At 44.6% G+C, this 72,089-nt stretch overlaps 2 long non-coding RNA genes across 6 annotated transcripts in view; both read left to right on the top strand.

The window, feature by feature from the left end:
* The window catches only part of LOC123068913 (uncharacterized), a 4,003-nt gene extending 878 nt beyond the window's left edge, over positions 1 to 3,125 (top strand). For 2 of the 5 annotated variants that reach the window (XR_006432111.1, XR_006432114.1), the window contains exons 3-6: positions 1 to 68; positions 699 to 1,769; positions 1,920 to 2,039; positions 2,822 to 3,125. The exon at positions 1 to 68 is cut by the window's left edge and continues 96 nt beyond it. This is a non-coding gene — a long non-coding RNA (uncharacterized lncRNA). The remainder of the gene's footprint in view (positions 69 to 698; positions 1,770 to 1,919; positions 2,040 to 2,821) is intronic. The other 3 variants (XR_006432113.1, XR_006432115.1, XR_006432112.1) reach the window with 3 other exon arrangements.
* A 33,649-nt stretch (positions 3,126 to 36,774) lies between these two features.
* LOC123064993 (uncharacterized) lies at positions 36,775 to 40,444 on the top strand. The gene is made up of 4 exons (XR_006430867.1): positions 36,775 to 38,036; positions 38,735 to 38,775; positions 38,869 to 39,290; positions 40,142 to 40,444. It is a non-coding gene; the product is annotated as an uncharacterized lncRNA (long non-coding RNA).
* Positions 40,445 to 72,089: the final 31,645 nt, after the last annotated feature.

Genomic DNA, 72,089 nt, shown 5'->3' with positions numbered 1-72,089 from the left:
CGCTCTTTGGGCTGCTTGGATTCATGCTGTCAAAGCTCTTCACCAACTAGACCATCTACACCAACAAGGTGGGTGCATCTCCACCAATTCTGCAGCGGTAGTAGCACCAGTAGTACTTCAACTATCATTGCGTTAATTTCTATCTTGGCTTATTGATTAGCAGCAGGCATTTCATATGAAGGTAGTGGGGTTGTGTCGTGGGTGATTGGGTAACTAAAATTGCTTCTATTCTGTAACTATATGCTTCTAGGAATGTCACATTGCAACATGCAGACTATGGGTCTAGATCTGGCAGTTGAAAGTGCTTAATCTTTGCTGGTTTAGCAACCCGAGTTCACATTTCAGCAATAGGAAGTGCAGCTATATGTCATTTACCTTGTCTTTCTATAAGCTTTAACTGAAGCAACAATGTGTGCTTTTACAGTTGTAAACTATTATCATCTCGCATTCCAGGCACTTACTCTGCATGTGTGGTTACCTAATTATTGTATTGTAGTCGCTTAAGCCGCCTCCACCCTTCCCCTTACTGCTTAATTTTTTTTATGTTGATCTTGATGGAAAAAACATCACATGTTTCTTTTCTTTCCAAGACACATCAAACATGTCTTTTTCATTGTTGAGCTTAATCATAGGCTCTTGTGTAGCAGCAGCTGTCGATTTTGATTTTAGCTGATAACCCATCTATCCTTCTTGTGCAGCACATGGGTTCCATGGGGGTACAACAGCAGGAGGACGACCATGACTCCATCAAGTGCAAGTTCCAGGTACTAATCCCACTCAGCTCTTTCCAGTAGCGCATCCATTACTCATACCCTTGCTGCCTCCAAATCACGAGTGATGAGATAACGTCATGGAGAGTGGGAATTTTTGTTTCCTAGCTTAGAAATTGAGTTAAAGCCATGTCATGGAAAGCTCCTCCTATTTAGTTGAACCATATATAGTTCAACTAAATAACTAAGCTCAAACACAAACATGCCTTTTTCATCATTGAGCAAAAACTGAGTTGCATGCGATTGCTAGGTACTAGTAGTTTAGTTGTATTCGAGATGCGATACACTAAAGGTTAATTATACATATCCACACAGCAAGTATACATTATTGTAGTATACATTTCACATATGTGTCTTATCTTTGAAGCTCTACAATATTCATGTGTATATTATAATGTACCGAATGAGGCACTATGATTCTGAATTCTTAGGTTTGATTCATGTGTATACAATAATTTACCGAATAAGCAAACTTATGTGAATATACTACGCTTGATGTTGATCATCTGGTGGATTAGTATGCAGTTCTCACTGTTAGTTCTTCTTTTCTTGATTCATTTATACTATATGATTCAGGTTTTATACTTTGCTAGTAGGTAGCTCATACTGCCCGCTGTGCAAATTGTGTAGAGGCTAGATCCTAGACATGCAAGCTGTTGTTCTTTATGGGTGTACCATGCTATTGAATTTACAGTTTGAACACAGATGGATGAGTTATTTATGCTTATCACTTTCTTCTTTGTCGTTCACTTGCAATGCCTATTGTACTAATAAGCAAGGTCAAGCATGGAGGTTTCAAGAGCATCCCTTCGTCCTGGTAATGTTTTTTTGTTCCTTCTTAGTCCGCTTGAGTGGATCCTCTGAATCAAATCACGTGTCCTTTGTTCATCTTAATTAGAACATTTGGCCATTTGCAAATTATTGTTTTGTTAATTGTAGGTTATCTTTCTGGTTTGCCTGACAAAACTCCACAGTTTGTTGGCTTTGGGACAAAACAAGGTACACTTTGTTTCCTCTCTTGTTATTTACTTCTTCAGATTTAGCACCCACCATTAGTTTGCAGTACAGTCTACCAGTCAAACTAATTGATTCACGCAAACATCAGCTGAACTGCAGCTCTCAATGATTCCTCTCCACTCTGAAATGCAGATCCGATTCCTCTCTAGGTTCAGCGCCAATGATCTCACTTTGGGGTGTGCTATTGCTACGGTGCCCGCATTTGCTTCCATTTCTTCTCACAAGCATATGCACCTGCACGTCTAGTCTGTGGTAATTTGATTTAGTCTGTGGTGGATCTCTCCCTCTCTTGCATGCTCTGGTTGATCTTGGTTGGAACATTTGGCTATTTGCTATTATAGTTTGTAACTTGTAAATTATCTTCTTGTTCGCACTAGTCTAATTGCCCTCTGTATTACACAACTTAATCGTCAACATGAACTATTTGTTGAAATGCTTGTGCCATTTTCCAACTGTCTTATAAGTGTAGTGTTGTGGATGAGGTGTGATGTATGTTGTCAATTGGCATCTAAATTAGTTCATCTTCCCACTTCCCTACCTGCTATAATGTGCTTGCAAGCTTAAATTTTGTGCTTCTATTACTACCTGCTATAATGTGCTTGCGAGCTTAAATTTTGTGCTTCTATTGCTATGGGCCGATCTTTTGCGGTAAAATAATGAAGTTAGATGTCTGTTGGTTGCTGTATATGGGCAAGACGAATTGAATCCTACTATGTACTTGTCAATTGAAGCTTATATTGGTGTTTTGCTATCCTGTTCTAATTAATGTGTATAGTTCAATCCCCTGTTTCTATCCAAATGTGTGCACAGAAGTTCAATTACCTTTTGAAAAATTATTGGTGCAGTTTTTTGTTTCTCAAATACAAAATAGCTTGCTCATTTCAGCTATGGCGTCCCTACTGTTAGCTTTCATATTATGTCTTTGTTTTCTTGTACGAGTACCTCATTTTAACTAGCTGGAGAACAAAAAATGGTCTGTTCATAATATATTTGCCCCAGTTTTTCTGATTCGTCTCTGTTGATTCATGTAATAGGGTGACCGAGGAAGGCATGTCGCTGTTTTGTTTGTTCCCAGCCCTGACTATGGTTGTCCAACGAGTCTGCATGTTGTTCATCTAACTATAGTCGTCCAACGAGCTTGGCATGTTGTTCATGACGGGAGCAGGTGCCTAGTTTGTGATTTCTATGGAAGGAGTTTGTAAAGCTTGTAGAGCTTGTAAAGTATTGTATTACACTTGTAGTTGTTACTGTGATTGCCATTGTATTACATGATCTAGTGTGATTGCCATTGTATTACATGATCTAGTTTCTCTTACGTGAAGTATCATGTGTGTTTCATGTCTCTGTCAATTTAAATGCTAGTTGAAATATGAAGACTATGAGCCTGATAAATGGGACCCACTTACTAGAACATGACAAATGGGACCCAGTTACCAGAACCTGACAACAGGGAGCCACCTGACTAGTTGACCCATTTTCATAAATAACGAAAAATGAAACTGTTGAGACAAAAAGGCCATGACCCAATAATAAAAAAGGAAGCAATGTTGGGCTTGGCCCATGAAGCCGGCCAAAAATTGACAGAAAGATATAAAAAGGTTGAATTGTTGGGCTTGGCCCAAGTAAAACGTCGAATTGGACCGGGCTGATTCTAATTAAGGACATTTTCACTTCGTCGCAAATTTGCCACGTCAGCTTGCCACGTTGGATCCGATGTGGCCTGGGCAGACAACCAGCGACCAAAACAAAAGGTCGTTGAACTAACGACCTTTTGTTTTGGTCGTTGCCTTCAACGACCTTATCACAAAGAAGGTTGTTAATTTCCATTAAAGATGGCCAACTTTTGACCATCTGTTTTGGGTCACAAAAAGGTCGCAAATAAAAAACAATGACCATTCAGCGACCAATAGTGATGGTCGCAAGTTGACATATTTCTTGTAATCGTTCTTTGAGATACTCAGGTCCAAACACCTCAACCATGGTGCGGTTGCTACTTTTTGAGCTTGTGTTGGTTTTTCCCTTGAAGAGGAAAGAGTGATGCAGCAAAGTAGAGATAAGTATTTCCCACAGTTTGAGAACCAAGGTATCAATCCAGTAGGAGGTACGAGCAAGTCCCCAATCTGTGCACCTGCACAAACAATCAAACACTTGCACCCAACGCGATAAAGGGGTTGTCAATCCCTTCACGGTCAATTGCAAGGATGAGATCTGATAGAGATAGATATAAATGATTACTAAAAAGTAAAACAAAGTAAAAAGAAATAAATTGCAACAAGGTATTTTTGGTATTTTTGGTTTATAGATCAAAAAATATGTGGTGGAAAATAGACCCAGGTGTCGTGGAATTGTCACGGTAGATGTCCTTAGTGCCAGGACTTAGTCGCGAGGCCAACGCATCTATGCAGTAGCTTGAGAGGGGTTGATCGGGACGAGAAACACAACACACAAGATGAGGATTTAGACAGCTTCAGGCCCCGGGAAACATCATCCGGTAATAACCCTACATGCTGTTTGTGGCTAGGTCTCATTATGATCATGAGAGAGTCGCCGGTAAGCCGGCTCTTCGTGTCTAGCCCTAGAGATTGTTCTTGTTCCCTCTTGGGGAGCCCTGCCCCTCCTTATATAAGTTAGAGGGGCGGGTTACATGTGGAGTCCTAGTAGGACTAGGACTAGTCTATCTTCTCTTACAAGTTGATTACAAGTCCGGTGTCACATCCCTAGCTTCTGGTTCTGCATGGTGTTTGCATCTTGTTGCATCATGTTTAAATTCTATTTAATTTGAAATGGGGGCTGATAAACCCTAGCAGCTAATGAATTAACCTAGGGTCAAAATAAAATCACTTCCAATAAACCCAAAGTGACTTTAGGAAAAGTCCATCATTTTTGAAACTGGTGAAAACCTCTGACAAAAATTGGTGCATATTTTCCCTAGGTCATTTCAGGTTTTTGGATTAAATCATAAGTATTTGAATTGGAGCATTTAATGGCTATAAATATTTTAAATGCTTCAATAATTCTGAAAACATTTGAGGGCTGTTAGTAAACATTTTAAAAGTGCCCACAAATTTACTCAGGAGTTTTAAAAATGGTTTAGTATTATTACTAAATCAAAACAGAAAAGCAAAATAGAAAACAGGAACAATTATTAAAGAGAGAGAGAACCTACCTGGGGTCTTACCTGGCGCCCACCAAAGCCCACCTGGCCGGCCTGCTGCTGTGCGGCCCATCCCACAGCGCCCTGCCAGTCATCCCTAAGCTCTGCCAGTAGGCAGAGGCGGGACAACGCACGCGCGCGCGAGGCGCCACGCCTCCTCCCTGCTCGCCTGCCTCATCGAGGCGCCTCGAAGCCCCTCATCGGCGCCGCTCTGGACCCCTGACCCCCTCACTCTTCCCCTTCGTCTCTCCCTCGCCTCTCCCTCTCGCTCACCCGGACCGCGCCGTCGCCGCCAACGAACTACACCACGGCCACAACCACCCCCTCGCTCCCTCTCCGCATCCCTGAGCTCCGCCCCGACCCCGTGGAGCTATACACCCGACGCACGCGACCAGAGGAGGCCTCAGTCGACCGGAGCGTCGTCGTCTTCATCTCTGGTGCCCGGAGATCGCCGCCGTCAATTCGCCGGCGCAGAAGCTTCCCCGAGCCCGCCGAGCTTCTCTTCCGACCCCTTGTGAGCTCCTGCACCTTCCCTATGCTCGCCCCCCCTCCGTTTCTCTCTGCTAGCTCGATTCCGCCGGAGCCGAGAGCTCATCGCCGCCGGCCATGATGCTGCCGTCGTTTTAGCCACCACAGCTCGTGCCTGAGCGCGTCAACGCATTCGGTGCCTTCCTAGGAGCACGCAGATCCCCCCAGCTCCTCCTCCCGAGCACCCTAACGCCGAGCCCAAACTAACCCGAACTCCGGCGGCCGCAAAAGAGCTCGCCGCCGTCAGCTCCGGCCAACCCAGCTACTGCCCCTTGTTTCTTTGGATGTGCCTCAATCCCAGGAACCCGTAGGAGCAAACCACGCATCGAATGGTGCTCCGTAGTGAGCACACGGTGCATCTCCGCCGTCGGCCATGGTCGTCGCCAGCGAAACTCCGGTGGTTGACGTGGCATGATTAGTTTAGGTACTAATCGCGTTTAGTTAGTGTTACGTGTCGTTGACACATGGGCCCCACGCCCTAATTAACCCCGGGTTATATTTCCTGTTTAGTTTAGATTAACTCAGCGGGACCCATGCATCAGAGTTGACCTAGCTGACGTGGCCGTTGACTTGGCCCACATGTCAGCGGCACTAACCAACCCTTGTCACTGACCAGTGGACCCCACTGGTCAGGTTTGACCTGCAACAGTGCCTGTTGACCTGCTGACGTCACAGTGACGCAGTGCTTACGCAATAAATCATTTACTGGATTTATTCTTATTCAGGAAATTCCAGAAAATGTTCAAAACTTCTAAAATTCATAGAAATTCAACCATAGCTCCAAATCAAATAATTTATATATGAAAAATGATCAGAAAAATCCAAAGAATCTGTTTATGGCATTTTCATGCATGTTTGAGCAACCTAAAGCTACTGTATATGACAGATTGAATTAATGGCATTTGAAATGTCATATATGGAGTTTGAATTTGAATCTTAGATTCAAACCAACTTCATTTAACCTGTTGCTAGTTGCATTAGCTCAAATCACAGCATATTGCCATGTCATGATCATGCATCATATTGTGCATTGCATTGATCGTGTGTTCTTTCTCTATTGTCGGTGTTTGTCCCCTCTCGCTAGACGTGGTTCCGACGATGAGTTCGATGACACCGATGAAGAGCTATACTATCTTCAGAAGTGCCAGGCAAGCAAAAACCCCTTGTTCATTCCGATAAAATCCCACTCTCTCGCTCCTGCTCTCTTTTACTGCATTAGGACAACAACGAATATTTGTTACTTGCTGCGGTAGCTGAACCCCTTATCCTCTGCATGACCTGTCATTGCCACAGTAAATAGATGAAACCCACTAGCATGAGTAGGAGTTGTTTGAGCCCTGATGTGCCTACTCATTCATGCTTGTTTGTCATGCCTGCTACTGCTTAGAGTTGAGTCAGGTCTGATTCATCGGGGATGAATCGGAGGTGTGTGAACATGTCCTACTGTTGAGAGCTAAGTGTGTGAACACGATTTGGTAAAGGTAGCGGTGAGAGGCCATGTAGGAGTACATGGTGGGTTGTCTCATTGCAGCCGTCCTCAGGAACTGAGTTCTGTGTTTGTGATCCATGAACAGTTACTACCACACATTGGGTTCCGGTAACTCGACCCCTCTCGACTTATTAATCAACTTGATCTCTGTCCAGGAGTTGCAACTAGTTTCTGGTGTTTGTAGGTAGTGTTAGTAGTCTACCAAGTGGCACCCGGTACAGGTGGGCTTGGGACAGACTAGGCACAGTGGCACGGTGTACCAAGTGGCACCCGGATGGTGGGCTTGGGAACCCTGCTCACATCGTTTGGGGCCGTGAGCGACACCCCGGCCGGATCTCCTCGCGGATGGAACCCGAATAGGCGATAAACCTGGACTAGAGACTTGTGTGGTTAGTCAGGTCGTGGCCGACACCCTCGCTGGGCTTCCGCTTGAAGGTTGCCGAGTACATGTCGTGTAAACGGCGGTAAGTGGTGAGAGCGTGTGTGAAGAAGTACACCCCTGCAGGGTTAATATGATCTATTCGAATAGCCGTGTCCGCGGAAAAGGACTTCTGGGTTGCCTGTACAGTTCATAGACAAGTGAAAGTGGATACTCTAAAATACGCAAGATAAGCGTGAGTGCTATGGATGGCGTTCTCGTAGGGAGACGGGAGCGGATCCATAGTGGTGTATTGATATGGTGAATATGTGGACTCGTGTGCGCCACCTCAAAGAGTTACATTGCAGTCGTAGTTCAGGATAGCCACCGAGTCAAAGCTGGCTTGCTGCAGTTAAACCCCACCATCCCCTTGTTGATAATGATGCATATGTAGTTAGATCTGATGTAAGTCTTGCTGGGTACATTTGTACTCACGTTGCTTAATTTATGTTTTTGCAGAGAGACTTCAGTCTCGCTAGTAGTACCGCGTGGACTTCGACGTTTAGCTTGTTACCTCAGCTACGATCTTGTGCCCTCGGCAGGATCTGGTAGATAGTCAGGCTTCTCAGCCTTTTCATTTGTAGATGTCTGTACTCAGACATGTTAAGCTTCCGCTTGTGCTTGTTGTTGTATGCTCTGAATGTTGGGTCATGAGACCCATGATTGTAATATCTCGCTCCTCGGAGCCTATTGAATAAATACTTGAGTTGTAGAGTCATGTTGTGATGCCATGTTGTATTTGCACATATCGAGCATATTGTGTGTATGTTATTGAAATGCTTGGTATGTGTGGGATCTGACTATCTAGTTGTTTATCCTTAGTAGCCTCTCTTACGGGAAATGTCTCCTAGTGTTTCCACTGAGCCATGGTAGCTTGCTACTGCTCCGGAACACTTAGGCTGGCCGGCATGTGTCCTTCTTCGTTCCTGTGTCTGTCCCCTCGGGGAAATGTCACGCGATGAATTCCGGAGTCCTGTTAGCCCGCTACAGCCCGGTTCACCGGAGTCCTGCTAGCCCAGTGCTACAGCCTGGATTCACTCGCTGATGACCGACACGTTCGTTGCTGGGTCATGTATGCCTGTCCCTGTAAGTTAGTGCCACTTTGGGTTCACGACTAGCCATGTCAGCCCGGGTTCTTTGTCATATGGATGCTAGCGGCACTATCATATACGTGAGCCAAAAGGCGCAAACGGTCCCGGGCCAGGTAAGGTGGCACCCGTGGGAATACCGTGCGTGAGGCCGTAAAGTGATATGATGTGTTACATGCTAGATCGGTGTGACTTAGGATCGGGGTCCTGACAGCTTTGGTATCAGAGCTTGACTGCCTGTAGGATTACCAAGCCAAACTGGTCGAAGTTGAGTCTAGAAATGCTTTAGTTATATAAGGGAATTGATTGTGGGATGGAACGTAAGGCTCTTTTTACTCCTTATACCTTATGCCCTTCTGATCTGAGTCATCTTATCTTTCCTACGGGGTTAAGGAACTAGGCTATCTCTTCTTTCTATTAGGATCATGTGTAACTAATCCGTAGACTTATAGGATTGATGGATTTAAGCCTCAGTTCAGTCTGTACTACTTCCGTGTTTTGGCAACTGATCTCAGAACCTTGATATTGTGATGTTAAGTGGTTATGCCACCATTTTCGCTGGATGTCTCAAATCTTTTGAGCATTTACAGCTGTTATGCTGTCCGAGTCATCCCAGGTTTCTAAACAGTCTGATGCATTTGCAAATCCCTTCTTCCCGTTCTGATGTCCCTTTGGTCAGATTAATCACACTAATCGGTGAGTTGAGGTACTCTATTGCCTTGACATATATGTTGTAATTATTATTATGGCCCTAAGTGTCTTGGAGTATTACCTAGTAATCTATCCATGTTTGAGTTCCTAGTGTGATGATCTTGGCCATCATTCTCGAAAGCATTCCGTGATGCCATTTAGTTAGTAGGCATTCTACTTCTGGGTTTTGAACCCGAGATTCACCCTACTTCATGTTGTTAGTATTTGCTAGTTCCTTCAGGATATTAGTAACCTTTGCAATAGTCCTCGAGGTTCGTGGTATTTCCTTCTTCCAAACACTATGAACCGCTTATGGTAGAAGTTCTTAGAACCGAAGGATCACCACCAGAGTGCTCTTGACGGGTTCTCCATTCTATATTGTGACTCTGCCAGTTCAACCTCTCTGCATGGATTATCCCGAAGAAACTTGTTGAACTTGGTTCGACATATTAATCTATGCATCCACAACTCAGAAAATCATATGTTCCTTTGAGTTGTCCCCCTTTAGTTGTATTCCGATCCTTGTCTATCAAATTGATAGTTAGGAGTGATTATGCATTCGTTTATCGATGCTTATTACTCTTGTGGTCCGTCAAGCCATTCTATTCTAGAGTGACTAGGAGAAACAAACTCCAGTACCTCATCCATATCCAGGATTGGGTCAAAGCAGTTGTGTTTTGCAGATCAAAATGCTAATCTAGCTCTTGTTCTGTTCTACCTTGGAGTATTACCATCTTTATATCAAGAATATCATGGGAATTGCACTCCATTCTTTGAACTCTTGATACAGTGATACTTCTCGGCCTCATTTTCATTCCTCGGTCCCCGTGTTGTTGCAACCGGAATGCCGACATGTGATCTATGATGTGTGAAATCAATACTCCTAGCAACCTTGTTGCTTGGTAGTTAAAGGACAATAATTTCATTCTTAGCGTGTTGGTTCTTGAATCATCATTCTAAGATAGATCGTGCTACCTAGTCCTTATTTCCGGTGCACCTTTCGATCAATGAGTTGGGGCTATGCCAATCCCTTGCTTATTTGATCATATCGCCTTGCCCTGAAAAGCAAGGTTGTTCTCGAGCTTAGTAACATATCGGTGGTGTGTGATTTTCCGAATATCTTCTCGGAAGTATTACCAGGTTGTCACCTGACTGCTATGTTGAGTTCATGATCAAGATGGTTTCTTGTAAACCACCCCTTCTCCAAGAATCTGTGTGGGATACCCCTGAGCTAGTTGGTCAAGCTAAACAACAACTTGGAGAGTTGGAAGATAAAGCTTGTCCGACTTAGTTCATTCCAAAGGGATATCCTTGTGCGTGTGTGTTGAAGAAAGATGATATCTTTATTGGTTGATCCTCGTGATCAATTGTTGGATCTATTATCTTACCCAAACCTTTGATTTGAGTATGGGCTATCGTCGAATCAAATCAGAACCAACGATATTTGTAATGTTGTCTTACTCGTGGTTGTTCCTCGAGCATACACCATTATATCTTTCGGGTCTGACCAATGCTATCACCTTGTTCACATAATTGTGGAATTCCACTAATATGGAAACCTGGATGAATTGTTGTTGAGCCCATCAGCAGCATTTTGTCTCCTCCATGATTTTGTTGAACATTAAGTTAGTGTTGGAAACTTGTGTAAGCATTTTCTTCATGACCATTTGTGAAGCATATGTTTGGATGAAAGAAGTGACTTCCCCTAACTCATGTGCATCTGATGCAAGTTGCCGCCGTGAGTTCGAGAAAGATTGTTTTTGATTCCTCTAGAATCATCCCAAGTCAATCATGCATGTGCGAAGTACTCTATGGTCTGATAGGTTGGCCGCCTCCATTCCATATGTGTTTCCTAGCACGCCAAGCCACTGATTGATTTGTTCAAGGAGAAGAAGTTCCTTCTTAAGAGCAAGACTTATGCAAGGACTTCGATATCCTCAATGATGGTTCCCCTTCTGAACCCGGTAGCGTTTTATTATAAGACTACTATGTGTTCATGCTTGTCTCGGACAACACGTTCACATGTTGTAGCAGAACCAGCTCATGTTTTGGGGCTTGCTATCGTAGTTCACTCCCCGAGATTCTTGCAACGTCATCTCGTCGGTTTGTGTTGCAAACTTTCATTTTTCTTTCTGGACTCGATGAGTCTAGATTATTCTGACACCAGCCAGATCTGAATCTCAGGCAGATATGATGGTTGGAACGTGTCCCAAGAATTATAATATTGGTCTCTCTATAACCCGGTAACGTGGATGTCGTGGCCAGCACACCTAGCCGGAAGACCTATTATTGTAGTATCTTGATTGAAGAAGTTGGCCACCTCCCCATAAGGATTTCGTAGGATTTACTCCCTAGTCGTTCCTTATGGATTTTTGTGTTCCCGAAGTCCGACCTTTACTTGATGTTCTAGATATCAAACCATTTCAATGAATGGGATACGCTAGCACATCAAGGAGAACATTAGAAGCGGAGTGCTAAATGTCTCTCGGTCGATTATCCAGATCTTGCGACCTTGGCATTGCTAAGGTGAAATCTGAGAAAGTGTTATCTTTCCTTTGCATCTGCATCCTCCACCGGTATTCATCATGGTAGTACATTGTGTTGCCAGGATCTTTGACACAGATGTTGGTAAAACCTTGATGAATATGGAAATGCTCAAGTTCTTGAGAGCACGCGCAAGCGCTAGGTGTTATCATCGGCACTAACTGGGTTTGCTCTCAGTTTCCTCGGTTATGCTATAACTTTTCAAACAAGTGGACTCACTATCTACTGTTGAGCTTCTCCCTAGTTACTAAAATCATCCCTTGTGTTGTTTTCAACAAGGTAATCCACCTCATCCATTCTAGTACAAGTATGCCATTCTACCGAACCCCTCTAAATGATCGTTTGAGAATTGCCTTAGGCTGGTATAAGGATTTTCAATGATCTCTGAATCAAAGGTAATTATTTTTGCCACTTAAGGTAATAATCTACGAATCACCCTCCTCCAGGATGTTCCGCTGTGGCATCATGGCAACTCAACTCCTCGCTACGTTGACAACCGTTCACCACCCTTTTTAAGCGTGGAATTGTTGTCTACCTAGTGAACCCTCGTCATTTGTTCCACTCCATCCCTCTAGATGTGTGTTTTGTGTCTTAGCTCGAGTGGTGTTGCTATGCCTCATTCCGCGAGTTGATCCTAAGTTGTTCGATCTTCGAGAAGATCGATCCTTCTAGAGTCTCCTTCTCCTCTCGTTGTCATGTTGGCTGGAGTTCTCAGAGCAAGACGACAAGACAAAGATGGTGATTGAATCAACGTTCATTTGAAGTGCATCCTGGATCGTGAAGATTGTGTTAGTTTGCGTTCCCCCTTCATCTTACCCTACACTTGAATCTCAGGACGAGATTCTTGTTTAGTGGGGGCGAGTTGTCACATCCCTAGCTTCTGGTTCTGCATGGTGTTTGCATCTTGTTGCATCATGTTTAAATTCTATTTAATTTGAAATGGGGGCTGATAAACCCTAGCAGCTAATGAATTCAACTAGGGTCAAAATAAAATAACTTCCAATAAACCCAAAGTGACTTTAGGAAAAGTCCATCATTTTTGAAACTGGTGAAAACCTCTGACAAAAATTGGTGCATATTTTCCCTAGGTCATTTCAGGTTTTTGGATTAAATCATAAGTATTTGAATTGGAGCATTTAATGGCTATAAATATTTTAAATGCTTCAATAATTCTGAAAACATTTGAGGGCTGTTAGTAAACATTTTAAAAGTGCCCACAAATTTACTCAGGAGTTTTAAAAATGGTTTAGTATTATTACTAAATCTAAAACAGAAAAGCAAAATAGAAAACAGGAACAATTATTAAAGAGAGAGAGAACCTACCTGGGGTCTTACCTGGCGCCCATCAAAGCCCACCTGGCCGGCCTGCTGCTGTGCGGCCCAGCCCACAGCGCCCTGCCAGTCATCCCTAACCTCTGCCAGTAGGAAGAGGCGGGACAACGCACGCGCGCGCGAGGCGCCACACCTCCTCCCTGCTCGCCTGCCTCATCGAGGCGCCTCGAAGCCCCTCATCGGTGCCGCTCTGGACCCCTGACCCCCTCACTCTTCCCCTTCGTCTCTCCCTCGCCTCTCCCTCTCGCTCACCCGAACTGCGCCGTCGCCGCCGACGAACTACACCACGGCCACAACTACCCCCTCGCTCCCTCTCCGCATCCCTGAGCTCCGCCCCGATCCCGTGGAACTATACACCCGATGCACGCGACCAGAGGAGGCCGCAGTCGACCGGAGCATCGTCGTCTTCATCTCTGGTGCCCGGAGATCACCGTCGTCAATTCGCCGGCGCAGAAGCTTCCCCGAGCCCGCCGAGCTTCTCTTCCGACCCTTTGTGAGCTCCTGCACCTTCCCTATGCTCGCCCCCCCTCCGTTTCTCTCCGCTAGCTCGATTCCGCCGGAGCCGAGAGCTCATCGCCGCCGGCCATGATGCCGCCGTCGTTTTAGCCACCACAGCTCGTGCCTGAGCGCGTCAACGCATTCGGTGCCTTCCTAGGAGCACGCAGATCCCTCCCAGCTCCTCCTCCCGAGCACCCTAACGCCGAGCCCAAACTAACCAGAACTCCAGTGGCCGCAAAAGAGCTCGCCGCCGTCAGCTTCGGCCAACCCAGCTACTGCCCCTTGTTTCTTTGGATGCGCCTCACTCCCAGGAACCCTTAGGAGCAAACCACGCATCGAATGGTGCTCCGTAATGAGCACACAATGCATCTCCGCCGTCGGCCATGGTCGTCGCCGGCGAAACTCAGGTGGCTGACGTGGCATGATTAGTTTAGGTACTAATCGCGTTTAGTTAGTGTTACGTGTCATTGACACATGGGCCCCACGCCCTAATTAACCCCGGGTTATATTTCCTGTTCAGTTTAGATTAACTCAGCGGGACCCACGCGTCAGAGTTGACCTAGCTGACGTGGCCATTGACCTGGCCCACATGTCAGCGGCACTAACCAACCCTTGTCACTGACTAGTGGACCCCACTGGTCAGGTTTGACCTGCAGCAGTGCCTGTTGACCTGCTGACGTCACAGTGATGCAGTGCTTACGCAATAAATCATTTACTGGATTTATTCTTATTCAGGAAATTCCAGAAAATGTTCAAAACTTCTAAAATTCATAGAAATTCAACCGTAGCTCCAAATCAAATAATTTATATATGAAAAATGATCAGAAAAATCCAAAGAATCTGTTTATGGCATTTTCATGCATGTTTGAGCAACCTAAAGCTACTGTATATGACAGATTGAATTAATGGCATTTGAAATGTCATATATGGAGTTTGAATTTGAATCTTAGATTCAAACCAACTTCATTTAACCTGTTGCTAGTTGCATTAGCTCAAATCACAGCATATTGCCATGTCATGATCATGCATCATATTGTGCATTGCATTGATCGTGTGTTCTTTCTCTGTTGTCGGTGTTTGTCCCCTCTCGCTAGACGTGGTTCCGACGATGAGTTCGATGACACCGATGAAGAGCTATACTATCTTCAGAAGTGCCAGGCAAGCAAAACCCCCTTGTTCATTCTGATAAAATCCCACTCTCTCGCTCCTGCTCTCTTTTACTGCATTAGGACAACAACGACATATTTGTTACTTGCTGCGGTAGCTGAACCCCTTATCCTCTGCATGACCTGTCATTGCCACAGTAAATAGATGAAACCCACTAGCGTGAGTAGGAGTTGTTTGAGCCCTGATGTGCCTACTCATTCATGTTTGTTTGTCATGCTTGCTACTGCTTAGAGTTGAGTCAGGTCTGATTCATCGGGGATGAATTGGAATGTGGTGAACATGTCCTACTATTGAGAGCTAAGTGTGTGAACACGATTTGGTAAAGGTAGCGGTGAGAGGCCATGTAGGAGTACATGGTAGGTTGTCTCATTGCAGCCGTCCTCAGGAACTAAGTTCTGTGTTTGTGATCCATGAACAGTTACTACCACACATTGGGTTCCGGTAATTCGACCCCCCTCGGCTTATTAATCAACTTGATCTCTGTCCAGGAGTTGCAACTAGTTTCTCGTGTTTGTAGGTAGTGTTAGTAGTCTACCAAGTAGCACCCGATACAGGTGGGCTTGGGACAGACTAGGCACAGTGGCACGGTGTACCAAGTGGCACCCGGATGGTGGGCTTGGGAACCCTGCTCACATCGTTTGGGGCCGTGAGCGACACCCCGGCCGGATCTCCTTGCGGATGGAACCCGAATAGGCGATAAACCTGGACGAGAGACTTGTGTGGTTAGTCAGGTCGTGGACGGCACCCTTGCTGGGCTTCCGCTTGAAGGTTGCCGAGTACATGTCGTGTAAATGGCGGTAAGTGGTGAGAGCGTGTGTGAAGAAGTACACCCCTGCAGGGTTAATATGATCTATTCGAATAGCCGTGTCCGCGGAAAAGGACTTCTGGGTTGCCTGTACAGTTCATAGACAAGTGAAAGTGGATACTCTAAAATACGCAAGATAAGCGTGAGTGCTATGGATGGCGTTCTCGTAGGGAGACGGGAGCGGATCCATAGTGGTGTATTGATATGGTGAATATGTGGACTCGTGTGCGCCACCTCAAAGAGTTACATTGCAGTCGTAGTTCAGGATAGCCACCGAGTCAAAGCTGGCTTGCTGCAGTTAAACCCCACCATCCCCTTGTTGATAATGATGCATATGTAGTTAGATCTGATGTAAGTCTTGCTGGGTACATTTGTACTCACGTTGCTTAATTTATGTTTTTGCAGAGAGACTTCAGTCTCGCTAGTAGTACCGCGTGGACTTCGACGTTTAGCTTGTTACCTCAGCTACGATCTTGTGCCCTCGGCAGGATCTGGTAGATAGTCAGGCTTCTCAGCCTTTTTCATTTGTAGATGTCTGTACTCAGACATGTTAAGCTTCCGCATGTGCTTTGACTTGTATGCTCTGAATGTTGGGTCATGAGACCCATGATTGTAATATCTCGCTCCTCGGAGCCTATTGAATAAATACTTGAGTTGTAGAGTCATGTTGTGATGCCATGTTGTATTTGCACATATCGAGCATATTGTGTGTATGTTATTGAAATGCTTGGTATGTGTGGGATCTGACTATCTAGTTGTTTATCCTTAGTAGCCTCTCTTACCGGGAAATGTCTCCTAGTGTTTCCACTGAGCCATGGTAGCTTGCTACTACTCCGGAACACTTAGGCTGGCCGGCATGTGTCCTTCTTCGTTCCTGTGTCTGTCCCCTCGGGGAAATGTCACGCGATGAATTCCGGAGTCCTGTTAGCCCGCTACAGCCCGGTTCACCGGAGTCCTGCTAGCCCAGTGCTACAGCCTGGATTCACTCGCTGATGACCGACACGTTCATTGTTGGGTCAAGTATGCCTGTCCCTGTAAGTTAGTGCCACTTTGGGTTCACGACTAGCCATGTCAGCCCGGGTTCTTTGTCATATGGATGCTAGCGGCACTATCATATACGTGAGCCAAAAGGCGCAAACGGTCCCGGGCCAGGTAAGGTGGCACCCGTGGGAATACCGTGCGTGAGGCCGCAAAGTGATATGATGTGTTACATGCTAGATCGGTGTGACTTAGGATCGGGGTCCTGACATCCGGGTCTTGCGTCCTTGTAAAGGAAATATTCGTCATCCCTTTCCTCTTAATACGGCCCATCATAACGTGAGCCGGCCTTCTGGGCTTTGGGCTGTGTTGTCCATCTGACCCACCCGCCGGGTTTGAAGGAAATATGCCCTAGAGGCAATAATAAAGTTATTATTTATTTCCTTATATCATGATAAATGTTTATTATTCATGCCAGAATTGTATTAACCAGAAACATAATACATGTGTGAATACATAGACAAACATAGTGTCACTAGTATGCCTCTACTTGACTAGCTCGTTTATCAAAGATGGTTATGTTTCCTAACCATGCACAAAAGAGTTGTCATTTGATTAACGGGATCACATCATTAGGAGAATGATGTGATTGACTTGACCCATTCCGTTAGCCTTAGCACTTGATCGTTAAGTATGTTGCTATTGCTTTCTTCATGACTTATACATGTTCCTGTAACTATGAGATTATGCAACTCCCGTTTACCGGAGGAACACTTTGGGTGCTACCAAATGTCACAACGTAACTGGGTGATTATAAAGGAGTACTACAGGTGTCTCCAAAGGTACATGTTGGGTTGGCGTATTTCGAGATTAGGTTTTGTCACTACGATTGTCGGAGAGGTATCTCTGGGCCCTCTCGGTAATGCACATCACTATAAGCCTTGCAAGCAATGTGACCAATGAGTTGGTTACGGGATGATGCATTACGTAACGAGTAAAGAGACTTGCCGGTAACGAGATTGAACTAGGTATTGGATACCGACGATCAAATCTCGGGCAAGTAACATACCGATGACAAAGGGAACAACGTATGTTGTTATGCGGTTTGACCGATAAAGATCTTCGTAGAATATGTAGGAACCAATATGGGCATCCAGGTTCCGCTATTGGTTATTGACCGAGAATAGTTCTAGGTCATGTCTACATAGTTCTCGAACCCGTAGGGTCCGCACGCTTAACGTTACGATGACAGTTTTATTATGAGTTTATAAGTTTTGATGTACCGAAGTTTGTTCGGAGTCCCGGATGTGATCACGGACATGACGAGGAGTCTCGAAATGGTCGAGACATAAAGATTGATATATTGGAAGCCTATGTTTGGACATCGGAAAGGTTCCGGGTGAAATCGGGATTTTACCGGAACACCGGGGGGTTACTGGAACCCTCCCGGGGGTTAATGGGCCTTAGTGGGCCATGAGGGAGAAGAGGAGGGCCGGCCAGGGCAGGCCGCACGCCTCCTCCCCCCTAGTCCGAATAGGACAAGGAAGGGGGGGCGGCGCCCCCCTTTCCTCTTTCCCCTCCCCCCTTTCCTTCTCCACCAAGGCAAGAGGGGGAGTCCTACTCCCGGTGGGAGTAGGACTCCTCCAGGCGCACCCCAAAGGGGCCGGCCGCACCTCCCCCTCCCTCCTTTATATACGGGGGCAGGGGGCACCCCATAACACACAAGTTGATCTACGGATCATTCCTTAGCCGCGGTGCCCCCTCCACCATATTCCACCTTGGTCATATCGTCGCGGAGTTTAGGCGAAGCCCTGCGCCGGTAGAACATCATCATCGTCACCACGCCGTCGTGCTGACGGAACTCATCCCCGAAGCTTTGCTGGATCGGAGCCCGGGGATCGTCATCGAGCTGAACGTGTGCTGAACTCGGAGGTGCCGTACGTTCGGTACTTGGATCGGTCGGATCGTGAAGACGTACGACTACATCAACCGCGTTGTGCTAACGCTTCCGCTTACGGTCTACGAGGGTACGTGGACAACACTCTCCCCTCTCGTTGCTATGCCATCACCATGATCTTGCGTGTGCGTAGGAATTTTTTTGAAATTACTACGTTCCCCAACAGTGGCATCCGAGCCTGGTTTTATGCGTAGATGTCATATGCACGAGTAGAACACAAGTGAGTTGTGGGCGATACAAGTCATACTGCTTACCAGCATGTCATACTTTGGTTCGGCGGTATTGTGAGATGAAGCGTCCCGGACCGACATTACGCGTACGCTTACGTGAGACTGGTTTCACCGTTACGAGCACTCGTGCTTAAAGGTGGCTGGCGGGTGTCTGTCTCTCTCACTTTAGTTGAATTGAGTGTGGCTACGCCCTGTCCTTGCGAAGGTTAAAACAGCACTAACTTGACGAACTATCGTTGTGGTTTTGATGCGTAGGTAAGAACGGTTCTTGCTAAGCCCGTAGCAGCCACGTAAAATTTGCAACAACAAAGTAGAGGACGTCTAACTTGTTTTTGCAGGGCATGTTGTGATGTGATATGGTCAAGACGTGATGCTATATTTTATTGTATGAGATGATCATGTTTTGTAACCGAAGTTATCGGCAACTGGCAGGAGCCATATGGTTGTCGCTTTATTGTATGAAATGCAAACGCCCTGTAATTGCTTTACTTTATCACTAAGCGGTAGCGATAGTCGTAGAAGCAATAGATGGCGTAACGACAACGATGCTACGATGAAGATCAAGGTGTCGCGCCGGTGACGATGGTGATCACGACGGTGCTTCGGAGATGGAGATCACAAGCACAAGATGATGATGGCCATATCATATCACTTATATTGATTGCATGTGATGTTTATCCTTTATGCATCTTATCTTGCTTTGATTGACGGTAGCATTTTAAGATGATCTCTCACTAAATTATCAAGAAGTGTTCTCCCTGAGTATGCACCGTTGCCAAAGTTCTTCGTGCCCAGACACCACGTGATGATCGGGTGTGATAAGCTCTACGTCCATCTACAACGGGTGCAAGCAGTTTTGCACACGCAGAATACTCAGGTTAAACTTGACGAGCCTAGCATATGCAGATATGGCCTCGGAACACGGAGACCGAAAGGTCGAGCGTGAATCATATAGTAGATATGATCAACATATTGATGTTCACCATTGAAACTACTCCATCTCACGTGATGATCGGACATGGTTTAGTTGATTTGGATCACGTGATCACTTAGAGGATTAGAGGGATGTCTATCTAAGTGGGAGTTCTTAAGTAATATGATTAATTGAACTTAAATTTATCATGAACTTAGTCCTGGTAGTATTTTGCAAATTATGTTGTAGATCAATAGCTTGCGTTGTTGCTTTCATATGTTTATTTTGATATGTTCCTAGAGAAAATTGTGTTGAAAGATGTTAGTAGCAATGATGCGGATTGGATCCGTGATCTGAGGTTTATCCTCATTGCTGCACAGAAGAATTATGTCCTTGATGCACCGCTAGGTGACAGACCTATTGCAGGAGCAGATGCAGACGTTATGAACGTTTGGCTAGCTCAATATGATGACTACTTGATAGTTTTGTGCACCATGCTTTACGGCTTAGAATCGGGACTTCAAAGACGTTTTGAACGTCATGGACCATATGAGACGTTCCAGGAGTTGAAGTTAATATTTCAAACAAATAGCGGAGTTGAGAGATATGAAGTCTCCAACAAGTTCTATAGCTAAAAGATGGAGGAGAATCGCTCAACTAGTGTGTGCTCAGATTGTCTGGGTACTACAATCGCTTGAATCAAGTGGGAGTTAATCTTCCAGATAAGATAGTGATTGACAGAATTCTCTATTCACCACCACCAAGTTAGTAAAACTTCGTGATGAACTATAATTCAAGGGATGACGAAAACGATTCCCGAGCTCTTCGTGATGCTGAAATCGACGAAGGTAGAAATCAAGAAAGAGCATCAAGTGTTGATGATTGACAAGACCACTAGTTTCAAAAAAGGGCAAAGGGAAAGAAAGGGAACTTCAAGTAGAATGGCAAGCAAGTTGTCACTCCCACGAAGAAGCCCAAAGCTGAACCAAAGCCTGAAACTGAGTGCTTACACTGCAAAGGAAATGGTCACTGGAAGCGGAAATGCCCTGAATATTTGGTGGATAAGAAGGATGGCAAAGTGAACAAGGGTATATTTGATATACAGGTCATTGATGTGTGCCTTACTAGTGTTTATAGTATCTCCTGAGTATTTGATACTTGTTCGGTTGCTAAGATTAGTAACTCGAAACAGGAGTTACAGAATAAACATAGACTAGTTGAAGGGGAAGTGACGATGAGTGTTGGAAGTAGTTCCAAGATTGATATGATCATCATCGCACACTCCCTATACTTTCGGGATTAGTGTTAAACCTAAATAAATGTTATTTGGCATTTGCGTTGAGCATGAACATGATTTGATCGTGTTTATTGCGATACGGTTATTCATTTAAAGTTAGAGAATAATTGTTATTCTGTTTACATGAATAAGACCTTCGATGGTTATACACCCAATGAAAATAGTTTGTTGGATCTCGATCATAGTGATACACATATTCCTAATATTGATGCCAAAAGATGCAAAGTTAATAATGATAGTGCAACTTATTTGTGGCACTGCCGTTTGGGTCATATCGGTGTAAAGCGCATGAAGAAACTCCATAAAGATGGATTTTCGGAATCACTTGGTTATGAATCATTTGATGCTTGCGAACCGTGCCTTTTGGGCAAGATGACTAAAACTCCGTTCTCCGGAACAATGGAACAAGCTACTGACTTATTGGAAATAATACATACCGATGTATGCGATCCAATGAGTGTTGATGCTCGTGGCAAGTATCGTTATTTTCTGACCTTCACAAAATGATTTGAGCAGATATGGGTATATCTACTTGATGAAACATAAGTCTGAAATAGTTGAAAGGTTCAAAGAATTTCAGAGTGAAGTGGAAAAATCATCGTAACAAGAAAATAAAGTTTCTACGATCTGATCGTGGAGACGAATATTTGAGTTACGAGTTTGGTCTTCAATTAAAACAATGTGGAATAGTTTCACAACTCACGCCATCTGGAACACCACAATGTTAATGGTGTGTCCGAACGTCGTAATCGTACTTTACTAGATATGGTGCGATCTATGATGTCTCTTATCGGTTTACCACTATCGTTTTGGGGTTATGCATTAGAGACAACTGCATTCACGTTAAAAGGGCACCATCTAAATCCGTTGAGACGACATCATATGAACTATGGTTTAGAAGTAAACCTAAGCTGTCGTTTCTTAAAGTTTGGAGTTGCGATGCTTATATGAAAAAGGTTTTCAACCTGATAAGCTCGAACCCAAATCGGAGAAGTGCGTCTTCATAGAATACCCAAAGGAAACTGTTGGGTACTCCTTCTATCACAAATCCAAAGGCAAAACATTCGTTGCTAAGAATGGATCCTTTCTAGAGAAGGAGTTTCTCTCGAAAGAAGTGAGTGGGAGGAAAGTAGAACTTGATGAGGTAACTGTACCTGCTCCCTCATTTGAAAGTAGTTCATCACAGAAATCTGTTCCTGTGACTACTACACCAATTAGTGAGGAAGTTAATGATGATGATCATGAAACTTCAGATTAAGTTACTACAGAACCTCGTAGGTCTTACAGAGTAAGATCCGCACCAGAGTGGTACGGTAATCCTGTTCTGGAAGTTATGTTACTAGACCATGACGAACCTACGAACTATGAAGAAGCGATGGTGAGCCCAGATTCCGCAAAATGGCTTGAGGCCATGAGATCTGAGATAAGATCCATGTATGAAAACAAAGTATGGACTTTGATTGACTTGCCCAATGATCGGCGAGACATTGAGATTAAATGGATCTTCAAGAGGAAGACGGACGCTGATAGTGTTACTATCTACAAAGCTAGAATTGTCGCAAAAGGTTTTCGACAAGTTCAAGGTGTTGACTACGATGAGAGTTTTTCACTCGTATCTATGCTTAAGTCTGTCTGAATCATGTTAGCAATTGCCGCATTTTATGAAATCTGGCAAATGGATAAACAAAACTGCATTCCTTAATGGTTTTCTTAAAGAAGAGTTGTATATGATGCAACCAGAAGGTTTTGTCAATCCTAAAGGTGCTAACAAATTGTGCAAGCTCCAGCGATCCATCTATGGACTGGTGCAAGCATCTCGGAGTTGGAATATATGCTTTGATGAGTTGATCAAAGCATATGGTTTTATACAGACTTTTGAAGAAGCCTGTATTTACAAGAAAGTGAGTGGGAGCTCTGTAGCATTTCTAATATTATATGTGGATGACATATTGTTAATTGGAAATGATATGGAAATTCTGGATAGCATGAAAGGATACTTGAATAAGAGTTTTTCAAAGCAAGACCTCGGTGAAGCTGCTTACACATTGAGCATCAAGATCTATATAGATAGATCAAGACGCTTGATAAGATTTTTCAATGAGTACATACCTTGATAAATTTTTGAAATAGTTCAAAATGGAACAGTCAAAGAAGGAGTTCTTGCCTGTGTTACAAGGTGTGAAGTTGAGTAAGACTCAAGACCCGACCATTGCAGAAAATAGAAAGAGAATGAAAAGTCATTCCCTATGCCTCAGTCATAGGTTCTATAAAGTATGCTATGCTGTGAACCAGACCTATTGTATACCTTGCTCTGTGTTTGGCAAAGGAATACAATTTTGATCTAATAAGTAGATCACTGGACATGGGTCAAGAATATCCTTAGTGAGGACTAAGGAGATGTTTCTCGATTATGGAGGTGATAAAAGAGCCCGTCGTTAAAAGTTACAACGATGCAAGCTTTTACACCAATCCAGATGACTCTAAGTCTCAATCTGGATACATATTGAAAGTGGGAGCAATTAGCTAGAGTAGCTCCGTGCAGAGCATTGTGGACATAGAATATTTGCAAAATACATACGGCTCTGAATATGACAGACCCGTTGACTAAGCTTCTCTCACGAGCAAAACATGATCATACCTTAGTACTCTTTTGGGTGTTAATCACATAGCGATGTGAACTAGATTATTGACTCTAGTAAACCCTTTGGGTGTTGATCACATGACGATGTGAACTATGGGTATTAATCACATACAGATGTGAATATTGGTGTTAAATCAGATGCTGATGTGAACTAGATTATTGACTCTAGTGCAAGTGGGAGACTGAAGGAAATATGCCCTAGAGGCAATAATAAAGTTATTATTTATTTCCTTATATCATGATAAATGTTTATTATTCATGCTAGAATTGTATTAACCGGAAACATAATACATGTGTGAATACATAGACAAACATAGTGTCACTAGTATGCCTCTACTTGACTAGCTCGTTTATCAAAGATGGTTATGTTTCCTAACCATGGACAAAGAGTTGTCATTTGATTAACGGGATCACATCATTAGGAGAATGATGTGATTGACTTGACCCATTCCGTTAGCCTTAGCACTTGATCGTTAAGTATGTTTCTATTGCTTTCTTCATGACTTATACATGTTCCTGTAACTATGAGATTATGCAACTCCCGTTTACCGGAGGAACACTTTGGGTGCTACCAAACGTCACAACGTAACTGGGTGATTATAAAGGAGTACTACAGGTGTCTCCAAAGGTACATGTTGGGTTGGCGTATTTCGAGATTAGGTTTTGTCACTCCGATTGTCGGAGAGGTATCTCTGGGCCCTCTCGGTAATGCACATCACTATAAGCCTTGCAAGCAATGTGACCAATGAGTTGGTTACGGGATGATGCATTACGTAACGAGTAAAGAGACTTGCCGGTAACGAGATTGAACTAGGTATTGGATACCGACGATCAAATCTCGGGCAAGTAACATACCGATGACAAAGGGAACAACGTATGTTGTTATGCGGTTTGACCGATAAAGATCTTCGTAGAATATGTAGGAACCAATATGGGCATCCAGGTTCCGCTATTGGTTATTGATCGAGAATAGTTCTAGGTCATGTCTACATAGTTCTCGAACCTGTAGGGTCCGCACGCTTAAAGTTACGATGACAGTTTTATTATGAGTTTATAAGTTTTGATGTACCGAAGTTTGTTCGGAGTCCCGGATGTGATCACGGACATGACGAGGAGTCTCGAAATGGTCGAGACATAAAGATTGATATATTGGAAGCCTATGTTTGGACATCGGAAAGGTTCCGGGTGAAATCGGGATTTTACTGGAACACCGGGGGGTTATCGGAACCCTCTCGGGGGTTAATGGGCCTTAGTGGGCCATGAGGGAGAAGAGGAGGGCCGGCCACGCGCCCCCTCCCCCCTAGTCCGAATAGGATAAGGAAGGGGGGGGGGGGCGGCGCCCCCCTTTCCTCTTTCCCCTCCCCCCTTTCCTTCTCCACCAAGGCAAGAAGGGGGAGTCCTACTCCCGGTGGGAGTAGGACTCCTCCAGGCGCACCCCAAAGGGGCCGGCCGCACCTCCCCCTCCCTCCTTTATATACGGGGGTAGGGGGCACCCCATAACACACAAGTTGATCTACAGATTGTTCCTTAGCCGTGTGCGGTGCCCCCCTCCACCATATTCCACCTCGGTCATATCGTCGCGGAGTTTAGGCGAAGCCCTGCGCCGGTAGAACATCATCATCGTCACCACACCGTCGTGCTGACGGAACTCATCCCCGAAGCTTTGCTGGATCGGAGCCCAGGGATCGTCATCGAGCTGAACGTGTGCTGAACTCGGAGGTGCCGTACGTTCGGTACTTGGATCGGTCGGATCGTGAAGACGTACGACTACATCAACCACGTTGTGCTAACGCTTCCGCTTACGGTCTACGAGGGTACATGGACAACACTCTCCCCTCTCATTGCTATGCCATCACCATGATCTTGCGTGTGCGTAGGAATTTTTTTGAAATTACTACGTTCCCCAACAGGGTTACTAATGAGTCGCCAAGATCGGGCGGGTTATCTGTGAATCTCCAAGCTCCGAGTGGGTCACCAGTGAGTCGCCAATTGCGGCCGGGTCATACCGCAGGGTATATCCCCGACATTAGACCCCAGTTTAATTGGGCTTTATCCATGTTAAACTGATCCTGTAAAATAAACACAAGAACAAATGTGACAGATTGTGTTCCGGGTTAAAAATTCTTGTAAGTCGGCACCTGGTCATCCTTAATTCCTTGTGCTCCGGGTTAAATATTCTCCTGAGCCGAGACCTGATTATCCTTAAGTCCAATTGTCATTTCCTTCATCTAGAAAATCCGGGTCAAATAAGCTAGCTTCATACTCAATTTGCTAATGTTGGTTTCGCACAGAAAAATATTGTGAAGAATAATCCACTTGAGTCGGCTTCCAAGGCGCCAGGTTAAATAATTTTGGTCTTCAAATACTCATATGATATTCAGCCTGCTTGAAGATGTAAAACTTGCTGGTTTATCATTACCAAAAACTGCCGGATTATAAAACAGACGATGCCGGGTCATAATTGTTGTTGACACCGGTTTATGTAATTGATCCTCCTGATTTGCTCAAAACTGATAATTTGAAGATTTTTCTCCCTTATATCCATATTACCTGTAGCCCCCAAGTCTTGAGCAGAACAAAGTGATGGTTTAAGACTTGCTCCAATAAATGGTGCAACCTTGAAGAAATCTGGTTTATTCATCTCAATCATATAAACAGAATATTCCACACATGTAGCCCCCAAGTGCCGGGTTGTCATGCTTGTAGCAACCTGGGACTTGTAATTCCTTTATGCTCATGAAAAATTCAACCAGTGTAGCCCCCAAGGGCCGGGTCATTATGCAATAATGAGCAGGGACTTTGTAGATATAACCATGTAAATTTGAACAGCAATGTGTATCCCCCAAGGGTCGGCTTAGTAAGATAATACTGAGCAGGGACTTTGTATATAATTGATAATAACATCATATAATATAGTCTCCACCATGGGACTTGAACCCACGTCCACAAGGTTAAGAGCTTTGTACTCCACCAACTAAATAGTGGACCGTTCAATATAATGGAGTAATGCTTGTGTACCTTGAATTTTTGTCAGGAGCAATTGGTAGCCCCCAAGGGCCAACTCATTTAGAATGTGATGAGTCGGGTCTTCAATAAGTTGAGCAAAAAATGACTTTGCATTAGCCCCCAAGTGCCATGGTGTATGCTGGCAGTGACATGGGACTTGCATATTTGATATAATCCCAATCTGAATAATGTAGCCCCCAAGTGCCGGGTCATAAGCCTGCAGCGACTCGGGACTATTTCCTCCATTGTAAAATAAATCATGCCCATTGATAAAAATAATAGCCGTTGCGCTAAAGCGACTTCGAAAACCTCAATCATAACACTGGTTATTGATAATCACAATAGAAATCCAGCCATGTTGGCTATTCAAGATTTGAATAATATAATCCGTTATGAAAAACTCAATCATTCAATATCATCATGAAAATCCAGCCAGTTTTGGCTATTAAAGATTTGAATACCTCATCGGTTGACAAGTAAATCCGAAGTTTAAATACCTGGCGGCTCTTGGCCGATGATGACTTAATGCGCATTCATTGTAAGCCGGAAGTTTTGTAACCCGGTGGCCTATAGCCATTGAGAAAATCAATGATTGATAACCCTTTTGAGACACCAACTTCAGTGATGACCTTGGACTGAAGCAATTATATAAGTCATAGTTCTGCAAATCCTGCACAGAGTTTAACAACATATGCCCTGGCAACTTAACGTCAAGAGCCAGGGCGGGTAACCACCCAAATGTAGTCTTACCCTGCACACAAGTAGATCACAAGAACCCTTGGCGGTTTGCCGCAGGGCGGGTCATATAAAAAACCCGGAAAGAATCATAAATAGACAAGCCGGTTACCAATCATGATGTTAAGACACAATTGATGTTATCATACTTATGATCCTTTGGATGATACCACCGGTTCACGTGACCCGGAGGGTGAAGTTGATAACTCAACCCTGTAAAAGCCGGCACATATGATATTTATGACAACTCAAATACTTGTGATTGTGTAAACACAGATAAATTTTTTTGAGGCTTCTGATTCGAATACGATCAGTAAACCGTTCTGAAGGGGTTAAGCTAAGATTCGAATACGATCATATAGCCCCCAGTGGCGTTGGCGTTGCCGATCAAAGTGGGTATCGACAGCTATGTTCTCTTTGGTTCGAATACGACCTATGTTTGAACAGGAAGCCCCCAAATGATCTTAAGAGTTGTTTAGCGATGCTGATTCAAATACGATCCACGTCGATTCCCAAAGGGGTTGAGCTATGATTCAGATACGATCAAGAAGACCCCAAGTAGGTTCAGCAGTTTGCTAATCAAAAGGGTATCGACATCTATGTTCTCTTTGGTTCGAATATGACCTATGTTTTAACAGGAAGCCCCCAAGTGACCATATAAGTTTTGGCATTGCGCCGATCAAGAGGGTACTGATAGCTATGCTCGATGAGCAGGAAGCCCCCAAATGATCATAATAAGATAAGCCGTAAGGCAGGATACCCAAGTTTGAACCGCGCATCATGGCAGCAAGTTCTTTTTGGCAACCTTTAATTTTTCTGAGAACTCGAACTTGCGAGAGATTAATTCTTTTTGAACCGGAAGTTTAAACCGGATGAGAAAGCTTCAAAACTTTGTGAGAGATAAATTTACCTTGAGCCAGATTTGAACCGTATTTGAGATCATCAAAGCTTTGTTGTAAATAAATTTCCCTCGAACCGGATATTAAGAGCTTCAGTGCTTTGTGGGAGAGAGATGTCTCTTGAACTGGATTTTAAACCGGAATCCTTGTTTTTAAACCGAACATTTTCTGACGGCCTTTAAATTGTTCACCAATATAGCGGTAGCCTCCGGAACCGGGTTACCTTCCCTCCAATGACCCGGAGTTCTTGAATTCACTAACACCGACCAATTTCGCCGAGTCATGTCATTGTAGCCCCCGAGTCTCAAGACGACTCGAGGTATTGGCTTGAGATTCTCCATATTTGACCATAGCAGAAGGTGTATATCATTGGCGTTGATAGCACGATGTGAATCCACAGAAGGTTGAGGTGACTGCGGCAGGTTTATAAATGATCCCATATGAGCCGTGTCAGCAACTCGGCCAATGGTTCCTTCCAACTGGCTGTTTGAAGTTTAACCAAACTGTAGTGACGGCGACTTGTGCGCCTGCCCATTGAGCCATCCAGTGCAGACGGCGACTGATAATACATGATAATTTGTCTCTAATTTGTTGAAAGAAAACCGGGCTTCCCAAGTAGTGACTTGCTCATACTCAATAAACAGCTCATTCAGACAAGTGCGGCCCGATGTGTCGATGTAGACCAGGCCGCGAGAGACGGACGGTAAATACGACCGTAACATCAGAGACGACATAGATAGATGAATCGGCCGTGGCGTTGTAAGACGGTACGGACGGACAAGTTGTCCTCCTTGTTGTAAGCCGGCATGGTCGCGAGAGACGTCCACGGTGTTGTAAGCCGGTGCGGGAGTCCGTTGAATAATGATGACCACCTGTGCCAAAAGATGTTGGCATGCCTCCATTTCCGCGGTATAATACCACTTTGTGATGGATAATTTTCCTGTATATAAAATACAACAGGGCAAAGTAGCTTTGCTCGAATGAACTAATATATGCTTAAAATAAATAACACCTGGTTTTTGTCAGAGGTCGATCCGGACAGCCGCCGCATTGCAAATGGTGCAGACGGAAAAATCAATCATGATCGAAGTAGCCGTGCGGACAGCGAGTCAATCGCGGACAGGGTCCACGGCCACGTAGCGGCGGCTCGAAGGTAACATCGGCGAAGTGAAGCGGTGCCATCGGCGGGTCCACGGCCAAGGCGAACCGGGTGGCTCGGGGCGCAGTTGCAGCTGTAATGGAGGCAGAGACCACGGCGGCTGATTACTCTGAATCCCCGTCCTTCTCCGGGTCGTGGTTGCTTTGATTTTTCCTTCTAGGACCAATTCTCGATGAACACGGCTAGCAGATGACAGATCGCTCTGGACCCCGTGAAGAAAATACAAAATACCTTTTATCTGGTCGGTGCCTTCGTGGCTATAGATGTAGTAGTATCTATCTATCTATCTACATCTATATCTATCTATCTATCTATCTATCTGTCTGTCTATCTATACCTCTATCTATCTATCTATCTATCTATCTATCTATCTATACCTCTATATACCTATACCTACCTATACTAATTACAGACTCCCTAAAAATTCCCATGTTAATCAGTAATTAGGAACCGTTCATCTCGTGGGCCCCAGTAATTATGGTGGAGATCTTCCTAATTTTTTTATTTAGATCTAATCAAATTTTCTTAATCATGCAATTTTTTTCTGCTAATTAAAGGCTCATAAACCTTTCTCGAATAACAGTTCAAGAAAAAAAACTTATGGGATAGATTTTTTTTTGAGGCAACCCAGCGAAACTTTTTTATTCATCCGTCACAATGTTTACATGGACGAAGGGAATTCCTCAGGCTGGCCTAACCAAACATGGCGGCCAGGCCCGAGACCCAGCGTATATTTCACAAGGTTGTGAGCATCATAATTTGAGCTCCTAAACTCATGAAGTATCTTACAAGAAATAAATGACAAAGCGTGCAACTTGATTTCTTGAATAACTGCACCATAGATTGATGCACCACCGCTAGAGATCTCCTCCACTGCTTCCCTGCAATCCGAAGCCACGTGAATTCTCTGTAGGTATAGATCGGCAGCAAGGGAGAGGGCCTCTCTGATGGCTAAGGCTTCGAGCGTAGCCGGGTCTCCAATAGTCCTATATACCACTGCCGACGCACCTTCAAAAGTCCCCCCACCATCTCGGCAGATTGCTGCAACCGCACCAAAGCGTCCCCGTCCACCAACTGCTGCATCCGTGTTTATTTTAGCATGATTCTCAAAGGGCGGCAGCCACCGTCGCGGCCTTGTTGTAGTTGCATTGACCACTACATCTTTCTGGGGGTAGATCATATTAATCTCTGACAGATAGGATTTTATGAAGCCATCAATGGACTGAGGACTACGGAATACTCCTTCATATATTGCTTTTCTTCTAGCTCCCCAGATAGCCCAAAGAGTGACAACTAGTCTGATAAAATCATCGGCATTGAGGCTCTCCTGAAGGGCAAACAACCATTTTTTCGCACTGTCATGTTGAACAATGCATAGATGATCCAGTACTACTTCAGAAGACAATGCTCAAGTGCAGCGAGACATCGGACACTCGAGTAAAGCATGCTTCCATGTATCCTGAGCTCCACAAAGAGGGCATGCTGAAGCCGTTGCCATATGGCGGTGGTGTAGCACCTGGCCGGAAGGGATGGAGTGCTCTGCCAACCGCCATGCAAACACTTTGATCTTTGAAGGTACATGCAATTTCCACAGGCTGTTCCATTCTCCACTCTCCCTGTTTATAAGAGATGACTCCTCTCTTCCTTCCAACTAGCTTTCTCTATTGATTTTTGTTGACACAAGCATGCGATATGCAGATGCAACTGTGAAAATTCCCCTCGGGGTCTTGCTCCACGCCCAAAAATCATCAATCCGTCTAGTGCACAGTGGGATTTTCAAAATTTCTTCAGCATCAAACGGGGTGAATACTGCTCTCACCAGTTCCTCTTTCCATGAAGCTGTAGTTTCATCAATAAGCTTAGATACTCTCTCCGGTGGAGCCTGTACCAGAGAGGTAATTGGTCGCTTGAAACTTGGTCGCGGTATCCAATTATGATCCCAAATGTTGGTAGTCTCTCCGTCTCCAATCCGACGTATCACTCCCTGAGCAAGCACATCTCTGCCATCGAGTATAGCCCTCCAAATCTGAGATGGGTGCGGCCCAAGGGTAGCATCAAGTAAAGAGCCATCAGGATAATAAGCTGCTTTGAGTATTTGAGCACTCAAAGACTCATCATCAATCAAAACTCTCCATGCCTGTCTTGCCAATAATGCCAGGTTGAACAACTCAAGGTCTTTGAACCCCATACCCCCCATATACTTGGGTCTGGTCATCACATCCCACGCCACCCATGAGGGTTTCCTCTTTCCTCTTTTGCTGCCCCACCAAAATTGACGAATAAGGGATTTGATATCCAGGCACACACCCCTTGGCAACCTGAAACAAGACATAGAATATACCGGAATTGCTTGTGCAACAGACTTTATCAACACCTCCTCGCCCGCAGATGACAACAATTTTTCCATCCATCCTCTTATTTTCTCCCATACTCTATCCCGCAGATATTTGAACGTCCCGTTCTTGGAGTGTCCCACATCAGTGGGCATACCCAAATATCATTCGCTCAATGTTTCATTCTGGACCTGAAGGCTATTTTCACCTCCTCTCTGGTTGCTTGTGGGCATCCTCTGCTGAAGAAGATGGATGATTTAGCATGATTGACTCTCTGGCCCGAAGCATTACAATACCTGTTCAGTAGGTTTGATACAAGTTCTGCTCCCTCCACACTCAACTTGAAAAGCAACAGGCTATCATCTGCAAATAAAAGATGGTTAACAGCCGGAGCCGTGGGAGCCACCTTGACACCTGCAAGAACTGATGACTGAGAACTAGTTTTCAGGAGGCACGAGAGGCCCTCTGCTGCAATCAAGAAGAGATAAGGAGAGATCGGATCTCCCTGCCGAATTCCTCTGGTCGGTCTAAATGCTTCTAGCCTTTCTCCATTGAACAATACTGAGAACGAAACTGTTGAGACCATGTTCATAACCGTGTCAATCCATACCTGTGCAAATCCCAATTTTTCCATAATAGCTTTCAAATATGGCCACTCCAACCTGTCATATGCTTTCATCATATCAAGCTTTAGAGCACAAAAACTATTATTTTTTGACCTGTTTCTCTTCATAAAGTGTAGACACTCATATGCGCAGATAATATTATCAGTAATCAACCTCCCTGGCATGAATGCCGACTACTCCTTCGATATGATGTCCGGTAAGATAAGCTTCAGTCTATTTGCAATGACTTTTGATGCAATCTTATACAAAACATTGCATAAACTGATTGGTCTATATTGAGATAGGAGGGTGGGGTTTGTAACCTTGGGGATTAAGACAAGTACAGTATCATTAACACATCCAGGGCTCGTCTCCCCTCTGACAATCTGTAGCACAATGTTAGTCACATCCTCTCCGCAAACATCCCAGTGTTTCTGATAAAAGTGGGATGGAAACCCATCGGGGCCCGGCGCCTTCGTCGGGAACATTTGGAACAAAGCACACTTGACCTCATAAGCGGAGTAAGGCGCACAAAGCTGCTCGTTCATCGCCACTGTAACTTTCCTTGGTACATGCTCCAGAACTGTATCTACTCCTTGCACTCCCTCAGACGAGTACAGGTCTTGGTAAAAATTGTTGGCCAGAGCTCTAAGTTCCGTCGGGTCATCAATAGGTACTCCCAGAGAGTTTTGCAGGGCTCGTGTCGTATTTTTCTTCCTTCTTAGGCTCGCCCGTAGATGAATTTTTTTTGTGTTTTTGTCTCCGGAAGAAAGCCACTCCGTGCGGGCACGCTGTCTCCACATTATCTCCTCTCGATGGAAAAGTTCAACCAATCATTCATTAATTTTAAGTTCTGCATGTGTTGGCCCTGTTCTCAACGGATCTCCCTGCAAATTGTCCAACCCTTTCTTCATGTTCTTTATCTCTCGCCGCACACTCCCAAAGGATTGTCTACTCCAGTTTACTAGCCCCTTCGAAGCAGCTTGAAGCTTCTGCTTCAATTCCTGGACCGTGGTGCAGGGCCCTGCCGCTGCCCATTCTATCCCAGTGGTGTCCCTAAGATTTTCATGCTTTTCCCACATCAACTCGTAGCGAAAGTTGTTAGGCTGAAATTGACTTGGTTTCTTCCAAGGTCTAACACAATTGGCCCATGATCCGACGTTGCTGCTGTTGTGTGTTCCAAGCACGCCGACGGAAACCGAGACATCCAGGAGGCATTAGCTAGTGCCCGATCCAATCTACACCTTGTGTAGGTTCCACCTGTGACCTTCTTCTCCCACATCCAGGAGCGGCCTATGTACCCTATATCAAGCAGGTTGCAAACGTCCACGGTATCTCGAAATGCCTGCATTTGAGCATTGCTACGCCTAGCAATCCCATCATGTTCGTTTGTACGTAGAACTTTGCTAAAATCTCCGATGCAAAGCCAAGGGAGCGAACTTACAGTGCTAATATTTTTCATAACGGTCCAAGTCTGGTGCCTCAGGTGGGTTTGAGCTTCACCATAAACACATGTGAGCCGCCACATGTCCATCCCTGGTTCTTCCACAGAAACATCCAGATGATACTCAGAGTAACCCAAAATCTCCACTTTTATATCATTATTCCAAAAGAGACCTAAACTTCCACTTCTACCGCTGCTATCCACAGCATAAGCCTTATCGTACCCCAAAGTGCCGGCTAATCTTTCTACCCTAGTTCCTTCTATCTGGGTTTCAACGATACATAGTAGGGTAGGGGCAAACTTCTTTGCTAGATCGCGAAGTTCGTTGACTATCACGGCATTGCCCACTCCGCGACAGTTCCAACTCATAACACTCATTGGGCTTGGCGGCGCTCCTCGAAGGAGCCCGCCAAAGATGAAACAGTCTTGCCCATATTATCCTTCGTCCTTGCATCTGAATCTGGAGTTATTCTTGGCCTCTTCGGCTCCTGCTTGCTACTTGGGCTCAAGGGATTGTGAGGGGGTGCTGGAAGCAGTAACATTGCGTTGGATGCACTTGGAGCATGCTGCACCGTCGACTGGTGTCTCTTCTTATTTTCTTCTGCCTCACCCATCTCAAGATCGGTTTCAGCGTATTCATCTTCTTTCTCAAAACTGCTCCCATTGTCACCTGTGCGAGGGGTGTTTCCCCAGCCTCCACGTCCTCCCCGTCTGCCTCCACGGCGACCCCGACCGCCACCAGGCCCCTGTCCGGTGCGCATCACCCAAGACGCCCTGAGATCTCGAAAAACCAAAGCAGAAGGGGGTGAATACCATTGCCGTGCTCCTTAAACAGATGACCCAACATCCCGCAGACCGCACACCAGTCCGGGAGTTTCTCGTATTTCACTCTGTAAATTTGACGTTTCCCTTCCCTTATCATGGAGACAACATTCCTCAATGGCTTATTCACACTGATCCGAACCCAGAGGCGGTGGAAATTCCCCGCGAAGTCTTGCGATTGTGGTTCAGCATACAAAACTTCCCCGATTTTTGAAGCTAGGGGCGGTATGAGATGAGCATACAGGGGAGGCACATCATGTATCTGAACCCATATCTCAATTGTATCCAACTGCACCGTGGATGGTTTTGCCAATCCATCATACGTTTTCAAAATCACTGCATCACCTCTGAAGTGCCACGGTCCATCCCGCGTCACTCGTTCCCAATCTCCTAAGCACGAGAATTGCACTGTATACAGGTTTTCTTCAAGCGGCTTAAACTGAACTTCTTGGGCCAGATCCCACGCTGCCCTCATGTTCTTGAAAAACCAGTATTGACTATAAGTTTTGGGGGTATGAACTCTAGCAAGCGCAATCCTGCGAGCTGCCTCTGGTGGTGCATCCTTCTCGTCAAAAACCACATCGTCAAGGTCCTCCTCCCGAAGACCCAGCTCCGCCATCAACGCTGCAACCTCCTCCGTCTCCGACTGGTCCGCCGTGGCCGATCCCGAAGTTCCAGCCGACGCCATAATTCAGAACCCTAGCCCGATAGATCAAAACGGGCCGTGCTGCAGGAACCCTAATCCCTCCACCTCCCACTGCCCCACTCCGACCAGCGAACAAGGCGTCACCAGAACGGAGATCAGGGGGCCGGGGATCCGTGGCGCAGGCAGGGAAATCCATGTCTCGACGGCGGCGATCTCAATCGCCCCGGGAGGAAAAAACCCTAACTTGAGGGAAACCCTTGTTAACTTATGGGATATAGATGCCAAAATAGATTGTGCGTCCCATGTACACGTTATCTATCTGCAGCCGTGATTCTCCAAAAAAAAAAAAACTATCTGCAGCCATTGATTTGAATGAGGTGTGTTACGGCATCCTCCCTCAATCTGCCATCCGCACGCCTCCCTTACCTTCTTCGCTTCGTCTTTTGAACCTACCGACGATTAGCATTATCGAGCGATCCAAGCGCCCGTCTTCCGCATCCTATCTTACAATTCCCTTCAAGAATCTAATCTAGGAATATCCAGCTTCCACGATCCGATCTATCATCTTTCTCTAGCCCTGATGATTAATAAAAAAATCTCGCTATGGTTGTTTCCGCAGAGTAGGAAATCTATGGACGGCTGTTTGAAGCAGATGGGAGGAGGAAACGAGTAGGAAATCCATCCACTACACGGCCGTTCGAGATCGTCGGCCATTACTACGCGGACTCCGGCAGGTTACTCTTCTATATCCCTAAATTCCCTGGTATGTTCTCTAGACCATTGGATTCGTAATGAAAGCGCATAAATTGTCTTGATCTAGATCATGTACCATAAAAATTTAGTTTTCTTTCTATGAGCATTGCACGGTGCTGCTGATTCTATTATACCATGTAGGGAGCAGAGAAGAGCCAGGTGAGGTTATTCTGCATCACCTACGTACAACAGTTATACAGAATACCTGCTCGATGTCAATAATATTGAAACTCATGCCAGCCAGTTCACTTCTGTATGTATTAATAGTTAAATTTACAGTTGATTATCCATGATGTTCTATATTTGCCCAAGTAGTTAATTAGTTGATGGTTTCTATGTGCAGGATTTGCAAATTGTATATGTCGTTTCATATGTCGACACACATGTTTTGAAAGAATAGAGGATGCACGTTTTTCTCTTACAAATGCTTATGCCGTTTCATGTGCTCGACCAGTTGTATTATATACTATAATCTTTCTATGCATTATATTCATGTGATGTTCATTGAGGCTAGGATGTCAGGGTTGTCGGTGCCTCGCTGCACGTTTCAGCATGGTTGATATTGAAGGAGGCTGCTAGCCGGCTCCTTGGGGGCTGTTCCATGTAACTGCCGCGTACGATCAGGAGTCACAAAGGGGTGCCGATCTGCAGCAGGTAAGCACTATGAAGATGCTGCACGTAACAGCATTGTTCAGCTGTGGTGGATGTTTCTTGCGTTCAGGTTCTACCAGCTCAAGGGAATTCTTCTGCAAGATCATCAATAAGGGTAAAGAAAACCACGTCGTGATGGTTGGATCTTGAAATTTTTATTTTCTTTTTTGAGGAATTATTTGTGGTTTGTGCAGGGGTGTGGACCGATCTATGATCTATCTGGAGGTACAGGTTGAATTGCGTCCCATACCATAGACATTGTGGGTGGTCTCAATTTTCATGTTCGCCTCTCATGATGGCTTGCAGTCGCCTTAGGCTGCCGCCTTGACATGGTGCAATCAAAATCTGCACCCGCATCTACTTCTGAACCCTGCTAGCTTGACACTATATAGCTGCAATCTTTAATTATTCAGCATCGCCTTTATTATGGCTCCTAACAACCGTGTAGTTTCCACCCCTCTGTCAATCTTACTGCCCAATAACCCAGTGCAGCAGCTTTCTGTTTGTTTTGCCCATGTCCCATGCATTCCCAGTGTCAAGATACGAGAGTCCTGCGCGGTTTTGCTTTTGCTCTCACGTCTCATCTTTGGACAATATCTCATGTGATGTTTAAGAAATTTTATCTCATTATAATATACTTAATAGACTAGATTGTAGTTGGTAGCACTTATTTCTTTTCTATTTCAGGTAAATTTTCTCTCTCAAAGTACAAATCTGATGCAAAGCCTTTGTAGTCCACGACTCAGGGAATGATCTCATTCTGAACACAGGAATACTACTACTTATCTGTTTTCCTATCGAGACTTATCATATGTTTGGCATTCCGCTGCATGATAATGAACTTAAACAACCAGTCTTTTCCTTCAATTTTGTTTAAGAAAAACCAATCTGAGCATATACCTATTTTCTAATAGCAGATTATATAATAAGCTGGGGGAAAAGGTCATTATTTCTCTATGTTTCTCTTAGAGGCATATGTCCAGTGATGTTTAATCAATTTTATCTCATTACAATAAAATCAATGGTCTGGATCTTATTAGAAATTTTGTGGTGCATATGTCTTTATGATATTAAACTAGATTTATAAAACAATTCAGTCATGGCAGCTCTTATTTCTTTTCTATTTCAGGTGAGGTCAAATAATTAATAGACTGACAACTAGGGCATTCATCTACATACATGGTGGGACTTGAAACTTTATTTGTTAGTACAAAATGATATTCTTTTGTTGTGGAGATGCATATGATAAACTCTGCGTCACTGCAAGAGTTAACTTAAATTATTGTACAAATGGTTTTCTCTCAGTTGACCACAATAGCCATTTTTAACAAGGTTGGCATAATGTTCTCAGTTTCTTCACTTGGATCTCACATTGAGGTTGAAGCCACTTCCACACTGAGGTTGCCGTCTGGAGGAACCATGATGGACTGGTGACGCCACTATTCATACAACAACCTTTGTTCTCTGGTATGTACAATTTGTGACAGTTGATAGAACCATGAATAAGTCCGCTTGATCCATAGTTTTTCATCGAAAATCTGTTTTGTACATGTATTTCATCACCCCTCCCGACCTAATTAGGTGTAACAGGGAGTGAATTAGCTTGGTGATCTCCAAAACGTTCATTGGCACCCTAGAGTAAGGTCATGTTCTGATGTTCTCTACATCTAAAAATCAACCACCGTACAGCCAGTTCAGTTTGACGTTTGGAAGCTTTGCATATTTGTTTCCTACGTACAATATTTGGATTTTGTTTGGATGGTATAAGCAACCATTTTGTCTTCTAGGACTAAAAAAGGGTATGATGCATGGACTTCAAACATTTTCCTATATATTTGATGATTAGGATTTAGAAACTTCCCAGATTAATTTCTCAAAATCATTTATAATAGTATAGAGTATCATTTTTCTTGGCAGAACTGTAGTAAGATCTAAAATTGTTGCCCATGACAAAGTTTGAGATACATGTATGGCATACTTGAGTTAAACAAGTTTATGTATACATGGTTTATTTGTTGTATTTGAAAAGGGATCCCGAATCAGAGGGTGATTCGTATAAAACATGAAGAAGCAGATGGATTATTCTTTGAGTATAAAACTTCTGTAATAGATAATTCTGATTTCCTGGTTAGTTTGTAATAGTATGTGTGATCTTCTGTTTGCAGTTCCAGTATACAGTTTGGAGATGCCACATAGATATAATAAGGTATGTTTAACATTTGGTTTTGTACATTCATAATGGTCATCCGCTAAACAAATTTTCACCACATTAGTATATTTATGTTTTACATTTGTGCAGCCGAATATTTAGAGTATATGGATGCCGCTATATCTAATTCTCCCAACAGTACTCAACACTAGGATCTCCAAAAAAGGCTGCCAGCACAAAGTTATTGAATAACCTTATATTGTGTGCTGATCTAGGTACGGAACTGATTCACCTCTTCATAGGTTTCTAGCTCTCGGATTTTTTGTTCATGTTGCAACAACATTACATCATTTTTACAGTCAAAATTAATGCAGAATCCATTTCTCTGTACTAATGCCCACACTCCTATCTGTCTTTCCGGACTATTGTTCCATTACTTTACTACTATGCTTTGGTAACTGGAGTTATTAATTTGGAAGTCTAATGACTTCTGTATGCGTGGTTTGCTTGCATAGAAGATTAATCCTGCAGAACATTGGCAACAAAGTATATATCAGAGCAAGAGAGTAGAGGTATCTTTTTTCTTTGTTAATCTGTACAGCATTGGCGACAAAGTATAGCACGCATACTTTAGTCTGATTCAATTTTCCTACATGCTTAGGTTATGTTTCTCATATTCTAGGATTTCATCCTCCGTAACCTCATTTTCAAGATTATAACTTTGATTCTAACTCATGTACAGTACTAAGAGACACAAATGGGGTTAAAATTTGGCTATGCTAAGATTCTCACCATTACTTTTGTGTTCTATTACAACGATCATAAGTTGCCTAAGGTTTTTTTATTTTGTTTTCCTTTCCTTCATAGTATCTAAAACAATTGAAATATTTATTTAATTATTTATTAAGATGTACCACTCTATACATAAGTTATCTTCAAAGATATGGACTAAAATAATTTCTTATTTTCCTTATTTATTTTTCTCATTAATGTTTCAAAACACGTCTTCTATTTGAGTTAGATAGCTATATGTAATGTTCCTGATATTTCTTCCCTTGCCATTAAATAAATTGTGATTGTTCAATGTTTTCAGAAAGGAAACTCCACATACTTGAGATTGTTAACTAGGTCCTCGACTGGTTTCGATGATCCCGAGTTACTATTTTCTATGTTGACGGGGGATTTATTATTGTAGAGTGGGGTCGATAATATCAATATATTATGGGTTGTTGTCATATGATTATCATGCTATATATATTTATATAGACCAAAAATAATAATGTAGTACAAGATACTATTATATAACTAGCCCGTGCGAATGCACGGGTTAACGACTAGTTTAAATAATGTAGCACTTAATTAGTACTACTAGCCTTGGCCACGTACTAGTGCAAGTACTAATTGATTCCTTGGATTTCTGCAGCTAGATTAAACAATCCTCACCAGCCTTCATCCGTACTGATGTGGATGCAAACAGGAGCAGCAATCTGACCCGGAACCGGGCAATCCACAGCAATTGTTTAAAACCAACGCGTCAACTTGATTGCTTGGTGACGTCGAGTCAGATTCTTATCCGGTTTTGTTTGCAGCGGAAAAAACGATCTATACTCGGATTCAACGGGTCGCCGTGCAACGCGTGAGGCGCCGCACATGAACCCTAAAAACTCTACAAATCTCGTATCTGCTGGCTCCAAGAATTCGAACCATAACTCTGATCTTCCCACGATAAATTCGCTAGCTCTATCCACGGTCGCCGGCGGGTCACGCGGTCATTCCACGCCGATTCTTTTTTTTTTCATCTGATTTAATTGCGAGTTTCTCGATCCTTGAGAGAAATTCCTTCAAGAACTCAACACCACCGTGCGCGAGCCCCACGATGGGCGCCAACTGTCGTGGAATTGTCACAGCAGATGTCCTTAGTGTTAGGACTTAGTCGCGAGACCAACGCATCTATGCAGTAGCTTGAGAGGGGTTGATCGGGACGAGAAACGCAACACACTAGACGAGGATTTAGACAGCTTCAGGCCCCGGGAAACATCATCCGGTAATAACCCTACATGCTGTTTGTGGCTAGGTCTCATTATGATCATGAGAGAGTCGCCGGTAAGCCGGCTCTTCGTGTCTAGCCCTAGAGATTGTTCTTGTTCCCTCTTGGGGAGCCCTGCCCCTCCTTATATAAGTTAGAGGGGCGGGTTACATGTGGAGTCCTAGTAGGACTAGGACTAGTCTATCTTCTCTTACAAGTTGATTACAAGTCCGGGTCTTGCTTCCTTGTAAAGGAAATATTCGTCATCCCTTTCCTCTTAATCTAGCCCATCATAACGTGAGCCGGCCTTCTGGGCTTTGGGCTTTGTTGTCCATCTGACCCACCCGCCGGGTTACTAATGAGTCGCCAAGATCGGGTGGGTTATCTGTGAATCGCCAAGCTCCGAGTGGGTCACCAGTGAGTTGCCAATTGCGGCCGGGTCATACCGCGGGGTATATCCCCGACACCAGGGGCTATAGGTTTCACTAGAGGCTTCTCTCTTGAAAGAAAACATACGGTGGGTGAACAAATTATTGTCAAGCAATTGATAGAAAAGTGCAAAGTTATGAAGATGTCCAAGGCAATGATTATGAATATGGGCATCACGTCCGTGTCAAGTAGACCGACTCCTGCCTGCATCTACTACTATTACTTCACGCATCGACCGCTATTCAGCATGCATCTAGAGTATTAAGTTCATAAGAACAGAGTAACGGTTCAAGTTAGATGGCATGATGTAGAGGGATAAACTAAGCAATATGATGAAAACCCCATCTTTTTGCATTGATGGCAACAATACAATACATGCCTCGCTACCCTTACTTTGTCACTAGGTGAGGACACCGCAAGACTGAACCCAAAACTAAGCACCTCTCCCATTGCAAGAAATATCAATCTAGTTGGCCAAATCAAACCGATAATTCTAAAAGAAATACAAAGATATTTAATCATGTATAAAAGAGTTCAGAGAAGACTCAAATAATATTTATAGATAAGCTAATAATAAATCCACAATTCATCGAATCTCCACAAACACACCGAAAAGAGTATTACATCGGATAGAACTCTAAGAACATCGAGGATAACATTGTATTGAAGATCAAAGAGAGAGAGAAGAAGCCATCTAGCTACTAGCTATGGACCCGTACGTCTGTGGTAAACTACTCACGCTTCATCGGAAGGGCAATAGAGTTGATGTAGATGCCCTCCGTGATCGAATCCCCCTCCGGCAGATCATCGAAAAAGGCCCCAAGATGGCATCTCTCGGGAACAGAGGCTTGCAGCGGCGGAAAAGTATTTTGGTGGACGCTTATGTTGGTTTGGGAATATTTGGGAATTTATAGGCCAAATATTAGGGTTGGAGGAGCCTCGGGGGGCCCACAAGCCAGGGAGCGTCCCCCCCAGGGCGCGCCCCTGAGGCTTGCCGCCGCCTCAAGACTCCTCTGACTTCATCTCCAAGTCCTACGTGTGTCTTTTGGTCCAAGAAAAATCATCGCAAAAGTTTGTTTGGACTCCGTTTGATATTCCTTTTTCTGTAAAACTCAAATACAAGGAAAAAACAGAAACTGGCATTGGCTCTAGATTAGTAGGTTAGTCCCAAAAATAATATAAAATAGCATATTAATGCATATAAAACATCCAAAACATATAATATAATAGCATGAAACGATAAAAATTATAGATATGTTGGAGACATGTCAAGCATCCCCAAGCTTAATTCCCGCGCGTCCTCGAGTAGGTAAATGATCAAAACAGAATTTTTGATGTGGAGTGCTACCTTACATATTTATCCATGTAATTTTCTTTATTGTGGCATGAATGTTTAGATCCATAAGATTCAAAACAAAAGTTTAATATTGACATAAAAACAATAATACTTCAAGCATACAAATAAAGTAATCATGTCTTCTCAAAATAACATGGCCAAAAAAGTTATCCCTACAAAATCATATGATGCTCCATCTTCACGACACAAAATATTTCAATCATGCACAACCCCAGATCAGCCAACCAATTGTTTCATACTTTAGTGTTCTCAAACTTTTTCAACTTTCACGCAATACATGAGCATGAGCCATGGATATAGCACTATAGGTGGAATAGAGTATGGTGGTTGTGGAGAAGACAAAAATAAGGAGATAGTCTCACATCAACTAGGTGTATCAACAGGCTATGGAGATGCCCATCAATAGATATCAATGTGAGTGAGTAGGGATGGCCATGCAACGGATGCACTAGAGCTATAAGTATATAAAAGCTCAAAAAGAAACTAAGTGGGTGTGCATCCAACTTGCTTGCTCACGAAGACCTAGGGCAATTTGAGGAAGGCCATCGTTGGAATATACAAGTCAAGTTCTATAATGAAAAATTCCCACTAGTATATGAAAGTTACAAAATAGGAGACTCTCTATCATGAAGATCATGGTGCTACTTTTAAGCACAAGTGTGGAAAAAGGATAGTAAAATTATCCCTTCTCTTTTTTCTCTCATTTTTTGTGGGCTTCTTTGGCCTCTTTTTTTTTCTCTTTTTTTCATTCGGAGTCTCATCCCGACTTGTCCGGGAATCATAGTCTCCATCATCCTTTCCTCACTTGGGAAAGTTCTCTAATAGTAAAGTCATCACACTTATTCACTTTATAACTCAAGAATTATAACTCGATTCTAGAACAAATATATGATTCTATATGAATGCCTCCGGCGGTGTACCAAGATGTGCAATGAGTCAAGAGTGACATGTATAAAAAATATGAACGGTGGCTTTGCCACAAATACGATGTCAAATACATGGTCATGCAAAGCAATACAACAATGATGAAGCGTGTCATAATAAAAGGAATAGTGGAAGTTGCATGGCAATATATCTCTGAATGGCTATTGAAATGCCATAATAGGTAGGTATGGTGGCTGTTTTGAGGAAGGATATATGGTGGGTGTAATGCACCGGCGAGAGTTGCGCAGTACTAGAGAGGCTAGCAATGGTGGAAGCGTGAGAGTGTGTATAATCCATGGACTCAACATTATTGCAAAAGTCTAGAAGCCATTGAAACAAAGTACTACATGCATGCCCCTAGGGGAAGGGTTGGTAGGAGTTAACCATCGCGCGATCCCGACCTCAAAACAGGATGACAATCATGATAATAAATCATGCTCCGACTTCATCACATAACGGTTCACCTTACGTGTATGCTATGGGAGTCACAAACTTTAACACAAGTATTTCTACCAACCCACAATTACTCACTAGCATGTCTCTAATATCACCATCTTTATGTCTCAAAACAAATGCAAGGAATCAAACTTCTCATAGTATTCAATGCACTTTATATGAAAGTTTTTATTATATCCCTCTTGGATGCCCATCATATTAGTAATGAATTCATAACCTAAGCAAATTACCATGCTATTCAAGTCTCTCAAAATAATATAAGTGAATCATGAGAGTTCAACAATTTCTATAAAATAAAGCCACCGGCATGCTCTAAAAAGATACAAGTGAAGCACTAGACACTACAAAAAAAATACACTTCCGTGATGATACGTGTTTGTCATAGTAGGTCGCGTTTTTTGTCATGCATGTATATCCATGACAAATTTATGACAGAATCAAGATAGTCATACCTGTGCTGTCGTAGAAGTGTTCGATGACATTACCAAAATTATCATCATGGAAGTGTCCACTTCCATGATGATAAATCACGCATCACAGAAGTGCTTCCGTCAAGGGTGACCGACACGTGACATCCACTGTAACAGAACGCCGTTAAGCTATTGGGTCGGGTTTTGGATCCGATAACCCGTTAACAGCCCGACCAATGGGGATTTTCCATGTGTAAAATCATCATTGGCTGGAGGAAACACGTGTCGGCTCATCATTGGGACAGATGTCATCCACTCATTGGACAGAAGGCGCCTATGATACGTTGACACGTGGCACGACCAATCAAGTTTAAATGGGCCGGCCCAACTAAAGGCCCACAAGATTTGGCGGCCCATAATGTGTCGGCCCAGTTAAAGGCCCACAAGATTTCGCGGGCCATAATAGGCCGGCCTAGGTAAAGGTCCACAAGATTTTTGTGTGCCATAATGGGCCGGCCCAGGTAAAGGCCCACAAAATTCTTGCAGATCATAATGGGCCGGCCCAGCTAAAGGCCCACGAGATTTCGCCGACATTAATGGGCCGGCCCAGCTGTAGGCCCACAAGATTTTGAGGACCCTAGTAGGCCGGCCCATTAACTGGCTGCCATGTTTTGGGCCAAATGTCGGCCCATAATTGATCCGGTCCATTAATGGCCTGCCACGTTCCGGGCCTAGTAATGGCCCATATAAGATCCGGCCCGTTAAAAGCCTCCCACTTTCTGGGCCAAATCACGTCCCAGATCAGGTCCGGCCCTTTAAGAGGCTTTGGGCTCAATTATGGCCCATATCAGATTCGCCCCGTTGACTGGACGTTATACTTTTGGGCCCACTTGCTAAAGGCCCATTTAGTAATTCGGCCTGATATTAGTTTCGGCCTATTAAGGGCCCATTTAACATTTCGGCCCTATATTAATTTCGGCCTGTTAAAAGCCCGTCATATAGTTGGGCCTAACTACGGCCCGGTTTGCATCCGGCCTGCTCGCAGCCGATATCTGATTGGGCCAAACAAGGACCGACACAACGTTGGCCTGTTAAAAGCCCGTGAATTGATTTGCACAATCATGGGCCGGGGTCCATTTCGGGCTGCCGCCGGCCCGTGAGCTATTTGGCATGTTTCAGGCCCAGCCTACTTCTCAGCCTCCTAAAAGCCCATTGAGTTTTCTTGCGAAAAGAGGGCCGGGGGTTACTCGGCCTATTAAAGGCCCGAATCTACTAGTGGGCCAGTTTGACGGGGCCCATGATGCGGATAATACATCGTGGTTGCATGACGGCCCGATTATATACCGTAATTTTACGGTTTGGCCGGTTTACTGCGAAGACAGGATATATATATACAGTAAAATAACTGCAGCATCGTGAATAAGAAAAAACCTAGACTATACAATAAAGAAATTACGGCATATTACATCCACTGGGCATCAAAGTTCGCCACTATGATAATAAAGCACAAGCAGACAGCAGATTACATACACTGGGCATCAAAGATCGCCACCAGTGCAAATAAACACGCCGACAAAATAATATACAAAACCGACAGCACTTCAATAGAGTTCAAGAAAGGTTAGCCCTGCTGGGGAGCTGCAGCGCAAGCAGCTGAGCAAGATGATGAGACTACGCTTGTTCAACACTTATATCTTCCTCACTCTGAAAGATAAACAAGCAGACAGATGACAGGTTTTGCACATAAAAGTATCAGTGCTGACAATTCATCACATTTCTTACTGACGAATAAAGTGACACAGTTTAAAATTGCATTAACACAATATGGTATTGTTCAGGTCAAGACATGGCAGGAATTGACATTGTGAAGGAGTTGGCAGCTTCACGACACCACTGGATTACAGATCAAGAACTCATAAGTATTAATGGTTAGTGTGCTGTCAATTTATCCCATTTCAGATTGGCAAATAAAGAGGCGGTTTAAATAATAGTAGAATGATATGACATTGTTCATAGTTAAGACATTGCAGAATATGACATTGTGCTGTAGTGGGTAGGTTCACCACACCACTGGATTACGGATGAAGAACAGAAGCATACATGCAGTGCAAAAGAAGATCACTTGCTCTGTATAGTTTAATTTACATGGTATGAAGAAGGAACTTGGTTGTACAACTGAAAACTTAAATTGAGAAGGACAAACTTTTGTTTATGAACTACATAATAAACTTTAAACATGCAATTTGATGCAAACACCAAAAATAAACAGCTGTTGCAGTCATGCCTAACCAAATATACACAACAAAGTTTGAAGGCTTGAGAAGGACAAACTTACATTACTGGTGAAGACAGGCTCTATAAAGCCCTTGTCCATGCTGATGGGGGGGGGGCAATTCAAGAAGTTTAGCACAGAATGTTCTTCATAAGCATTGCCTTTATTCTACATTTTGTTAAGAGTAAATATAGATGTGATAATATACGAAAAAATGGAGAATATTTAAGATAAGATGAAGAGTGATGCTACATAACCAAGTAGCTATAAATGTATGTGCAGCGATACAGGCAAAAGGCACAGCCAAGAGCAATGCACAGCTAAACTTCTTCAGTACCAACCTTATGGTAAGAGTAAATATAGATCTGATGTGTAGAAAATGGAGGGCAAAGGAAAATAAGCTGCAGAGTGATGGTACATGAACAACTACCTGTCAATATAAGTACACTGATAAAGGACACATGTACTTACAAGAACAATGCAGAGCTAAAAAAATTCATTGGCATTGGATATATTCTACACTAATGTAACCATTCATACAGATCAGATAATTTGGAGCGAACAATTGATAAGCAAGCTATCATGCATACTGCTGTCACATAATGAACCAGGTATGTATGCAAGTACAGTGATACAGGACAACAGGTACTAACAAGAGCAAAGCAGCGGGCAGCATATTTGCGATATCCTGTCGTTCTTTTCAAACCGGAATTCTTCTTCGAGCTGATTTCCTGCAAAAAAGATCCGTAAGGCACATGCGGAAAAGTAGAAGTTCAAATTGTCATGTGATTTCATAGACAGTACCTCATCCTGGGAACGAGACCAGTGCATAACAAGGTTTTTCCATTCAATGTCTTCTAAATTTAGCACAGGAGACTTCACCAGAAATTCGTTTATAGACTTGCCATCAAAGTGTGATTTCCTCAGGTAACACCGATACTGCTGCAATGCTTCCTTGAAAAGCACAAGCAAGCTTTGCTCGTCATGACTATCCAGATTGACCCTCACCTAGTTACAACAATGTAATGTAAATCATTGATGTGTTCGATCAGCAGAAAACAGGAAAATAATAACCATGAATAATAGCACTTACACGTAAGTTGGACAGGAAGATGTGAAAATGGTGTTTGTCTTCACTATAATCTTCCCATGATGGGAATATATGCACGTAGTCCCTAACAACATTGAAAGCATTGTCTTTTAAACTGGGAATAAATGGAATGGGGTTCCAATCTGCAGGAATTGGCCGTCTCTGTAGTTGGGATAGGTCTTCGGCCGGTGGACTTGCTGTACTTTTTGCTGGAGTGGGATTTTTCTGTGGTACGGCTGGTGCTATGGCAAATGAAATCGGTATACCTTTTGCTGGAGTGCAGGTCCTGTGTGGTGGGGCTAGTGGTGTGGCCAGTGAAGTATGGGTACAGTCTGCTGGAGTCGGTCCTATGTTTTGTGTCACTGGTTGTACAGCCAATATAAGTGGGGCGCTGTCTGATTTCTCCGGCACCACCACGTTTTTCAAGGACTTTGCTGGTGCTCCTTCAGGTTCGGCAATCACCCTCTTCCTTTTTGATGTCTGATGCACAAGAACAACATTTGAGTGGAAAAACATGGTATGACGACAGATGGAATATGTATTGATAATGGATGGGCATAGCATCTCGAGTTATATGATGAGTAAACTAAGCAGATGGTGGTGCAACAAAGTAGAAGAAATGCAAGACAACATATGCAAGATACGTGCAATCAATAAAACCTTGCCAAATTAGAACAGGCACCTTGATGGGTGAACAGGAGAGGCCATCTGCCTTTGACTCCTCGAGGTTAGAATAGTCATTAGAATGATATTCTGAACAAGAATCAACAGGTGGGGAGCGTACGAGTTTCATTGCTTCCAAAATGGCACTCAATGCCTTGGTGCCAATTTTGTAAGTCATTGCAGTGTTCCACAATATTCTTCTGATGCGCGGATTCTGATATTCATTGTAATTGTGTATAATATCTGAGAACCATGGAAACATAAATAGTTGTGAGATTATCTTTGTAATGCAGATGATATTCTCATATAGGGGCGCCCCTGTAAACACTTATGTGCTATCACTGGATTCTGATGAGAGAGCTCATGTGTGCTGTAGTATCGTGCGTGCATTTATATAATCTGGCACAAGTACACAAAAAAATAGGCTCCAGAAGTAAGGATAGCTGGCAGATGATAGGTTCATAATGTACTGTATAGATAGTTTATTGCCAAACCATGATAACAAGAGCACACAGCAACTAGGCAGATCATAGTGTACATAACAGGGGTACACCATAACCACGATATATAAACTAGGAAAGTGGAACTGGCTTGAAAATACGGTGTTGTATTGCCGCTAGTAATTGAAAGCCTATCGATCGCGTACATGCCAGCACTATCGAACATGGTAAAGAAGAGCAAGCAGATTTTGGATAACAAAATGTTGGTTGCGCAGTGCCCACACATGATGAACCAGAGCACATTAAGAATGCAACTCCCAGCTGTCTCTCGACCATTTCAGGTGGTTGGATGAAGATCCTACGTCTCCTAACCCTTCTTCTTCCTCGTCTGTGATTCTTCCCATACAGAACACCGCACGGGCCGCCGGCCGGACCACCGGCCCCCACCGCCTGTGTTCCTCCGCCACCCCACCCCCCACCCGCGTCGAGTTTTCTTCGTTCGGCGAGGCCCCACAACCACCCGAGCCCCTTGGATCGCACCGGCGAACTCCGGCGAGCTCTGAAAAATTGACTGACCCAATTTTGAAATTTAGTCTACTATGATTTAACTAGTGTGGAATATAAAAAGGGAAAACCATAAGCATTGGGAGTATAGTGTTGAGCGTGCCATGGCGGATCTGAAGGTGCAAACGGACAAAGGCAACTTCGCAACCAAGACAAGAAATCAGAGTAAAGCAGTGGCGATCTATTTTCTTGCTGCGATAAATAAGTTGAGCAGATACGAAAGAGTACCGCCTCTGGTGCGGCGCCGTGTAAACATCTGGTGAGAATTTGACGGTACTGCGGTAGCGATGGCTGTCGGCGGCGTGGAAGCAGATCTAGGAGGGTAGACGGTGGCGGCGGGGCTCGGTGGACGAGACGGTCGTAGGAGCGGCACCGGCAAGGTGGACGACGGCGGGGATGAAGCGAGAGGACGGGATGCAAGGATCCCGGTCCGAAGGCGTGGATGAGAGAGGTCGATCTCTTGTAATGGATGGCGGTGTCAGGGTATCAGCTCCGGCATGGTGGAGGAGGACGGCGGTGGATGGGGTGGCGGACGGCGAAGGACGGAGGAGGGTGGGGTGGAGAGGGTGTTTTGGCGCCCACGGAGTACGAATGGGGAAAAGGGAGGTAGAGAGGAAGGGGGGAACCATGTAGTTCAGGGCGCGCTTGTCTCAAATGCGAGGAAATTTACAAACTTAGCCCCCGTTTCAAATTTCTACTACATCACAGCAACATTAGTCGGTTGGGGATAGGACGGTAATCTCGCATACACCGAATATTTGCCGACGAGAGTTTGTTTTTGGCGCCCATCGTGTATGAATAAGAATCGGGGAGGGAGTCGATTTCGGCCGAGGGCACACTGTGTTTTGGCGCCCACCGTGTATGAATCCAGGTGAGAGGCGGTTACGTCACGTTTGGGTGAAATTACAAACCTACCCCTATCGAAACCTATAGAAATCCAGCAGATAGGCTTTGCGCGGCAGGGATAGGCAGTAGTGATTTCCATCTCGCAGATTTTGGTTTCGGGCGGTTACTGCGACTTTCCCCGCTTCGTTCAAATTTTGCACAGTGCACGTTTACCGTGCCAACTCAATTCGAATCCCGTTTGTATTCTACTATTTTTTTCCGGGCGGGATCCATTTTCAATTGGAATTACATTCTATATACATCATTTTTTACATATATACTTTCAAAAGCACAACACCATTTATACATAAATATGGTTTACAAATGGCATGATCTCAGATTCATAAGGTTGTATCCATCAATTTGGATTTTCAAATATTTGAAACCACTTTATGTTGAAATCCAATGTATGCATTCCTCGCTAACTGTCTCCAATTAATGTGTGTTTCATGCGGGTTTTTTTTAACTTCTCAAACATGTATAATGTGTTTCACACACGCAACATATAGTGTAATCCCGTTTAGACACTAATTGCATATAAACCATGCATTGTTTGTAATTGAAGAATCTATGGATCACCAATATTGATAAACTATATAACATTACACGTGTGCCCAAATTCAAATGAATATGCATGTTTGATACACCAATTTGCGTTATGATATTATCGATGTCGTGATCTCCAGTTTAAATATTTGAATCCCCTTTAATCCAGATATTCGTCTCATATAGCTATCACTCATGCTTATATAGGACTATCTCTCTGGACCTATACGCGTTCATCGTCTCTCAGGCATCTCTCGTGCTACCTGTATGTCGACAATGATCTTTTATCTTCGTAACACACTGACGGTACTCTCTCCATCGACCTTCATCACTCTATCTCTCTCTAAGTATATCTCGCTCCCTGCTATGTGTCTCTAGCTATGATTCTCCATGTGGAATCTCTTTCTCTCACACAAACACAAAACTTTGTCTCCCGGGGTCTCATTTCTCTCAACTATTCCCATGTGTGCCACTCGCACACCCCTCATACAGAGATGTCTTTCGCTCCTTAGATATGAGAACCTACGACTCTTCCTCTTCAATATCTCTTTCTCACACACAAACACAAACTCTGTCTCCCAGGGTCTCATATTTCTCCATTGTTCTCTTGTATGTCGCTCAAACACACCCTCTCTCCCTAGAGATATCTTGCGTTCCCTCATATGTCTCTCTAGCTATCACTCTCGTTGTGAAATATCTTTCTCTCTCGCAGACACAAAACTCCGTCTCTCTGGATCTCATTTCTCTCTGATATTTGTTTGTATGTGACTCACATGCACCCTCTCTCTATCTCTCTCACACCCACACACATAACCCAGCCTTCTGATCCACTCGACTCCTATCTCTAGCGCACACTAGCTAGCATCTTTATCTTTCTATTTATCTGTTTCTCCATCAACCTTCTTTCTCGCCCTCACTCTTGATTCCTATCACGCACACTACATATGTTTCTCTCTACATGCATGCAGTCAAGTGCCCTCTCACACACATATATAACTTCACCCTTTGAACCACCCGACGGTCATCTCCGACACCCAAACTAACGGATGTCTCTCTAGCTAGCATCTCCATCTCTGTATCTATCTGTAGTTTCTCCATCAACATTTCTTTCTCGCACGGAGTCTTGCTTCCTATCACCCACACTATATATGTCTATCCATACATATGCATTTATAGGTTGATCTCTTTTGCACAATCGTTGCGCCTCACCCCCTCTGCTCGCCATAGATGCATGCTCCAGCCCACGCCACTATCTCTTAAAGACAAAAACACATGCTCAATTGTCGGGCCTTCTTCCCTGCATTCTCACATGCATGCATATTGTCATACCGATCCGTCTCTCCCATGTCGTTGATCTTAGGACTTATGTCTTCTTTCTTTTATCTCGATCATGCGCGCGCGCACACACACACATCCCACGTATACATGTATACCTCTCACACATGCACGTTCAAGGTCTCTATGTCTCCATACGTAGTTAATTACCCTCAATACTAATGCCACGTCGAATCGTTCTCCTCTTTTGTGCACATAACTTCCGCCTGGATGGGCAAAACACACACTCACACTTAACAATCTCCTTCTAGCTACCCCCCACCCCCCGCCCCGCGCGCCTCTCACTCTTCCCCTATATCCCCGAAACCAATAAGACCATCCCTTTGTTTAATTCCCGCCTACATGCACCATCGATATATAGTAGTCTTCCGTGGTGTCTCTCGAACAAACACGTTCTCTCGATGTCGACTCCTCTCACACGCACGCACCTTCTCTTCCCTCCTACGGGCATTTCTCTCTCGCACCCCATCGTTGGTGGCCTCTGCCATACACATCACCTCTCTATGATGAAGCCATGCACACTTAAATTACATCCGCCACAGAGGACCCCGGGACACACACACACACACACACACACACACACACACACACACACACCCACGCACGCACGCACGCACGCACGCACCACCCCCCACACACTAAGACTCCATCTCTCTCTCTCTCTCTCACACACACACACAAACACACACACACACGCACCCCCCCACACACACTTAGACTCCATCTCTCTCTCTCTCACACACACACACAAACTAAGACTCCATCTCTCTCTCTCCTCTCTCTCTCTCTCTCTCACACACACACACACACCACACACACACTAAGACTCCATCTCACACACACATGCTCTAGGCGGAGCATTTGTTCCTACCACCCTTCATCCAACCTTACCCGTATGATAAACAATCACCTTTATTTACGTGCATAACATGGACAGATTCCACTTTACTTTAGTAGTCAGCAAACTTATCATCTGTATACCCTTATAAGAAAACGAGTTGGCGATGATGGTGTGCCTGCCATCTTGTAATACAGACCGTATGATTTATACCTGATGGATAGGAAGCAAACTATGATAATTTTACAAAAGATACCCGCACCTCTTTCCACATCATTATCTCCTGCAACCTCATTGCTCAGCAATTAAAAAAGGAATAAGTCTCTGGAACAATCTAGCATGCATGGTGGCTGCTGCCGCCTGCCGGCATCGTCCATCCCCATGCCTCCGCCCATTCCGACCACCAGTCACCACCACGCTCCACTCATCCTCGCCTTATCTCTCATCTTTCATTTTTTTTGATGACATTCTCGAGATACCAGTTTTCCGATAAAATTCTCGAGATATCATTAGTTTTTACACATGGGATTACTCCTGCATGGGTCAATCACAACAGGTGTTTTGTAAAAAAAATGCATATTGATGTTCCGTGCAATGCACGAGAATCTTGCTTGTAATTATATAATGCAAATCACGAGCAGGAAGTGACAGTTTTTTGACACAACCACGTTAACATGACCACGTAAATCACGAGCAGGAAGGAGAAGGGAAGCGGGCTGTGGAGTAACGTTTTTTACCACAATTTCTTAGGAAACTGAGTGCAATAATTGAGTAGTTTTGCAAACTACCATTACTACTACAACTGAAACGGTTCAAAACCTATACTCCCTTGCCAGCGCGCGCTTCCCGCGTGAAACGGTCAGCGTCGCCTAGAGCATCAGTGCCGAATTAATGCCCGGCCAGAGCGGAGGCGACCTCTCACTGGCGCCGGCTTTGAAGTGGCGCGACGGCCGAGAGAGCGCCGCTTCTCGGTGCACGCGACTGCTTTGCGTCAAGACTGGCCATAGGCCCTATTTGGATCCATGGGTTAGAGTTAGTTTGAACTAGTTGGGGCTCAAATAGCCCTAAAGTATCCAAGAATGAGGGTTTAAATTGGAGCAAGTTGCACCTAACCCACCAAAAAAAACTATCCCACCCAAGAGGTGCTAACTGGAGATATTTCTCATTGGGACCACTGAAAAATCACTTTTCTCTCTCCATGAAGTGCATTTATTGTCAATCTAACCCTGTCAGCCAAACACCTCTTTGGCTACAGTTAGTTCAGGGTTAGCCATGAGTTAATCTAACCTCTAGCTAAGTTAGAGTATCAAACAGGAGCAGTATAGGACATGCAAGTTGCTCAAAGCATACAGGAAAATTCGTACTTGAAAGGATTTTTTTCTTTTTGAAAATGGAACGTGAAAGGAATTTTTTTTAGAGTGCTCTTGGCATGTCGCTAACATGTGATAGTTAACCAACCTCAATAGACGGCAGAAACGCCAGCCCGCCACACTTTGATAGAGACGAGGAGGGAGAAGCGATACAGGCTGCTGGATTACTAGAGATAGGTGTCGCACGGAAGCCAAGAAATATGGTGATAGCGTGGGTTAGCCATGTACTAGTATGATCTAACTACACTGGGCTGCCGTGTTTCGTACACTTCCAGTCCACTGTGGAGATGATTGGTTAATTTTGTATCGCTGAATAATATTAAATATTATGAGTGCAGACGCTCCACCATGAGGTTCCTTGCTCCTTCTCGGTCGTCCGGGATCTATGTTCTTCCACTCTATTTTTTTACGTGAGCTTTGTTCATCCTTTTGCCAACATGCGAGACATCTAGCATCAAGGCACACGTGTTATGCAACGATCCTTCCATCTATATGAAGAACACGTGGCACTGGAACTATGTGGACATGTACCCAGGAGTGGACGTACGAACCTGAGTAATGTATCATAGTAAGTGAAGTAGAAAGGCACAAATGGTATGAACATGTGTGGCATACAGGGTGTGTTTGGTTGTGTTCTCGTCTCAGCATAGTTGTTCCCTCTTCATGCATGCTCAACTCAACACCCCTCTTCATGCATGCTCTCTTCATGCATGCTTCTAGTGTATTTGTGCTAAACTAGTGTGGACTCATGCACAGAAGTACTACTACGTGTGGTCTCCGACCCAGAAGTGGAAGAAGTGGAGACTGTTGGAAATATGCCCTAGAGGCAATAATAAATATGTTATTATTATATTTCTTTGTTCATGATAATAGTCTTTTATTCATGCTATAACTGTATTATCCGGAAATCATAATACACGTGTGAATACATAGACAACACCATGTCCCTAGTAAGCCTCTAGTTGACTAGCTCGTTGATCAATAGATGGTTACGGTTTCCTGACCATGGACATTGGATGTCATTGATAACGGGATCACATCATTAGGAGAATGATGTGATGGACAAGACCCAATCCTAAGCCTAGCATAGAGATCGTGTAGTTCGTATGCTGAAGCTTTTCTAATGTCAAGTATCTTTTCCTTAGACCATGAGATTGTGCAACTCCCGGATACCGTAGGAATGCTTTGGGTGTACCAAACGTCACAACGTAACTGGGTGGCTATAAAGGTGCATTACAGGTATCTCCGAAAGTGTCTGTTGGGTTGGCACGAATCGAGACTGGGATTTGTCACTCCGTGTAAACGGAGAGGTATCTCTGGGCCCACTCGGTAGGACATCATCATAATGTGCACAATGTGACCAAGGGGTTGATCATGGGATGATGTGTTACGGAACGAGTAAAGAGACTTGCCGGTAACGAGATTGAACAAGGTATCGGTATACCGACGATCGAATCTCGGGCAAGTAAGATACCGCTAGACAAAGGGAATTGTATACGGGATCGATTGAGTCCTTGACATTGTGGTTCATCCGATGAGATCATCGTGGAACATGTGGGAGCCAACATGGGTATCCAGATCCCTCTGTTGGTTATTGACCGGAGAACATCTCGGTCATGTCTGCATGTCTCCCGAACCCGTAGGGTCTACACACTTAAGGTTCGATGACGCTAGGGTTATAAAGGAAGCTAGTATGTGGTTACCGAATGTTGTTCGGAGTCCCGGATGAGATCCCGGACATCACGAGGAGTTCCGGAATGGTCCGGAGGTAAAGATTTATATATGGGAAGTCTTATTTTGGTCGCCGGAAAAGTTTCGCACTTTATCGGTATTGTACCGGGAGTGCCGAAAGGGGTCCGGGGGTCCACCGGGGGGTCCACCTGCCCCAGGGGGCCACATGGGCTGTAGGGGGTGAGCCTTGGCCTATATGGGCCAAGGGCACCAGCCCCAAGAGGCCCATGCGCCAAGGAAACTTGGGGAGGGAAGAGTCCTAAAAGGGGAAGGCACCTCCGAGGTGCCTTGGGGAGGATGGACTCCTCCCCCCTCTTGGCTGCACCCCTTTCTTGGAGAAAGGGGCAAGGCTGCGCCTCCCCCCTCTCCCTTGCCCCTATATATAGTGGATGGGAGGGAGGACATCCATACCTGAAGCCCTGGCGCCTCCCTCCCTCCCGTGACACCTCCTCCTCTCCCGCAAGTACTTGGCGAAGCCCTGCAGGATTGCCATGCTCCTCCATCACCACCACGCCATTGTGCTGCTGCTGGATGGAGTCTTCCTCAACCTCTCCCTCTCTCCTTGCTGGATCAAGGCGTGGGAGACGTTACCGGGCTGTACGTGTGTTGAACACGGAGGTGCCGTCCGTTCGGCACTAGGATCTCCGGTGATTTGGATCACGACGAGTACGACTCCTTCAACCCCGTTCTCTTGAACGCTTCCGCTTAGCGATCTACAAGGGTATGTAGATGCACTCTCCTTCCCCTCGTTGCTGGTTTCTCCATAGATAGATCTTGGTGACACGTAGGAAAATTTTGAATTTCTGCTACGTTCCCCAACAGAGACGCTCTACCATGCAGTTTTTTTACGTTGGGCTCTACCACGCTGTTCATGTCCCACTCCTTTTGCTGACGTGTGGGACATCCAGCACGTGCCGTGTTTGGCACCCTTCGTCGTAAGAGTTGAAACTCTAGCATTCATCAGAAATAAAAAATAATTATAAATCGGCAGTGAAACTATTTTTTTGCGAACCAATCAGCAGTGATACTATACCACGCGGTTTCCTTGCTCCTCGATATCGGAAAGAATACTTCCGTTTGTCAACATGTGGGACGTCGACCATCCTGGTCCACTTGCCATGCACGCAGAACTCCAAGGGAGAGTCACCCAGGTCGTCGCGCCGCAGTAACAATGACTAATGAGCCGTCAAATCACAGGCCCACTTCCCACTTTGAAGTTGCTCAGACGAAGGAACCATCATGACTTCGTTGAATTCCGCTTCTTGAAGAAAACTACTGTACCAGCAGTACTGCTAGCTGCAGTATTTACTCCAATAGATGCCTCCTTTCGTTCATTGGATAGGAATATGAAAATCATAGGAAGTGAGATGACATGCATCTCAATTCCTATAAAGAGATGCCACTTGATGCATCATGAGCTAGGTCTATTGCGTAGATTCTTTGCACGAGTTGAACACAAAGTAGTTGTGGGCGTTGATTTTGTTCAATATGCTTGCCGTTACTAGTCTTATCTTGATTCGGCGGCATCGTGGGATGAAGCGGCCCGGACCGACCTTACACGTACTCTTACGTGAGACTAGTTCCACCGACCGACATGCACTAGATGCATAAGGTGGCTGGCGGGTGTCTGTCTCTCCCACTTTAGTCGGATCGGATTCGATGAAAAGGGTCCTTATGAAGGGTAAATAGCAATTGGCATATCACGTTGTGGTCTTTGCGTAGGTAAGAAACGTTCTTGCTAGAAACCCATAGCAGCCACGTAAAACATGAAAACAACAATTAGAGGACGTCTAACTTGTTTTTGCAAGGTATGCTATGTGATGTGATATGGCCAAAAGGATGTGATGAATGATATATGTGATGTATGAGATTGATCATGTTCTTGTCAAGGGAATCACGACTTGCATGTCGATGACGAGACAACTTCAAGAAGACACGATGATGGAGATCATGATGATGGAGATCATGGTGTCATACCGGTGACAAGATGATCATGGAGCCCCAAGATGGAGATCAAAGGAGCTATATGATATTGGCCATATCATGTCACTATTATTTGATTGCATATGATGTTTATCATGTTTATACATCTTATTTGCTTAGAACGATGGTAGTAAATAAGATGATCCCTCATTAAAATTTCAAGAAGTGTTCTCCCCTAACTGTGCACCGTTGCTACAGTTCGTCGTTTCGAAGCACGCCGTGATGATCGGGTGTGATAGATCCTTACGTTCACATACAACGGGTGTTGACGAGCCTAGCATGTACAGACATGGCCTCGGAACACATGCAAACACTTAGGTTGACTTGACGAGCCTAGCATGTACAGACATGGCCTCGGAACACAGAAGACCGAAAGGTCGAGCATGAGTCGTATGGTAGATACGATCAACATGAAGATGTTCACCGACGTTGGCTAGTCCGTCTCACGTGATGATCAGACACGACCTAGTTGACTCAGATCATGTAATCACTTAGATGACTAGAGGGATGTCTATCTGAGTGGGAGTTCATAAGATGAACTTAATTATCCTGAACATAGTCAAAAGGAATTCGCAAATTATGTCGTAGCTCGCGTTATAGTTCTACTGTTTAGATATGTTCCTAGAGAAAAATTAGTTGAAAGTTGATAGTAGCAATTATGCGGACTAGGTCCGTAAACTGAGGATTGTCCCCATTGCTTCTTAGAAGGCTTATGTCCTTAATGCACCGCTCAGTGTGCTGAACCTTGAACGTTGTCTGTGGATGTTGCGAACATCTGACATACACGTTTTGATAACTACGTGATAGTTCGGTTAAACGGTTTAGAGTTGAGGCACCGAAGACATTTTTGAGACGTCGCGAAACATATGAGATGTTTCGAGGGCTGAAATTGGGATTTCAGGCTCGTGCCCACGTCAAGAGGTATAAGACCTCCGACGATTTTCTTAGCCTGCAAACTAAGGAGAAAAGCTCAATTGTTGTGCTTGTGCTCAGATTGTCTGAGTACAACAATCGCTTGAATCAGGTGGGAGTTGATCTTCCAGATGAGATAGTGATGTTTCTCCGAAGTCATTACCACCAAGCTGCTAGAGCTTCGTGATGAACTATGATATATCAGGGACATATATGATGATCCTTGAGATATTCACGATGTTTGACACCGCGAAATTAGAAATCAAGAAGGAGCATCAATTGTTGATGGTTGAAAAACCACTAGTTTCAAGAAGGGCAAGGGAAAGAAGGGATACTTCATGAAACGGCAATTCAGCTGCTGCTCTAGTGAAGAAACCCAAGGTTGAACCCAAACCCGAGACTAAGTGCTTCTATAATAAGGGGAACAACCACTGGAGCAGAATTACCCTAGATACTTGGTAGATGAGAAGGCTGGCAAGGTCGATAGAAGTATATTGGATATACATTGTGTTGATGTGTACTTTACTAGTACTCCTAGTAGCACCAGGGTATTAGATACCGGTTCGGTTGCTAAGTGTTAGTAACTCGAAATAAAATCTACGGAATAAACGGAGACTAGCTAAAGGTGAGCTGACGATATGTGTTGGAAGTGTTTCCAATGTTGATATGATCAAGCATCGCACGCTCCCTCTACCATCAAGATTGGTGTTAAACCTAAATAATGGTTATTTGGTGTTTGCGTTGAGCATAGACATGATTGGATTATGCCTATCGCAATACGGTTATTCATTTAAGGAGAATAATCGTTACTCTGTTTATTTGAATAATACCTTCAATGGTCTTGCACCTAAAGGAATGGTTTATTGAATCTCGATCGTAGTGATACACATTTTCATGCCAAAAATTATAAGATAGTAATGATAGTACCACTTACTTGTGGCACTGCCATGTAAGTCATATTGGTATAAAACGCATGAAGAAGCTCCATGTTGATGGATCTTTGGACTCACTCATTTTGAAAAGTTTGAGACATGCGAACCATGTCTATTGGTGCATACGCATGAAGAAACTCCATGCAGATGGATCGTTTAGACTCACTTGATTTTGAATCACTTGAGATATGCAAATCATACCACATGGACAAGATGACTGAAAAGCCTCGGTTTCAGTAAGATGGAACAAGATAGCAACTTGTTGGAAGTAACACATTTTGATGTGTGCAGTCCAATGAGTGTTGAGGCATGCAGTGAATATCGTTATGTTCTTACTTCACAGATGATTTGAGTAGATGTTGAGAATATTTACTTGATGAAACACAAGTCTGAATTATTGAATGGTTCAAGTAATTTCAGAGTGAAGTAGAAGATCATTGTGACAAGAGGATAAAATGTCTATGATATGATCATAGAGATGAATATCTGAGTTACGAGTTTTGGCACACAATTAAGACATTGTGGAAATTGTTTCACAATTAATACCGCCTGGAACACCATAGTGTGATGGTGTGTCCGAACATCATAGTTGCACCCTATTGGATATGGTGCGTACCATGATGTCTCTTATTGAATTACCACTATTGTTCATGGGTTAGGCATTAGAGACACCCACATTCACTTTAAATAGGGCACCACGTAATTCCGTTGAGATGACACCATATGAATTATGGTTTAGAGAAACCTAAGTTGTCGTTTCTTAAAGGTTTGGGGCTGCGACGCTTATGTGAAAAAGTTTTAGGATTGATAAGCTCGAACCCAAAGCGGATAAAATACATCTTCATAGGACACCCAAAACAGTTGGGTATACCTCCTAATTCAGATCCGAAAACAATATGGATTGTTTCTTGAATCGGGTCCTTTCTCGAGGAAAGGTTTCTCTCGAAAGAGTTGAGTGGGAGGATGGTGGAGACTTGATGAGGTTATTGAACCGTCACTTCAACTAGTGTGTAGCAGGGCATAGGAAGTTGTTCCTGTGGCACCTACACCAATTGAAGTAGAAGCTTATGATAGTGATCATGAAGTTTTGGATCAAGTCACTACCGTACCTCGTAGGATGACAAGGATGCGTACTAGTTCAGAGTGGTACGTAATCCTGTCTTGGAAGTCATGTTGCTAGACAACAATGAACCTACGAGCTATGGAGAAGCGATGGTGGGCCCAAATTCCGACAAATGGTTAGAAACCATGAAATCCGAGATCAGATCCATGTATCAGAACAAAGCATGGACTTTGGTGGACTTGCCCGATGATCGGCAAGCCATTGAGATAAATGGATCTTTAAGAAGAAGACGGACGTGGATGGTGATGTCACCGTCTATGAAGCTCGACTTGTGGCGAAGAGTTTTTCACAAGTTCAAGGAGTTGACTATGATGAGATTTTCTCATCCATAGCGATGCTTAAGTCCGTCGGAATCATGTTAGCATTAGTTGCATTTATGAAATCTGGCAGATGGATGCCAAAACGAGTTTCCTTACCAGTTTTGTAAGGAAAGGTTGTATGTAATACAATCAGAAAGGTTTTGTCGATCCTAAGGATGCTAAAAGGTATGCTAGCTCCAGCAATCCTTCTAAGGACTGGAGTAAGCATCTCGGAGTTGGAATGTGCGCTTTGATGAAATGATCAAAGATTTTGGGTTTATACAAAGTTCATGAGAAACTTCTATTTCCAAAGAAGTGAGTGGGAGCACTATAGAATTTCTGATGAATATATGTTGTCGACATATCATAGATCAGAGATGACGTAGATTTTCTAGAAAGCATATAGGGTTATTTGAAAGGTGTTTTTCAATAGAAAACCTGGATTAAGCTACTTGAACATTGAGCATCAAGATCTATAAGGATAGATCAAAATGCTTTCAAATGAGCACATACCTTGACATGATCTTGAAGGTGTTCAAGATGGATTAGTCAAAGAAGAAGTTCTTGCCTGAGTTGTAAGGTACGAAGTTAAGACTTAAAGCTCGACCACGGCAGAATAGGGAGAAAGGACGAAGGTCGTCCCCTATGCTTAAGACATAGGCTCTACAGTATGCCATGCTGAGTACCGCACCTGAAGTGTGCCTTGCCATGAGTCAGTCAAGGGGTACAAAAGTGATCCAAGAATGGATCACAGGACAGCGGTCAAAGTTATCCTTGGTAACTAGTGGACTAAGGAATTTTCTCGATTATGGAGGTGGTAAAAGAGTTCGTCATAAAGGGTTACGTCGATGCAAACTTGACACCTATCCGGATAGCTCTAGGTAGAGATACCGGATACGTATAATGGAGCAACAATTTAGAATAGCTCCAAGTAGAACAGTTATTTGGAATAGCTCCAAATAGAGCGTGGTAGCTGCATCTAGGAGATGACATAGAGATTTGTAAAGCACACACGGATCTGAAAGGTTCAGACCCGTTGACTATAACCTCTCTCACAAGCATAACATGATCAAACCCAGAACTCTTGGGTGTTAGTCACATGGAGATGTGACCTTGAGTGTTAATCACATATCGATGTGAACTGGATTATTGACTCTAGTGCAAGTGGGAGACTGTTGGAAATATGCCCTAGAGGCAATAATAAATATGTTATTATTATATTTCTTTGTTCATGATAATAGTCTTTTATTCATGCTATAACTGTATTATCCGGAAATCGTAATACACGTGTGAATACATAGACAACACCATGTCCCTAGTAAGCCTCTAGTTGACTAGCTCGTTGATCAATAGATGGTTATGGTTTCCTGACCATGGACATTGGATGTCATTGATAACGGGATCACATCATTAGGAGAATGATGTGATGGACAAGACCCAATCCTAAGCCTAGCATAGAGATCGTGTAGTTCGTATGCTGAAGCTTTTCTAATGTCAAGTATCTTTTCCTTAGACCATGAGATTGTGCAACTCCCCGATACCGTAGGAATGCTTTGGGTGTACCAAACGTCACAACGTAAATTACAGGTATCTCCGAAAGTGTCTGTTGGGTTGGCACGAATCGAGACTGGGATTTGTCACTCCGTGTAAACGGAGAGGTATCTCTGGGCCCACTCGGTAGGACATCATCATAATGTGCACAATGTGACCAAGGGGTTGATCACGGGATGATGTGTTACGGAATGAGTAAAGAGACTTGCCGGTAACGAGATTGAACAAGGTATCAGTATACCGACGATCGAATCTCGGGCAAGTAAGATACCGCTAGACAAAGGGAATTGTACACGGGATCGATTGAGTCCTTGACATCGTGGTTCATCCGATGAGATCATCGTGGAACATGTGGGAGCCAACATGGGTATCCAGATCCCGCTGTTGGTTATTGACCGGAGAACATCTCGGTCATGTCTGCATGTCTCCCGAACCCGTAGGGTCTACACACTTAAGGTTCGATGACGCTAGGGTTATAAAGGAAGCTTGTATGTGGTTACCGAATGTTGTTTGGAGTCCCGGATGAGATCCCGGACGTCACGAGGAGTTCCGGAATGGTCTGGAGGTAAAGATTTATATATGGGAAGTCTTATTTTGGTCGCCGGAAAAGTTTCGCACTTTGTCGGTATTGTACCGGGAGTGCCGAAAGGGGTCCGGGGGTCCACCGGGGGGGTCCACCTGCCCCGGGGGGCCACATGGGCTGTAGGGGGTGAGCCTTGGCCTATATGGGCCAAGGGCACCAGCTCCAAGAGGCCCATGCGCCAAGGAAACTTGGGGAGGGAAGAGTCCTAAAAGGGGAAGGCACCTCCGAGGTGCCTTGGGGAGGATGGACTCCTCCCCCCTCTTGGCCGCACCCCTTTCTTGGAGAAAGGGGCAAGGCTGCGCCTCCCCCCTCTCCCTTGCCCCTATATATAGTGGAGGGGAGGGAGGACATCCATACCTGAAGCCCTGGCGCCTCCCTCCCTCCCGTGACACCTCCTCCTCTCCCGCAAGTACTTGGCGAAGCCCTGCAGGATTGCCACGCTCCTCCATCACCACCACGCCGTTGTGCTGCTGCTGGATGGAGTCTTCCTCAACCTCTCCCCCTCTCCTTGCTGGATCAAGGCGTGGGAGACGTCACCGGGATGTACGTGTGTTGAACGCGGAGGTGCCGTCCGTTCGGCACTAGGATCTCCGGTGATTTGGATCACGACGAGTACGACTCCTTCAACCCCGTTCTCTTGAACGCTTCCGCTTAGCGATCTACAAGGGTATGTAGATGCACTCTCCTTCCCCTCGTTGCTGGTTTCTCCATAGATAGATCTTGGTGACACATAGGAAAATTTTGAATTTCTGCTACGTTCCCCAACAGAGACGCTCTACCATGCTGTTTTTTTACGTTGGGCTCTACCACGCTGTTCATGTCCCACTCCTTTCGCTGACGTGTGGGACATCCAGCACGTGCCGTGTTTGGCACCCTTCGTCGTAAGAGTTGAAACGCTAGCATTCATCAGAAATAAAAAATAATTATAAATCGGCAGTGAAACTATTTTTTTGCGAACCAATCAACAGTGATACTATACCACGCGGTTTCCTTGCTCCTCGATATCGGAAAGAATACTTCCGTTTGTCAACATGTGGGACATCGACCATCCTGGTCCACTTGCCATGCACGCAGAACTCCAAGGGAGAGTCACCCAGGTCATCGCGCTGCAGTAACAATGACTAATGAGCCGTCAAATCACAGGCCCACTTCCCACTTTGAAGTTGCTCGGACGAAGGAACCATCATGACTTCGTTGAATTCCGCATCTTGAAGAAAACTACTGTACCAGCAGTACTGCTAGCTGCAGTATTTACTCCAACAGAGGCCTCCTTTCGTTCATAGGATAGGAATATGAAAATCATAGGAAGTGAGATGACATGCATCTCAATTCCTATAAAGAGATGCCACTTGATGCATATGATAGGAATTTTTCCACTTAGTCTAGGCTAATGTACTGGTAATTTGCTCTAAAAACTACAGTAGTAACTAGTAGTACTGGTACATGCTCGTACTCAGACACAGACACACACACTAACTACTAGTACTACTACTTCTCACATGCTGGCCAGACGCCGTCGTTCTCCTTCCCGGCTTTGTTGGTGACACCCCACCGTGCTTGGATCTCCGCCGACCTCTCCGCAGTAGCGCGTGCGTCCTTTTCTTTCTTGCGGCGGCGGGCCTCTCTTTTCTTGAGTGCTTTCTGAATTTTCCGCTCCCTCTGTGCGGCCTTGACCGCCTCTTCCTCTACCACACATTTGGCCTTGGCATCCTCAAATTCCTCCCACATAGTTGTGAGGTTGCGAGCGGCGATGAACTCGGCATGACGGGATGCCATCGTTTCCCTACCATTTTGAATCGCTGCCTTACCGGTTAGTGTGCGGCGCGGTGGCATGAATGACGCTTGGTGAGAGCTCTGGAGTGGAGTGGCCGGACAACCGTATAGTGCATTGGTTTGTCAAGAGCTCAAGGACAGAAGACGAAGAAAATTAGGATTCCCCTTCAATCCTGTCATTTATTACCGAGTAAAATGCATTGGCGGTCATTGAACTTGTCTTGATAGCTCACTTTGATCATTGTATACGAGATATGGTGATTATACAGTCGCTGGCCCAGCGTATAGCTCCGTATTTGTATGGTTGACTAGTCAAACAGTCCGCATGCGCCTGAAACGGTCACCGTCTCTCTAGAATGTCAATGCCGCATTCACTGGACTTAACTGCAGGCGCAATTGGTATGTCACTGACATGCGGACCAGACGCCCGTTGGGCCCACATGTCAGTCACCAAACGCTTTTGCAGTTAAGTCACTGAAGCAGCATCCGCATTCACGCCCGACGAACCTACTCCGGCGCCAGTTGTCCATCCGTTTGCCGCGGCTCATTGCCATTCGCCCGCTATATTAACTTGAGCCCCAGCTCCCAGCCATAGCCAAAGACCCACACTTATTCTCCTCCGGTCCCTTCCTTCTGTCGGCACCACTTCAACCATGGCCTCGTGGCGCTCCGAAGCTCTCTTGGACGTACTATCGCAGGAGCAGACGAGGGACATCAGCGGCTCCGCTCCGGGCGCGCTCCAAAGCTCTCTTGGACGTACTGTCGCAGGAGCAGACGAGGGACATCGGTGGCTCCGCTGCAGGCGCTCTCCAAAGCTCTCTTCGATGTACTGTCGCAGGAGCAAAGGAAGGAGATCGCCGGCACCCCCCGGGCCGCCCTCCGCCGCCACGACCACAAAGCCGGTGTGCGTGCGCGGGCGCAGCCGGCAGCGAGGAAGAGTAGTACATGGTAGGTCACCGCTGCTCTGGTCCCGGGAAGGCCACCCGTTACTCCACTCAGTCGATGCCAAGCTTGGTGGCGTAAACATCGGCGGCTGATTAGCCGCTTGACGGTGACGTGGAGGCGGAAATCTTCATAACCTTGTGCTCCGGCCAGAGGAGGAGGTTATCGAGGCGGATGAGGAGGAGGCAAAGGAAATGGCCGGCTTTCTCAGGTTCATGGCCGGACTTGGTGGTCGGGCGCCGGCGGTCGTTTAGATTAGGTTTACAGTAGGTTTAGTACGGTTTGTGCGAAATATGTAATGAATTTCGTCCAGTTTGTAGGAAAAGTTTTCAAAATGTAATGAATTTCATCCGGTTAATTTCATCCGGTTAATTTGAAATTTGCTTCGTTTGCATGAATTTCGCCCGGTTAGTTCATATAGTTGTCAAAAGGTATGCGGGCAGCATCGGATGGCATCCATCAGTGTCCTTGGATAGATGTCGGTGTAAATTTGTGGGCCAGCGCTGGAGATGCCCTAACTATCATGCTATAGTCGCTAACAATCCTCCATTATTTGGTAGGGAACAGTTATCCCTCGATCAAAATCAGATCCACGGTGTTTCGCACTCCTCCCGCGTACAAGTGTAAACTCTTGCTTACATAAAAATGGAGCAAGTGGACGGCACTGTAGCACGTCATATCACTCGAACTAGCCCGCCTAACGAGCGGGAAAGCACCGCCCTCGTCATTTTGTTCTGGATTTCTATCGATCAATCGCGTGAAAATGTTACGCTTCGCAAGTTCTAAAGGAAAAGGCGGCACACTTACGACTCGTACGCGTCGCAACCCCGACAGTCCGGCTCACACGCCGCTCACCAAAGGGGACACACATTGTCTTGCAATTTCACTGACATGTGGGGCCGTAATTGAATAAACTGTCGATAGCCGAAATCTAATCGCTCGTCGGGCGTTGGCTGAGAAGAGAGAAACAGGGGAGGGAGAAGAGATCGCCCGCCCGCCACGCACGGACTCCAAGAAATATATGGTGATAATGTGAGGTGGGCCCTGCTGGAGTCCGAACCGCTTCTAGAGCCCGCTCTCACTGCCCTGGCCCCTCAAGACACCAGCTGCCCGCTGCATGCATAGCAAGTAGTCCCCGCTTATGTGGAGAGAGAGACGCATTGACAAAGTCAAGGAGTAACAGTGGAGACAATAGCTTTCATCAAAAATAAACAATGAATACTCGTTGCTCGTCCTCTATATCGGAAAGAATACTTTCATTCGCCGACATGTGGGACGTCGACCATCCTGGTCCACCTGCCATGCACAAAATTATCCTGGTCTACCCCGGTCGTATCGCAGGCCCAACCTTTCCCACCGTAAGTTGTTCGAACGAAGGAACCATCATGACTTCGTTGAATTCTGCTTCTTCAAGAAAACTTACTGTACCCGCAATACTGCTACCACACGCGAAGAATGGACGGCACTATACCACGTCATATCACTGAAACCCACTAGGCCAAACTAGCCCGCCTAGGTCATCTATTTTGGAACGGAGGGAGTATGTCTCTGCAGTGCTATGATTTTGTGTTGCACGTTCTCTGTAATTTTGCTACAATTTTCCTACCCTATGAACCAAATGAGGCCTGAATGTATGTCGACTATTGTTTGATCGATCGCTAAGCCTACAATTTTAGGAGCTAGGGCTATTGGTCGATCAACGAGGGATAATTATAAGCGTACCACGAGCTCATCAGCCCCAACGTTTCTCTTCGGTGAGTGTTTTGCAAGTACTATAGCTCGCACAGTAGCTAGCCTACTAACACCAAGAACCATCAAACAAGCCCTGCTGATATGATAAATAGTTCAAACTTACATCTAAGCATGCCATATATTACATCAAAAGCAGGTGAGGATACATCTGTTTCCATAACTCGGAGAGGGTTCGCATGATTCATCGCATGATTCACTATCAAACAAAAGTAGCAAGATCCGCCCACACAAGACAGTGCACTAGCCCTAAGATGGTTTGATAACACGCATCGTTCTGGTAATTAAACACAGGGCAATGCAAACTACCCTGAAGGATTAGCGCGACCAACTATTTCTTGTCATCGATCTCTCGGGCAATGACCACAGCACGGACAGCGGCATGGGAATCGATTTCTGGGGCGATGTCCACAGGACTGACCGCGACATCGGAATCGATCTCTGGGGCGATGTCCACAGGATGGACAGCAGTATCGGAATCGATCTCCAGGGTGATGCCAACAGGATGGGCCACGACATCGGAATCATCAAGGACAACCACCGGCACCTGCACAACACTAACATATTAGAAAGCACATTGCAAATAATCAAAAGCAAGCACATTGCAAATAATCAAAAACCACAACTATGGTAATAAGCCATTATTTTTTATCTTGTGCAACTCACCGGGGGATCTCATCCCTCTGGGGGCCATCTCCTTGTCCTCGATGGGGGCCATCACCTTGCCAGGGGAATACTGCTTCTCAACGGCAACTATCTCCTCAAACTCGGTCTTGAGCCTCACATAGGTGGCAATCAGAGCTCCTGGGGTAGGCACGGTGGGGCCCTTGCTGTTCTTCCAACTTTCTTTGAGGAGTTTGTCCGCCAACATCCTCAACTCTTTGGCCAGTGCTTGTTTCTTGGAGTTCTTCATCTCCATGGGTTGGCCCGCCAACATGGTCAACTCATTGGTCGGTGCTCGCTTCCTGGAGATCGCTGTCTCCAGTGGGTTGCCCGTCGACAACTCTTTGCCTAGTGCTCCAGGATCCATCAATGAACTGACAAACAAAAAGCAATCGAAAGGAAACCACAATCGCAATGAAAACGGGAAAAGAATAGGATGTGAGAATCAGTCGGTGCTTCGCAAAAAGAAAATTATTGGAATCAAACTATAGAAGCATAACTGATTCGCCCACCTTTCCTTCGTCGGTAGAGAAGAAAAATGGCAGAAGTGAGTAGCATGGAGTGAGGTTTTCTTCAAGAAAGGGAAGAAAGGGCTTGAACGAGCGTTCCAATGAAATGATGGTTGCTTCGTCCAGTCCAACTTGGAGGCCACCTTACCACTGCTGGTAAAGGTGTGGGTTTTGTGATATGACGGGTCATGACGGCCACACCGGGGTGACAGGCGAGTCTCGACTGTAGCACCTCGCTGTGATTTGGTGGATGGCACGCGGGCCCGGATGCTTTGAAATGTCATTAACTTGATTTTAGTCTCTTTAGTATTTGGATCCAAGCATGGATGAGGCTAACAAGTTTTAGTCCCACTACTTTTAGTCATGAGACTAAAACGTATCAAAGCACTCTCTCAGGCTGGTCATAGTGGGGAGTAACTTAGACTAGTGTCATGCATATGACACTAGTGTAAGTTACTACCTCCATAGTGCAAAGTAACATAGTAGTAGTATCATAGATTGCTTCATTTATTATCTTATAGACTCATTTTGCCTCAGAAAGCACTATGTTACAGTAACATATTATGTTACCACAAGCACCTCTTTCCTCATTAAATACTTGCCACATAAGCAAAATTGTCTTGGGATGTGTTAAGTTACTACCTAAGTTACTCCCACTATCGCTAGCCTCAATATTGTGCACCGCGACCAAGGCGGAGAGGAAAACGAGAGAACTACGTAATTAATGCATGAGTTTAATTATGGTAGTTTTGTAAAGTACGAGATACATTCCTCCAATCGCAAAATGCCTTGGTTCATGAGATTTGAGATTTGAGTCCTATAAACCGGAGGGGAGGGGGTACTGCACACGCTGTAGTCTAGTCACTTGTTTTTTTTGAGCCGAAGTCTAGTCACTTGTTGAAATCTCTAGAAAGGCAAATACTCCTTTCCGGTTTACATGTCTATACTACTCCCTCCGTCTAGGTGTGTAAGTCATCTTACGAAAACCAAATAGTCCCAAAACATTGATGAATAAACATTGGTGACCCCAGGAGGAAACGGTGCTAAGCGCGTGGACCTATGCAGAATGAGTATCAACCAATGGATAATGGAGTTTAATTGTTAAACAATAGCAATTTTGTCTCATGCAAGAGCCTGGCTAGTACTCCAAGGAACCGCACCACACGAGCGTTCGCAACTGCCACGTTCGGTTTGCACTTGGCTCTTCCCCTCTTCGAGAAGACGAACAATGATGTTACTCCTACTTCTACAGTATCGAATCCACTGTTGCATGTCCATCCACCTCGTGCGGGAGGGATAGCATGTAACGAAAGCTTCTACTTACTGCTCCTGCCTTTGTGTCCATGACAGGTGGGCCCAACAGGTGGTTGGCCCACCCTATCATGCAGCCAAAGGCAGGTGCAGTTAAGGCACCGGAGCTCAGTCCGCGAGGGAGAGGGCATCGTAGTAATCAAATTTCTCGGGCTTGTACGAGTTGACGCAACACATCAAAGCACTGCATTCGATAAAACTCTTTTTACACATTTCAAATGGGCTACTTCGTATGTAGGAGTAGACATATTCTGCTTTGTATGTACTCCCTGCGTTCCAAAATATAAGTCTTTTTTAGAGATTTCACTACGAACTGGAGTACATACGAAACAAAATGAGTGAATCTACACTCTAAAATATGTCTATATACATCCGTATGTAGTTTGTAGTGGAATCCCTAAAAAGACTTACATTTAGGAACGGAGGGAGTAGTCACTTGTTGCAATCTCTAAAAAGACTTATATTTGGAAACGGAGGGAGTACAACGCATGCATGCATGCCGTGACTTTCCTTTTGATACTTGCATGTGTTGATTTGATGCACCTTGCCAAATTTTGACTATAAATTTAACTAACCAAATTTTCATGCATGCCACAAAAAATCACGGGGCTGTTTGGATTGTGACTATGTTTATCTTATGTTGCCACATTATTTTTCCCACACTTGCCACACTTGCCTAACCTGAGTTGCTCAAATTGTTAGACACACTTTGGCTTGCCTAAGGGAATCTTGCCGCAATTTTTGTGTCTATGACATGTGGGGTTCACTGCTAATAAAAAAATTCTTGTCTTAGGTGTGGCTAATAAAAAATACTTATATTTAGGAACGGAGGGAGTAGAAAATATAAATAATAATGCATGTTGGGGCAACCCACGTTTCCGCTAATTTTAGCCGTGGGCTTGTTCACAATTTTTACGAGGGGGTGGTTGTTAATTTAATGGAGGACTTGTAGTACTACCAGACTTGAACGATACAAAGTGCGACCTGGCACACCGTAACACCACTTGGAACAATCGGGTAGCTATCTCAAAAACCAATCAACAACTAAAAAAACCCGCGACCAGGCATGTAGTATAGTACACAATTTTAAACGATTGTTTTGATGGAGTGAAAAAGGAAAACTACCCACTACTTATATATAGGCCGGAGCCTCCGTGCTTGCTTGCTAGGGCTGCTCTATTCACACACTCTCATCCTCTCCAGATCTAAACAAGATAGGGGTAGTAACCCTGTCTTTCTCCCTTCAAAAAACACTGGCTTTGTATCCTCACCGCTGGTTACAGATCCGGATGTATCCCCCTCCGCCGGTGAAGGGGAGGAGGGGCAGCGTTTAGGCCGTCGTCGACAGCAAGGGAGGAGACCCACTTCCGGCCGCACCGATATCTCTGGCCGAGCGCCGGCACGGGAGGTCCTCCTATCCCTTTGTCATTGCCTGTGGGCGGATCCGGCCTCCCGCCGCCCACCTATCCACATCCCGACGACCTTCAGGTATATCTTCGTTCGAAACCGCGTTAGCTCTACTTCCCCAGCTTGCTATGTTGCTGCATGTGCATCATTTTCTACCTCTCAGCCCCTCTCGATCAGATGGTCCAACGTCACCTATTTTTTTTATTGTTAGAGGTAAAGCTACTTGATGGAGTCGAATCTTGTACTCCCTCTGTCCGAAAATACTTGTCATTGAAATAAAGTGGGGGTGGGGGAATTT

This window comes from Triticum aestivum, chromosome 3B (genome assembly GCF_018294505.1).
Source record: "Triticum aestivum cultivar Chinese Spring chromosome 3B, IWGSC CS RefSeq v2.1, whole genome shotgun sequence".
In the NCBI taxonomy this organism is placed as follows: Eukaryota; Viridiplantae; Streptophyta; class Magnoliopsida; order Poales; family Poaceae; genus Triticum; species Triticum aestivum.
Note: the sequence above shows the minus strand (reverse complement) of the source record. Positions and strands in the feature narration are given on the sequence as shown.